The 60948-nt window shown below is 35.6% G+C and overlaps 2 protein-coding genes and 2 pseudogenes across 2 annotated transcripts in view; 2 read left to right on the top strand and 2 right to left on the bottom strand.

Annotated features, from left to right (window-relative positions):
* The first annotated feature begins 4798 nt into the window (after positions 1 to 4798).
* On the top strand, positions 4799 to 5778 carry LOC109677680 (hsc70-interacting protein-like; annotated as a pseudogene).
* A 14363-nt stretch (positions 5779 to 20141) lies between these two features.
* LOC109677679 (prolactin-like) lies at positions 20142 to 28993 on the bottom strand. Its single transcript, XM_020153535.2, has 5 exons — positions 28930 to 28993; positions 24324 to 24499; positions 22778 to 22885; positions 21887 to 22066; positions 20142 to 20333 (listed from the first exon to the last, which is right to left on the bottom strand). The coding sequence occupies exons 1-5, from the start codon at positions 28991 to 28993 to the stop codon at positions 20142 to 20144; spliced, it is 720 nt and encodes a 239-aa protein (XP_020009124.2).
* A 3860-nt stretch (positions 28994 to 32853) lies between these two features.
* On the top strand, positions 32854 to 33536 carry LOC109677671 (hsc70-interacting protein-like; annotated as a pseudogene).
* Positions 33537 to 58665: 25129 nt separating this feature from the next.
* The window catches only part of LOC109677677 (prolactin-like), a 5435-nt gene continuing 3152 nt past the window's right edge, over positions 58666 to 60948 (bottom strand). The window contains exons 3-4 of the mRNA XM_020153534.2: positions 60246 to 60421; positions 58666 to 58824 (exon numbers count right to left, since the gene is read on the bottom strand). Coding sequence (XP_020009123.2) covers positions 58666 to 58824; positions 60246 to 60421 — 335 coding nt within the window. The remainder of the gene's footprint in view (positions 58825 to 60245; positions 60422 to 60948) is intronic.

Genomic DNA, 60948 nt, shown 5'->3' with positions numbered 1-60948 from the left:
CTTTTTCATGTGTTTTTTGGCCATTTGAATTTCTTCTTTTGAGAAAGTTCTGTTTAGTTCACTTGCCCATTTCTTTATTGGTTCATTAGTTTTAGGAGAATTTAGAAAACTTCACTTGTTTTCCTCTTTTGATTTAATGCCATGTGATAGAATTGTGAGCTCATAAATGTTTTCTGTCAAGCAGCTAAATAGATAGCTCAAATAATGTTAAAGTTTTTATGGTATTTATAATATGTGAATCTTATACTAAATGGTACTTACTTTAAGCATTAAGTGACATGTAATTGGCTTTCCTTCCTGGTTAGGAACAGGGCTTTTATTTTACTTATATCTTCTTTATTTTATCTATCTTCAAGATTGAGGTAATTTTTATTTGCTTCTGTCATTTATTACACAACATGCATATATTGTGTCCTTGAGGACATTTGCAAATGTGTAAAGACTTTTTTGAGTATCATAACTGGAGTATTACTGGAATCTGGTGGTAAAGGCCAGATGTGCTGTTAAACATCCTACAACACAGAGGGCCAACCTCGATACAAAATATTCTGCTACCCAGATATCAGTGATATCTCTGTTGAGAAAACGTGATTCACAAGGTGATAAGATATGTGAAGGTATAAAAACCATGACATTAAGCAAATCATTGAAAATTGTTAGAGAAATACATCTATTGATAAGTAAAAGTGCTTAAAATATAGTACTTTGTGATATTGTATATCATGAAAAATGGAGACAAAACTTTCAATCACCTTTTTGCATCAAATAATAGGATATAAAACATAATGCATAGATTTGAAACAATGCCAGGACAATTATTCAAGATACAAAGCCAGAAGAAAGTACGCATGTATATTTGGCCTCCTTAATGAAAATGCTACAGTTTCTAAAAAAGTAGAACTCATAGCAACAGTATGCATAGTTTATGTACTATATTTTGTCTTTTTAAATTTCTTCTAATGATCACCGATGATTGGTTGCTTGTTAAATCTAAATAATTCCTTCAGTCATTACCTGTGTTAATATTTTTATTTTATTTTATATTTTGGCCAACAGCTCTGTATTCCCATTTTGGCTAGCTTATTCAATGCCAGAACTTTACCTGTAGTATCCATGAAGATGCTACAACCCTCTTTAGCTGCCAGCTACCTATTGAATACTTCAACCTATTACATACTTTATCTTGGCTCACAGTTCTGGAGGTTTTATCTGTGATTGATTGACACATCATGGCAGGAGTGAATGGTAGACAACCTGGACACTTAGTGGCAGGAAGCAAGAAAGAAGAAGGGAACAGATTCCACTGTTTCCATTAAGGGCACACCCAATGGCTTTCAGACTCCCACTGCACCCTGACTTTTATGTTTCCACCAAGACCCTATGGTGGTAACCATGGGGGCCATGTCTCTAATATGTGTGTATTTGTAGGACATTTACTAAACAAGTATAACAATCTGCTTCTTATTTTTTTCAGAATATTTAACACTTTGTGTGCATGTTAGCAAATTCCAGAGCTAAAAGCGTTCAAATTGTTTGACAGATTTTGAAGGCCCATACAATTGTTCATGAAATCATTACTAACTTTTATATGTCAAATTCCTTGATGGTCCAAACAATGATGATAGAGTGGAAGTCTTTGTTTTTAGTGCTTAAGTAGAAATGAGAAAACTTCCAATGATTTTAAATGATGTCATACATTTAAATATAATATACATATGCATATGATAAGTGTATGTATAAGGTAAATAAATAGAGCTCCAGTTAACATCTTATCATCTAGGCCCGTATCCATTCTTTACTCATTGCTCTAAATGTCAAGGAAAAATGCACACGTGCCAAATTTGTGTCTTAAAAAAATTCATTAAAAGCAGTATGTACCTCCTATTTGGCTAATTTCTTAATGAATATATTTGCATTTAATAATAGAATATTACCTTTAGAGCTTTCCTGGTCATTTCCTCTGTCTTTATCCTAAGTAGCCAGATTTCTAAGGTTAAGACCATAGGCTTTGTGAAAATGTCAGATGTTTGTCCTGGTTAAAAAAAAAATATTCCAAAAACAAAAAGTCTTGACTAGTAGTTTATTGCAATGTTATTTCAAGCAGGGCAAACCTACCATCCAAAACATAAGAGCAAAAATGTTGCTTTGTGCTGTTATGAAAGACTTCATTACATGTATCTCTTTTGCAACAGATGCAAGGACAATATTAAAGCTATTTGGTTTCATGGCAACTGAAAATTACAAGTTTGTATCTTCCATCTTATCTTCTTAGAGAGGATTATGTAAGAGAAAACTCAAGCATTTTGAAGAAATGTAATTGTTCATCAGAAAAAATTATCTGCCATTGTTTGTTATATAGATATATGTATAAATCATTGTACAAAGTAAAGAGATTTGTGTTATATTAATAGCTCCATTTTTATCTCATTGAGGCTGTACCTACAGGATTATGAAAAATAGTTGCTTTAGTCAATTTTACATCTCTGGAAAAAAATACCTAGAAAGACAATGTAAGGAAGGATGAATGTTTCAGACTGTGGGTAGTCAGCTGGCTCCATTGTGGTAGTCTTGAGGGAGGCAGAACATCATGGTGGAGAGGGCATGATAAAGCACAACTGGTCACCACATGGCAGTGGGGAAGCAATGAGAATCCAAGGAAAGGAGTCCAACGAGGACTAGCACTGAAGAGCATTTCCCAGTGACCAACTTCCTCCAACTAGGCCCGGTCCTCAAATTTTCCACCTTTTTCCAATAATTCTGCCAAATTGTGAATTAATCAATGCATTAAACCTTTAAGGAAGGAAAAGACCTCATGTTCCAAGCACTTCCCCAAATCTCTACATGTGAACATTGTGCCAGGGACCAAGCCTTTAACTAGTGAGACATTTGGAGGACATTTCATATTCAAAAAATAATGAGTAAACAGCTCTAATAAATATTTGTCATGGTCAGTGAAATTCCTGATTCCTCCACATTTCTTTCTGCTCAGAAACTCCACAAATCAGCTATAGCCAGCAACCTCCCAAGATATCTCCTTCTGCCAAGGTATCATGAAATCAGGTAGACCAAGCAGCCATTTGCAGCAGTGGCTTCTCAGCACAGCATTGACTTGCTGATATACTGAATAATGTTGGAATATTCTTTTAGTCTCCAGTAAAAGAGACTATGAATGGTTTTTCTCACTAGTGACTGTAATACAAACCAAAATGAAACCAGAATAAAATTACCTACAAAGTTAGTGGTTTTAAATCACAGTAATCAATTTGGTATTATCAATTGTAAGTCCTGCTTAGAGTTTTTCATGTAAACTGTAGCTGAGTAGTGGTTAGGGCTAAAGGCATCCTGAAAGCTTTCTCACTTAGATGTCTGATAGTTGATGCCAGCTGACAGCTGGGACCTCTTTTGGAGTTGTTCAGCAGAACTATTACTCAAGGCCTGTCCATGTGTTCTTGGTTTCCTCACCACATGGAGGCTGGGTTCTAAGGGAAATCAGTTTAAGAAAATGAGATGTAAACTCTACCACCTTTTATGACCTAGACTTGGTAGTGAATGGCATCATTGTCTTCTTGGTCACTGGCCATGGTTAGATTCAAGGAGGACAATAGACTCTACTTGTCATTGGGAATGATATAACATCATATTGCAGGAAAATCTGTGGAATGGAAGATCCAGTTATGTCCATTTTGGACAACACAGTCTGCTAAATCTTTGTGCTCTAGTGCTATAATGTTTATTCCTTAAGTTTTCCTCTGAGGAATCTTTTATGTCTACCTTAATCTACTGGTTTTTAATCAACCAGTAGCACATTTCTCCATATTCTACTTTGGTGTTTGCCATTCAGTGAAAGATTCCTTTGTGGCCTCTGCAAAAACTGTTCCTAAATCATTTCTCTTAACTTTCATTACAAGTCTTACAAAGGAAAGAAAAGAAAGAATTATTTTATCTTTCAATAATCTCCATCAAGGATCAGCAAACTGTTTTTTAAAATACCATATTAAATATTTTGGGTTTTGTTAGTGTAAAGGAAAAAATCCGGGAATATTAGATATGACTTATATGGTTACTTAAAATTTAGTTGTTAAAAATGTTTTCTTTGCTCATGGGTTATACATAAACAGGTAGTAAATTGACTTTTGTTTTCAAACTATTGTTTGCTAAACTTTAGCCCAGATCACTAGGCAATAATAAGGTACAAGTCAAAAGTTTTAAATCCCATTATTTGTGTTTCATTTTGTTTTGTGGATATGGGTAGATACTGATAGCCTGACTTGACACCTATGTTTGGCATTGCAAATATTCTCTTTTTTTCCTCCCTTCCTCCCTTCCTCCCTCCCTCCATCTCTCTCTCTCTTCCTCCCTTCTCTTCTCTCTTTCTTTCATCTATCTATATGTTCTTTTCCCTTCTCACTCCCTTTATTTCCCCCCAAAGACCGTTTTAATGACTCATAAACTACCATTCTAATATATTTCTATGTATTTGTATGTGTTAATGTAATATGCATATCACTGTTATGTTTGTGTACATTTTGATTTTTCTTGAAGTTGTTAGAAAACTTAATTTGTTCTTTGTTCACTTTTTCTTCATTTAGTTATATGTAGAAAATTCTTTCAAATTGGTATGTTTACATCTAGTCTGTTGTTACCAATTATTTCATAAAACTCCATTAGATGCTTCCCATTTATGTATCAAATCTTCAAGATTACATCTAGCACATTCTACATGGTCAAGCTAATCCATTGCCCAGGCCTGGAAACCTGCCAAAGGCAACCCCCAGTCATTGCCCACGGCCTGCCCACCATGGACCCTGAGGAAGTGAGCGCATTTCAGGCCTTAGCGAAAATGTGCAAGCAGCATCTGAGCATATTATACACTGAGGAGATGTGCTTCCTGAGGGAGTGGGTAGAGAACATGGGGAGAATATCAGGGAATATAAAATAGTAACAGGACAGAGGAAAACATAAAGACAGATGAATCATGAGTGAGGAAAGTGATGTAGAAATGGATGAATGAGGAGCAATTGAACCAGATGCTGACGGCCCAAAGAAATGGGAGAAGAAAATGTAGTGATAGCTGAAGAGATGATGGATCAAGACAATGAAAAGAAAGAGGCTGGCATTGAAGTCTTGAATGGTGGTGAATTACAGAAAGACATTTACTTGTTCATAGATGTCATCAAGCTATATCCTTGCTTGGCTAAACTGTATGCCAAGACAGCCAGTGTCTTCAACAAATTATGGAAGCCGAATATTGCTATTTGAGACTATGACAGAGCCATTGAAATAAATCTTCATTCAGCTCAGCCTTACAAGTGGCAAGGGCGATCACACAGATTTCTGGACATTGGGAAAAAGCAGCCACAGATCTTGCCCTCGCTTGTAACTGGATTGTGATGATAATGCTAGTGCACTGCTGAAAGCAGTCTAACAAGGCCCAGAAAATTGTTCTTTCTTTAAAAAAAGAACAGAAAGGATTAAGAAAGGTGGAGGAGAGTATTAGAGGGCCCTAAGTGAGGAAGAAGTTTGAGGACAATCAGGATCTCAGCATGGCACTTTTCAGGAGACTTTCCTGAGGAATGCCTGGAATGGTAGGGACATGCCTGAAATGTCAGGAATGTCTGGGTACAATGAAATTCTTGGTCATCCACAAGTTCTTGCCGCATGCTGGATCCAAGTTGTTGTGGCCTTCCATGGTGTGACCTAGAACTTACAAATATGTGAAAATAGCAGAGTAACCCAAAATTTGTGAATCTTATCAGTAAATTTGGAGGTCAAGCATAAAGCCCATGTGGCAAAGTCCTTGCTGAAGGAAAATCAACCTAGGTTGCTTAATGGTTGTCACAGTAGTGTATCTCTGACCTTCTCATTAGGAATGGTGAGGTGCTTGAAGATAATCCCTACCGCTGTGCAGGGAATATAGCTAAGCATTTCACAGTGTTTTGCCTTTAAGTATTCATTAAGGTAATGTTTTTCCACAAAGAGTTATAAACTTTACTTTTTAAACTTTGAAAATATTTAAAATAAATTTAAAGGGTGTTGATACCTCCATTTTCTTTACTAATTATTTTGAGATTTCTGTTGGATTATCAGGCAAGGATGATATGCACAGAACATTCATTGCTCTAGTGTGAGTGAAATAGAAGTTTATTAGTGGGAAGCAAATAAAACTCATTTAAGTATGTTAAGTTGGAGTTGGATATTGGTTAGGAAGGCATTTTTGTTTTTTAAAATGGTTTTTTAAATCTTATAGTTGCAATTAAATCTTACAGTTGCATTTAAATTGTACAATGTTGAATGGATAAATTTTTGTTATGTTACAGTAGAATTAGATTACTTAACTGTGTTCATGTCTTGTATATCAGAAGAATATTTCATTTCTTTTCCACATAAAGTGAACAAGAGATTGCATCCACTTCCATTCTCAATATAAATAATACTGTGGTGAATATTTTTTATATGCTTTTACGTGAAAGAGTGAAAGTTTTTCTCTTCATTAGGGAGTTCAAACTAGAGGTCTAGTGTCTGTTGTGACTAAATTTCCTTTACACATTCCCTTAAACTATTGTAACTACCATCATACATACATGATAATAACAACACAAACTAAACACACTGAAAAATGCATTGTAGAACAGGCTTAATTAGAGTGCAATGTTGGTGATTATTCCATCGCAAGTAAATTTATCTACTTCATTAGATTTGATTAAAATGATAGTCACTGTCTCGAAAATGAGTATTAAGTTGTCCTAAAATTTTTAGTAGTTGCAGTTGAGATTAAAATATATACTCATAACTTTGTGCAGACTTTTAGCATTAATAATATTGTATTCATTTAAAATGTAGAAGCTTTGCAACCATACAGGTTCACATAATTTCTTCATCCTTTATTGTTATATATGTTACACGTACATATGTTACATAACTTTTGAAACAAAGTTACAATTTTGCTTTAAATAGTCATATGTATTGTATAGAATAGATCAGAGAATGCAGTCTTAAATAACTGCCTTTTCTACTGTTGTCTATTCCTTCTAAGAGGCCCATGTTTACCTCTGGTATTGTTTCCCATTAATCCAAAGCCTTTTAGCATGTCTCATACTACAGGTTTGCATATGACAAATGGTCACATGTTTTAAAAACTCAAAATGTCTTCACTTTGCTTTTATCTTTGAGAGATAGTATTTCAAGCTATAAAAGTTTGAATTTGCTGGGTGCTAGTGTCTCATGCTTTTAATCCTAATTACTTGGGATGCTGAGATTGGATGATCAAGGTTGAAGGCCTGCCTGACCCAGTAGTTCATGAGGCCTGCATCCCCAAAAGAAGAAGAGAAAACTGGACCAGAGGTGTGGTTTTCTTGAGAGAAGCTTCCCTGAGTTCAAATTCAATTCCACCAAAAAAAGTTTTTATTTTTATTTCCAACTTTTAGAAGTAAAATTTTGTGATTTTATTTTTTCTTCAAAACATTGAATATGCCACTCCAATATTTTCTGTTATCCACAATTTTATTTTATTGATTTATTTGTTGTTTTGTATTATTACCATATTACTGTTGTACAGGGACCACCTTCATTCTCCATTCTCATTTATCTCCTCTACCCCTGTCCTTGAATAGTTTCAATGGATCAACTTGTTCCCTTTTTATACATGAGTACATAGTATTTCCAGCATATTCACTCTCCTTCACCCTTTCCTTATGTCCTCCCCCATCAACCTTTACCACCCCATAGATGGACCTGTTTTGCCTTCATTTTTGACAAAAAGACGTTTTTATTTGCTTAAGATAGCTGTACAGGGAGTTTCATTATAACAGTTCATGTATATATGTATGATATTCCAAATTGGTTTATCCCCTCCATTATTTCTTCATTTTTAGTAGGATATATTCAATGTACAGGAGGCATTCATTGTTGCAAATCTGAATAGACTTTCATTGTACATTTGTTAGTTAGCCCGCACCATTTCCTATACCTTGCATATCCCTCCCCACCCCCTAAAAGCAATTGCAATGGGTTTCATGTTTCTATTTTGTATATGTTTATGAAGTCCACCAACCATATTCCTTCATGTTCAGGTCCTCCATTCATCCTCCCCCCTCACAAGAACCCTCACACACTGTTCCTATTTTACAGTCCTGTCTTTCATTATTAATTCCAAGGTAAATATTCAAAGAGTTTTATTGAAGTGTCCTCACTGTAAATATACTTCTCTGGTCAGTTGAGCCCCTTCCATTTTTCTCTTTTACTCTTTCCCTCCTACATGCATTGTTCAACAGCTTTCCATACCTTTTATTATATTCTCTACCTGCACAGATGTATTTCAATATTGTTGATTGTATCATTCTCTTTTCCTTTCTTTTCTCCCCCATGTTCCACAGAGTAGTTCCCTTACTAATCACATGTTCAACACATAAGGTTGTGTAGGATCATGATTGGTTTTGTTTATATGTTTATCTTTTGAATCTATTTTCCACATGTGAGAGAACATATGGCTTTTGTCTTATTGAACCTGGCTTACTTCACTTAACATAATGTCCTACAATTGCGTCCACTACCTTCAAGATTTTATTCTTCCTAATGGCTGAATAAAACTCCACTATGTATATAGGTGTGTGTATACATATATATATATATATATATATATATGTATATACACACACACATATATATATATATATGTATACACACACACACATATATATATATATATGTATACACACACACACATAATGTTAATTCATTTATCAGTTCTCTAGTTTCTGGGTTGTTTCCATAACTTGTCTATTGTAACAGTGCAGCAACAAACATGGATGTGCAAGTGACTCTACTTTATCCTGACTTACATTCCTTCAGGTAAAGTCCCATGAGTTGTACATCTGGATTATATAGCCATTCTATTTTTAGTTTTTTAAGGAAACTCCATAAGCTTTCCATAATGGTTGTACTAATTTACATCTTCCTGTACGGTGTTTAAGGGTTCCTGTTTTCCCTACCCTCTCCAAAAATTGTTGTTTGTGTTCTTGCTTATTGTCTCTGTGGTGAGGAGAAATCTTAGTGTACTTTTGACTCACATTTCTTTTATGGATAGGGAAGTTGTATATTTCTTTGTGTTTTTATTAGACATCTGTACCAGTTCCTGAGAAAATTCCCTGTTCAATTCATGTGCCCATTTCTTCATTGCATTACTGATTCTTTTGATTTTTGTTTTTTATGCATTCCCTGTAGATCTGATGTATATGTGACAAAGATTTTCTCCCATTCTGTGGGCAGTCTCTTAAATCCAGTGACTATTTCTGTTACAGTGCAGAAGCTTTTCAGTTTTATGCTTTCCCATTTGTTCATCCTTTCTCTTATTTGCTGAGCCATTAGAGCTCTATTTAGAAACATTGATTATGCCTATATGCTTCAATATATTACCACTACTTCCTGAAATTGTTTCAAAATTTCAGGCCTTATCTTAAAGTACTTAATCTATTTTGACTTGATAGTTGTACAGGTGAGGGACATAGATCTAGTTTCAGTTTTCTGTTCTCAGATATTCAGCTTTCACATGAACATTTACTGAAGAGGCTGTTTCTCCATCATATATTTTGGGCCCCTATGTCAAAAATCAGGTGGGCATAGATGTGGATTCTTATCTGGGTCTTCTGTTCTGCTCCATTGGTGTTCATGTCTGTTTTTGTGCCAGTGCTATGTTGTTTTGAAGCTATGGCTCTGCAGTGTAGTTTGAAGTCAGGGAATGTGACACCTCCAGTGCTGCTCTGTTTGCCTTGACTATTCAAGGTCTTTTGTGCTTCCACCTGAATTTTTGGGTTTATTTTTCAATCTTGGTGATTAATGTCATTGGAATTCTGATGGGGATTGCATTGAACATGTAGATTGCTTTGGTAATATAGCCATTTCCACAATATTGATTCTACCAACCAGTGTTGTGTGAGATCTTTCCATCTTCTGTAGTCTTACTGATTTTGTTCTTCAATAGTTTATAGTTTTCATTGTGGAGATCTTTGACTTTCTTTATTAAGTTTATCCTCAAGTATTTTAATTTTTGAGGCTATTGTAAATGGAATTGTTTTCTTATATTTTTTCTCAGTCTGTTCATCATTGGTATATAGAAAGAGTACTGCTTTTATTAAACTGATTTTTATCCTGCTACTTTGCTGAGTATTTATGGTGCCTAAGAGTTTTTTGGTGTAGTTTTCCTTGTTTTTTAAATATAAGATTACATCACTTGCAAATAGGGATAGTTTGAGTCTTCATTTCCTATTTCAAATCCTTGTTCCTGTCTCATTGCTCTGGCTAGCTATTCCAGGACTGTGTTGAATAAGAGTGGAGAGAGTGGACACCCTTATTTCATTCCTGACTTTATAGAAAATAGTTTCAGTTTGTCACCATTTACTATGATGCAGTCAATAGACTTTTCATATATAGTCTTTATCATGTTGAAGAACAGTCTATTCCTAGTTTCATCAGAATACTTATCGTGAAAGGATGTTGAATTTTGTTCAGTTTTTTCCTACATATTAGATGATCATGTGCCTTTTTCTTTGCTTCTGTTAATTTGCTGTATGCATTTAATGTTTTGTATATGTTGAACTGTCCCCACATTCCGGGGTTAAAACCCATGTGATCATGGTGTATGATCTTTCTTTTTTTTTAATTTTTATTTTATTCATATGTGCATATAATGTTTGGATCATTTCTCCCCCCTTCCTCCCACCTCCTTCCTTTCCCCACCCCACCCCGCTCCCTCCCTTATCCCCCCACCCCACTCCCTCCCTTACCCCCTTTACCCCTCGCTACCAGGCAGAAACTATTCTGCCCTTATCTCTAATTTTGTTGAAGAGAGAGTATGAGCAATAATAGGAAGGACCAAGAGTTTTTGCTAGTTGAGATAAGACTAGCTATACAGGGAGTTGACTCACATTAATTTCCTGTGCATGTGTATTACCTTCTAAGTTAATTCTTCTCGAACTAACCTTTTCTCTAGTTCCTGGTCCTCTTCTCCTATTGGCCTCAGTTGCTTTAAAGTATCTGCTTAGTTTCTCTGCATTAAGGGCAATAAATGCTATCTAGTTTTTTGGGTATCTTACCTATCTTCATACCTTCCTTGTACGTTCTTGCTTTATCATGTGATCAAAGCCCTATTCCCTTGTTCTGTTTGCCCTTGATCTAATGTCCGCATATGAGGGAAAACATACGATTTTTGGTCTTCTGGGTTAGGCTAACCTCACTCAGAATGATGTTCTCCAATTCCATCCATTTACCTGCAAATGATAACATTCATTTTTCTTCATGGCTGCATAAAATTCCATTGTGTATAAATACCACATTTTCTTAATCCATTCATCAGTAGTGGGGCATCTTGGCTGTTTCCGTAAGTTAGCTATTGTGAATAGTGCTGCAATAAACATGGGTGTGCAGGTGCCTCTGGAGTAACCTGTGTCACAGTCTTTTGGGTATATACCCAGGAGTGGTATTGCTGGATCAAATGGTAGATCAATGTCTAACTTTTTAAGTAGCCTCCAAATTTTTTTCCAGAGTGGTTGTACTGGTTTACATTCCCACCAACAGTGTAAGAGGGTTCCTTGTTCCCCGCATCCTGGCCAACACCTGTTTTTGGTGGTGTTGCTAATGATGGCTATTCTAACAGGGGTGAGGTAGAATCTTACTGTGGTTTTAATTTGCATTTCCTTTATTGCTATTGATGGTGAGCATTTTTTCATGTGTTTTTTGAGCATTTGAATTTCTTCTTTTGAGAAAGTTCTGTTTAGTTCACTTGCCCATTTCTTTATTGGTTCATTAGTTTTAGGAGAATTTAGTTTTGTGAATTCCCTATATATTCTGGTTATCAGTCCTTTGTCTGATGTGTATCTGGCAAATATTTTCTCCCACTCTGTGGGTGTTCTCTTCAGTTTAGAGACCATTTCTTTTGTTGAGCAGAAGCTTTTAGTTTTATGAAGTCCCATTTATCTATGCTCTCTCTTTGTTGCTGTGCTGCTGGGGTTCCATTGAGAAAGTTCTTGCCTATACCTATTAATTACAGAGTATTTCCTACTCTTTCCTGTACCAACGTTAGAGTTTGAGGTCTGATATAAGATCCTTGATCCATTTTGAGTTAATCTTGGTATAGGGTGATATCCATGGATCTAGTTTCAGTTTTTTGCAGACTGCAAACCAGTTTTTCCAGCAGTTTTTGTTGAAAAGGCTGTCTTTTCTCCATCATTTATTTTTAGCACCTTTGTCAAAGACAAGTTGGTTATAGTTGTGTGGCTTCATATCCAGGTCCTCTATTCTGTTCCACTGGTCTTCATGTCTGTTTTTGTGCCAGTACCATGCTGTTTTTATTATTGCTTTGTAATATAATTTGAAGTCGGGTATCGTGATACCTCCAGCATTGTTCTTTTGACTGAGTATTGCCTTGGCTTTTTGTGGCCTCTTGTGTTTCCTTATAAATTTAAGGGTAGGTTTTTCAATCTCTTTAATGAATGTCATTAGGATTTTGATGGGAATTGCATTAAACATGTAGATTACTTTTGGTAATATAGACATTTTTACCATGTTGATTTTACCAATCCATGAGCATGGGAGATCTCTCCACTTTCTATAGTCTTCCTCAGTCTCTTTCTTCAGAAGTTTATAGTTTTCCTTGTAGAGGTCATTCACATCCTTTGTTAGTTTACGCCTAGGTATTTGATTTTTTTTTAAGGCTACTGTAAATGGAATTGTTTTCATATATTCTTTCCCAGTTTGTTTATTATTAGTGTATAGAAATGTTAATGATTTTTCTATGTTGATTTTTATATCCTGCTACCTTGCTACAGCTATTGATGGTGTCTAGGAGCTTTTGAGTAGAGTTTTTTGGGTCTTTAAAGTATAGGATCATATCATCTGCAAATAGGGATATTTTGACAGTTTCTTTACCTATTTGTATTCCTTTTCTTCCTTCTTCTTGCCTAATTGCTCTGGCTAAGAATTCCAGTACTATGTTGAATAGGAGTGGAAATAGTGGCATCCTTGTCTAGTTCCTGATTTTAGAGGGAATGGTTTCAGTTTTTTGCCATGAAGTATAATGCCAGCTGTATGTTTGTCATATATAACTTTTATGATGTTGAAGTACTTTCCTTCTATTTCTAGTTTTCTTAGAGCTTTTATCATGAAATTGTGTTGGATTTTATCAAAGGCTTTTTCTGCATCTATTGAGATGATCAAGTGGTTTTTGTCTTTGCTTCTGCTAATGTGGTGTATTACATTTATTGGTTTTCATATGTTGAACCACTCATGAATTCCTGGGATGAAGTCTACTTGGTCTTGGTGAATGATCTTTTTGATGTGTTGTTGAATTCGGTTTGCCATTATTTTATTGAGGATTTTTGCATCAGTGTTCCTTAAGGAGATTGGCCTATAGCTCTCCTTTTGGAGGTGTCTTTGCCTGATTTTGGAATAAGTGTAATACTGGCTTCATAAAATGTGTTAGGAAGTTTTCCTTCCCTTTCTATTTCATGGAACAGTTTAAGGAGGGTTGGTATCAGTTCTTCTTTAAAGGTCTGATAGAATTCAGCAGAGAATCCATCAGGTCCTGGACTTTTCTTTTTGGGGAGACTCTTGATTGCTGCTTCAATTTCATTTTGTGTTATAGATCTACTCAGGTGATTAATTTCCTCTTGGTTCAGTTTTGGATGATCATATGTATCTAGAAATCTGTCCATTTCTTTAAGATTTTTGAATTTATTTGAATATAGGTTCTCAAAGTAGTCTGATGATTTCCTGGACTTCCAAGGTGTTTGGGTTTTTTCTCTCAACATTTCAGTCAGGTTTGCCAGGGGTCTGTTGATCTTGTTTATTTTTTCAAAGAACCAACTTTTTGTTTCATTAATTTTTTGTATGGTGTTTTTAGTTTCTATTTTCATTGATTTCAGCTCCTATTTTTATTATTTCTCTCCTTCTATTTGTTTTGGGATTTGCTTGTTCTTTTTTTTTCTAGGAGTTTGAGATGTATCACTTAGTCATTGATTTGAGATCTTCCAGTCTTTTTAATATATGCACTCATGTCTATAAACCTTCCTCTCAGGAAGGTTGGAAGGTTTATACGTTTGGTTTGAGTATTATGGTCTTATAATGCTATTCATTGAATTTCTACTGCTTGAGTTTTATTAAGATCAACATATTTACACATTTTTGTCTTCTCCAATTTGGTTACTTTTTTGGAATTTTCATTCCATTTTTCCTGTGGAGATTGTCTTTTTGGAATAGACCCACAAATTCTTGAGCTCCTTCACTTTTTCAATGTTTTCTTTGTTTTTCACAGTAGACAATTTCTGTTATAAGTTTAGTGACTTTACCCTGTCTTCCCCTTTGTTTCTACCAAGCTTCTTCCATGGCTGTTGGTGCCCATGACTATAATCTCAGCTATGTGGGAGGTGTATGTAGGAGGATGAATTCCTGAGGCAGGCTCCAGGCAAAAATACCAGACCTTCTTTCCTTATCTGAAAAATAACTGATGCAAAAAGAAAGGGTAAAGGTGTGGCCCAAGTGATAGTGTGATTGTCTAAAAAAATGGATTCCTTGAGTTTCTCTTTCTTCCTTTTTCCTTTCCTTGCTTTCCTCATACTCTTCTGTCTCTCTGTGTCTCCCTCACCTCCTTCCTTTTCCCTCTCCCTTCACCTTTCTTTCTTTCCTTACTTCCTTGTTTGCCTTTGTTCTGTCTCTCTCACTCCCTTCCTCCCTTCTTTCCTTCCTTCTATCTCTCTTTCTCCTTCCTTACATAACTGTTTCCTTTCCTTTTCCCTCTTTATTTCTTTCTCTTATTTTTCCTCTCTTCCTCTTTGTCTTCCTTTCTTTCTTGTTCTTTGCCTCCCTTTTTCTTTCCTTCATACCTTTTGCTCTTTTTCACTTTCTTCCTTTCATTCTTTTTTCTTTCTTTTTCTACCCCTGTCTCTCTCCTTCCCTCTCTCCCCTCCCTCCCTTCCATCAGTCCCTCCCTTTCTTCCTTCTTTCCTTCCTTCCTTCCCTTCCTCTATCTTTCTTTCTATTTTTCAATCTGCCTCTTTCTTCCCTTCCCCTCCCTCCCTTCCTCCCTCTCTCCAGTCTTCTTAGAATATGATAGAAGATCAACAGGATGAAAATTTGATGATAAATCATCTTTTTAAATCCAAATAAACACACTTTCTTTTTTTTTCCTTTTAGAAGTTTTACATTTACATGTGTATACATTGTTTGGACCACCTTCCCCACCCACACCCTCACCCTCCACCACCTCCTCCACCACCCAGGTCTTCAGGGAGAAAGAGGCTAACCTGGCCAGATCTTGTGGCATGATCTCCCTAGTGGTGCCACAACTGCTGCAGAATCTGTGAGAGGAAGATTGGAGTCTCAGGTCCTGTTGGACAAATGAGTTTTCCAGGCACTGGAAGGGAGTTTCAGGCTTGTGGAGAATTCCCTAGGCAGGCACTTGTTTGACAGGATTTTCTCCTGTTAGATGGCCACCATTTCTTAAGGTAAACCACTTGCTGGGGTGGAATCTCCATGGAGGACAAAAGGCTAAAAGACAAAGTGGTCTGTGTGGTGTCTCTTGAAGGATCAGTTTGGCAGCCACAATGATTCTTTCCTGGAAGAAGAGAATTTCTCTATCCATGTCCTTCATGATTCTGACTGGCTTCTCATGTTTTCTGCTGGAATTTGGTTTAGTTATGGGAGGTTTGGCTCTATGCAGGGTGCCTTTTGGTGCTAGATTGTGATAATGCTTGGCCTGAGTGCCTTGTTCTGTTGGGTGTTTGGTGGTTTGCTTGTTCTATTGGGCATTTCTTTTTTGCTTTTCCAGTCTTTGTGTCCAAACTAGCTGACTTTCTTCTTACCAGTGATCAGAGAACTCTTAGGGTTGCTTCTTGTAACTTTCAGGTTGAAGACTAGGGACAAACAGGTCTGTATCTTTTTTTCCAAGTATGTACAATATTTATTATCAAGTGTATATCAATATTTTTAATGAAAACTTTAATTTTTAATGGTCATTAAATTGAATTTTGCCTTTATTCTTCCATTCCTCCTTTCTAAAAAAACATTTCATTATCATATATTTGTTGTACAGGGAATTTCAATGTGGCATTTCCATATATGCTTGCAATGGACCTTGGTTAAAGTCACCCATCCATCATTCTTGCTAATCCCCCACCTACATTCTTAAAACAATTTCATCAGATTTTATTGTTCTGTTTTCATACAAGAATACAAAATACAGTGACCATAGTCACATTTATTCGTTGTCTTCAGTCACCCTCTTCTCTCTCACTAGTACCCATCTCTGAGCAAGACCTGTTTTACATGCCTGTCCTTCATTTTTTAGGTGTAAATTCTTTGTCCAAAACGGGTTCACCATGATATTTCACCCATGAATGTATTGTACTTTACTCAGATTAATCCTTCTATTGCTCTATCTTTCCCTATCCCTCCTACACCCCATTATTCAGCAGTTTTTAGGAAATTTGTTATACATGCAATTTGTTTCAGTGCTATTCACTATCATTTTCTTTTCCTTTCCCACCTCCCACAATCTCCTCAAAGACTCTCATATTACAAACATGCTATAAATATGTATATGTGTGTATAATATGTATGATCATATATTTATTTGTATACACATTTATTTTTTAGGTTTAGATTCCACACATGAGGAAAGTAGTGACCTTTGTCTTTCTGAACCTGGCTTACTTAGGTTAATATGATGATCTCCAGTTCCATCCATTTAACTGCAAATTACATTATTTTATTCTCATTATGAAGAATTTCATTCTTTATATATATATGAATGTCATGGGAATTTTAATGAGGATTGAATTGAGCATACAGATTGATTTTGAGGGTGTAGCTATTTTCAGAATATTAATTCTGCCAATTCATGAGCAGAGTAGATCTTTCCATCTTCCAATATCTTTTTTGCTTTCTGAAACTTGTAGTTTTTTTGTTGTGGACATCTTTAACTTCCTTCATTAAATTTATTCCTAGATATTTTTGTGGGTATTATGAATGGAATTGTTTTCCTGATTTCATTCTCATTTATTTCATTTTTGGTGTATAGAAAAGCTAGTGTTTTTAAGTGTTGATTTTGTATTCTAACACTTTGCTGCATGTGTTTATGAGATCTAATAGTTTTATAATGGAATTTTTAAGGTCTTTCCGGTATACGATCATGTCATTTGCAAATAGGGATACTTGATCTCATCTGTCTCTATTTAAATTCCTTTTGTATCTTCCTCTTATCTTATTGTTCTGGCTAGCAATTCCAGCATTATATTGAATAAGCATGGGGAGAGTAGACACCCTTGAATTGATCCTGACGTGAAAGGAAATGGTTTCAGTTTGTCCTCATTTACTATGATGTCGGTTATAGCTTTATCATGTATAGCCTTTATTATGTTGTAGTATGTTCCTTCTATTCCTAGTTTCTATAGAGATGTTATCATAAAAGCATATTAAATGTTTCCCAAAGGCTTTTTCTGCATCATTTGTAATGATCATATGATTTTTGTCATTAGTTCTATTTGTGTGCACTTTTACATTTATTGATTTGCATATATTGAGCCATCCTCGCCTCCCTGGGGTGAATCCAATGTGATCATGGTATATGATCTTTTTGATGTGTTGTTGAATTTGGTTTGTATGTATCTTGTTGAGAATTTTTGCATCTATTTTCATGGAAAGACTGATCTATAATTGTCTTTGCTGTATCCTTGTTAAGGTTTGGATGAATGTAATACTGGCTTCACAGAATGAGTTTGTCTCTGTTCCTACCCTTTCTGTTTCATGGTAAACTTTGGGATTGCTGGTAGTAATTCTTCTTTAAAGGTCTGGTCAAATTTGTCAGTGAATCCTTTGGGTCCTGGGCTTTCCTTTAGGAGATTCTTCGTTATTGCTTAACCTCATAACATATTATAGATCTATTTAGTTGGTTTATATCCTCTTGGTTCAATTTTGGTAGGTAAAATGCATCTGGAAATCTGAAGTTTGCTGTTTATTTGAATACAGTTTTTTTATACTATTCCTTCATGATCCTCTGGATTTTTTGATAGTTGCTGTGGTACTCCACTTTTTATCTCTAATTTATTTAGATGTTTATCTTCCTCCTTTCAGTCAGATTGGGTATGTGTTTGTCAGTAATATTTTTATCAAACAACCAAGTGTGCTGTATCCTAAATGTCCTAGTAGAGTATGTTCTTATTTATGAAAAAGAGATAGAAATTTCTTTGAATGGTGACCTGCAGAAGTCCCAAGTTCTGCCTGTGCTGAGACTGTAGCACCTCAATTGATGAAGGCAAGAATATTCCTAAAACATACAAAAATTTCAGGAAAGACAGAAGAGGGAAGTGAAAAGAAAACAGTAGATGCTATTTGCTTTCAGATCTAATAATTAATGTAGATATAGTTTTTCACCAATTTCAGTATGCTAACTGCATCTTATCATTCAATTCTATCTTTTTATTCCTTTTCTTTCATCATATCTTTCTCTCCTCCCCTATGCCTCTCTCTAGCTTTGGCTTTATTCCACTCTTTTATCTTTTTATTTAATATGTACCAGGATGTAGAATGGGATGTTTTCCATTGTGTACTGTCTAGAAATTGCAGTGGAAACCATGGCCCTCCTTCAAATCCCCCTGGGAATTCCAACAACTTCTATGGAGACTGGGCCTTTACATCAGCACTCATCCTAGCTTGTTTAAAGTGTGGTGAACAAGCTAAGCCACCCTCATTGAATCAATTCCACCTAGATTGAACACTGAACATTAGATATTTTTGGGAATGGATGTGGGAGTTACCCTTTAGTGGCCTAGTAGAGAATACCTGTAAGAATGCTTCTCTAAGATAATTGTTGATAGAGATAATTACTCATGGGATTCAAAAGAAGGGAAGAATGGTGTCTCATTCCTCAGATTATTGTCTGCTAAATAACTCTATTTTCTGATTTTCTCTATGTTAATGTGAATAGGAGAAGAGATTTGTGGAGATCCAAGAGAGAGCTCAGAAGTGATTTGGGTTTATTGTGACTCTATTGCTTAGAGTGGTTATGATGCATGAATTTCCTGTAAGTTGGTTGATTGCTGAACTTGGGACAATTTTTTTAGTAAGGTGCATTTAGAGTAATGCACCTCCAGTAGAGGCTGCAAAGGATTCTACAGAGCACAGCGCTGCAAGGTAGATAGGAAAATCAAACCAGGCCATTTCTGCTGAAACCACACTAGTGTGCCCCACAGCAGAGACACATCTGTCACTCAAAAGAAATTCAAGTCCAGTGCCTGTCAAAAATGTGAAATCAATCACAGTACCTCATAAAACAGTGCTCTCAGAAATTATTTTATTTCTCCTAATTATTTATGTTATTCTGACACAGAAAGGAATAGAGATCCAGTAGAAAGAAGAGTACGAAATACTTTCAGTTACTGACATCTGCTTTACCCGATATTCTTTGAGCCACAAAAGGAAGAGAGGAAAATCTTAAATATTTGGCATATGAAATGGGGGCAGAAACTTGAGTGAAAAGGTCTTGTGAAAATCAGAGAGACTAGAACGCATGGAATGTGTCCAGAAAGATTCCAATGGGATGGGAACTCAGTAAAGCATGGTTGGAAAGAGCTACTGGAGAACGCTAGAGCCATTTTGTATGTTTGCATCTTAACTATTTTTAGACTGTGCCATTGCAGAGCACTAGCAATGTCTATCTCATCACTGTGAAAGTTAGCTCACAGAACATGGTGACTTTCATAAAGCATCCTGAGGATTCAGTGCTCTTGATGGGATTGTTATGAATGGTAATGAAACTTTTGGGTTCCAATAATGACCCATGTTAACTTACTGTGGTTCTAAAGTTAATTATTAATTGTCTTATTTGCAATCTTAGCTTCTCTTATTTGCCACAAATTTTGAAAGGAACTTCTCAATGGTAGTGATATGTTTGCTTTTGATTTTACATTAAATGGAGAAAAGAAACTTTGACAAATTGGCTTTCTAGATTTTGACACTTGTAAAGAGTCAGTTTTTATTTTTTTATGTAGACACCCATTACACCCAAGCACACATTAAAAAGCTATAAAACTAAAAGAAGCTTGTCCAGAGATATTTCCATGAGAACCATCTCAGACATAGAGGGAATTGATATACAATTAGCAGCTGCCTTCATGGACAAGTTTGCACTTCAGGATCTTGAGAAAATTGTCAACCTTATTTGTATCCCTGCGTAGGCAGTGGAACAGGTTATAAAATCCAACAAGGCGAGAGTTTTTGTCACCTTTCTGCAGTGATGAAAGTCTAGACCAGGCAGCAAAGATGTCATTGTTTACAACTCCAGTTTCAACCTAGTCACCAAAAAGATAGTAACATATTATTCACACTGTTACATTTGTTTATACTGTTCCTTCTAATTACTGAATTATGATTTGTGGATGATATAGGAATGGAAAACATAAGCCAAAGTCATAGATTTTTGTGTATCTAGATCAGCATGTAATAAAATTAAGAGTAGGACATATGTATAAGTTTTCTGGCATCAGAGAGATCACAGATTAATTGTGTTCATACAGGAGTAGTCAGGTGAAAAAGCAGAAAGGAACTATCTTTGTACTTTAAGGACTTCTGAGTTAGAGAGCCAACTAGGTACCAGTCTGAGATAATTGTAGATTTTTATTTGCAGACCTTTCTCTTACAGAGTAAGCACATTTTTTTATATATCAGATTACCTATCAGAATTTATGACTATTTTCTGGCTTTAAGCTTTTTATATTCAATGAAAAATATTTTGAGAAAATTGTTGGGAATATTTATTGTGGGAGGTATAATGACATTAACATAATTAAATAAAGAAGTGGGAGGAAAAAAGGAACAGAAAAATAAAGCATTATGGAGCACCTTAACTACATCAGAAAGTAGGTTAAACTAATAAAGAAAATAAATTGAAAATCAAGGCGTTTATTTCATAGGTTGCTGGGTTAATGTGCTCTTTGTATTTGTTGTGTTTTTGCTTAGATTTGTAGTCTTCTCCCATGAAAATGACAAAAATGACACATGATACCATGTACTTAGTACACAAAAAGAAGTGTAAAATTGCTTCTGCTATTACTTCTATAGACATATGTTTTTCTTTAGATGGCACATTATTTCTGAAAATTTCAGAAATCTGGAATCTCACTAAAGTTGAAATTATCCTATCTGAATGGAGATAATACTGAAAATACTAATTTAATCTAAATATGATGAATTATTTGGAATGCTTATTTATAATGATAAGAATTTACATTTGGATCCCCAAGCAAAATAAGGTTTATGATGAAATATTTTTCTAGATATTATGAAATTAGGAGAATTCCAGAAAAAACACACCCTTCCTTTTGTTACATCTAGTATTGTGAGACAACATTGAAGCTCTGGCCTCTTCTTTTCAATCTTTCCTTGGTGATGGGGCAGGGAGGGAGCTACAGTCCAGTGTGATTTTGATTTTCTCCTCTCTTCCCACTCTAATACTCTGGTGTGAGTAGAATGAAGAAAGAATCTACCAGTAGTTCAATGCATGTGTCTTGAGATACTTTGAAGAGAGCATTTATCTTGCAGATTCTATTCTCTGAATTTTTTTTTCTCTGAAAAATATTTTATCCCATTCCCAGGGAAAGGGAAAGTTTGCTGGATTTGTGGACAGTGTAGGAAGGGATACACCTGTCAAATAAGGAAAGCTATTAGTAAGGTTGATGTACATCAGGATCTCACACTTTGGGTCAAAAGGCCTGGCCTAGTGTAGATACACCATGGGATACCTAAATTTGTTCTAGCAAAGTGAGGAATTTAAACCCCATTTCCCATCACAGAGGTTGCCTCTTTCATTGATGAGAAAATCAAAGAAATATCAAAGATTGCTCACCTGTTTGATTATCTTCTCCATGCCCTCTCGAAGTTGATGGGTTTTATACTCAATCTCTTGGACTCTTCTAATCAAATCCGCTGGGAATTCTTTCATATCCCTCACTGTGGTGGTCAGGTGCTGCAGAGGGTCTTCCCAGGAGCGCAATAAGCCTCGGACTGTACTCAGAAGTGTTCCAGACTGATCAAGCATATTGAACATCACATTAAAGGAAGTGAAAAACAGCGGGGTTGGTAACATGTAACTTTTGTGCTAAATTGAACTAAAATATCTCTTTGTTATTCCAATGTGTATGTAAAAATTTTCTGTAGATAATACAATTTTTAGAAAAGGAAACTGTAAGGTATTGTTAAAGTTACAAAACTGGTTTATTTAAAGAAATGACTATTTGTGGTGGTATGTATATATACACACACACATATACATATATATATACATATACACATATCATGTGTATGATGTTTACTTTAAACTATGTTTGGACTGTTTGGGCATTATTTCAGAAAGGAGAGGTTAGAACAATAAAAAACTGGAGCTGGGTTGATATGTAGATTTTGTTGATATCAGAACAGAGACTATAGTTGCTGCTACAAGAAGCATAATATTTAGTAGGACCTACTTGGTATGGTGTATTTCTGTTAAGATGCAGCGTGAGACAGAAGAGTCAGGGAAGAATGAGGAAGTAAGTGGTAGAAGTAGATGTAGAACCTGAAGAGTCTTGAAAATCTAGACAATTTATCAGCTATATAATGTAAACTTTCTTAGATTGTGTTCTTTTCCTCTGCACATGTGTTTACTATACTTATTTTAGTGACTCTAATAATTTATGGTACAGCAACCCTAGAATGCTGCCTCAGCTGTTTTGGTGGAAAACCTGGGCTTAAGACTTACCTTGGTATTTAGGGCTTGGTCCTTGTCTGCTGGAGTAGGAATGGAAGAAGTGTGGCAGCTGTTGATGGCCCTGGAAATGAACTCCTGGCCAGTGGCATATGTTTTTTGCTAGAAATGATAGAGAAAATTCAATTTGTTATAGCTTAGAAATTGAATAAGCTAATCCATTAACAGAATATTCATACAGTTGGTAGATGTGTAATTTTCTCAAAAAATGCACTGCATAATATTGAGCCTAAGGAATTAACAAACAAGTCCTTTTCCCTACTTTTTTTGCAATTAGTTTGTAATGTCATTGTTTTCTTCTAACTTTTCAAACTTTGAACTTCTTCTCTTCTTTACTATTCCTGTATTGTTATAACCTTCCTTTCACCATTCTTATGGGTTGCTATTTGAAAAGCAAACACTAAATGCTGCTAAACTACAAACTGTCAAGTGTTTTAAATACCAAATGCCAAAGTACATAAGTATCTGTTTATCCATTTAGTCTCTTATTTCTTGTGTGTCCAACAGATATGCTTCATTTAAGTAGACATTATAAAATTACAATTTTTCTTTCAATTACCTCTGAATACACATAGCTGTACCTCACCAAGTTTATCAAGAATTCAAAATTCAAAATTACTGGTTGTGACACAATAGGTCGAAAGTAACAGAGCATAACTTTCAGGAAATATAAAGATGTGAACAGATTAAAAACTGGAAAAAATAGTAAAATTCATGGTTTAAAAGTAATATTTGCAAATGTTTTGAAAATTTGAAATGATTACTAGGAAGATGTGAAAGATAAAGGATAGTCAGACAAAAACCAGGAATAAATGAAAAACTAGTGAATGAAAATAATTTTATGAATATATATTTATTGCAAATATTGAGTCGTATTCTCTGGAGGCCCAATGATATACTGAAGTCCTAATGTATGGTGGGCTCCTTGCCTGACTTAGAAGACCTAAAATACAACTTTCAAAGTACCTTCATCAGGAAGAAAAACTCTGTTTCCAATTGTAAACCAGCCTTTGTGTTGTAATTATCACATGCACTGGAAATCTTAAAACAATGATTCCTAGCATTTGGGGATTCTGAAAAGCCTTTTTTTTTCTTTTTGGTTTGGCATTTCCCCCTTCTGACATGGCTTCAGTTCAGCCTAATTCTATTCTATCCACCCAGTTCAATCCAATGCAATTGTCGTTTATTGAATATCTACAGAATGCCGAATACAGAATGCCCAGGGAGACTGACTTCTAAGAACAAAAATCTGACTCTTCTTCTAACCTAAAAATGGCTTTATGCCAAGGTTTTGGATTTTTATTGAATAGATAAATTAAAGAAAATCTATAAAAATCATTACATTCTTCGAGAATCTTTGAGCTTTTTTGAATATTGGTGCTTTTCCCTTTTTTCCACCTTTTATTATCTGATGCCTTCTTTTACTTAAAGGTATATTGTTTACAATTTGGTTCATGAGATTTACTTTATTAAATTTCATACAGTCATGTCATTGGCATGAAGGCTTCTTTTGGGAAGAAGCAATGAGTGGGATACTTACAAAGTCCCTGAATGTGTCTTCAGCAACTTTATAGATGTTGTCAGACAGGGCGACTGCACGGGTGAACAGGTCTTGGAGGCTCAAGCGGCAGTTCGCAGCCCCACCTGCACAGGCAGGGCTGGCAGCCACATTCTTGCAGAGAAGGAGGTTTAACACCAGCAGCAGCAGGAGTGATCCTGTGTAAACAAAAACACAACCCACTTTGAGATGATCTATTCTGCCGAGGTTATCAGATGTAATTCTGCTGTGGGAAACTTTCTCCCTCAGCACTGTCCTTTTCTACAGGAATTGCTAGTATAGCTGGGGTGGGAGAAGAAGCAACACCTTCCACTGTGTCAATTTAGATATATAATTGTATTTGTACAGATTTGTAGTTTGAGAAGTGGGTGACTTCCTGCATTTTTGTATTGCTTCCAGAAGGAATTGTATACTTTGTAAACATTTGGAGCTTAAATTAATTCTGAAGCAGGGTGTTTAAGTCATTCTCAAGATAATCTAATGTGTTGGGTGTTTCTGCAGATTTTTGGTTGTCAGAGTTTACAATTTTTTAAGTCAATGTCCAATATTTGCATTTCTGGCACTGATGTGAAAAAGGCAGTGTAGTTCATCTGTGTGTTTCATCTTCATGGCTGACAAGAATAAACTCATGAATGCTTGATTGCTAATATGGATTATGAAAAGAATCCTATCATAAAAATAATGCTGGAGGCTTGGTGGCTAACTCACCATTATAATCCCACACATTTGTCTGAAACTTTGCCAAACCGTTGAGATTTTTTCTTTTGAAATTTGGGCTTTACAATGCTCCTGTGAATAGACTGTGCCTTCTTAGTAATCACTAAATCATATTGATGAAATAGAATGCTCAGAGGTTAAATGATTCCCCTCCCTTTATTAGCAGGTTGGCAGGCAGAACACCAACACCATGGTCTTTGTCTTCACCTTGTCACATCATACACACCTGTGGGCCCTCACTTTGCATGTGTATCAGGGACCACATCATTATTCCTGAGATCAGTGTTTGTAGAGGTTGTTACCACTACTTTTAAAGAACAACACTCTGCCTTTATTATACAGAGGCCTTAGGTAACTTGATTTTATCCCATTTTCCTGCTCTATCAAACACCCACATTAAAAATCTTAACAAGGATCAGTGGTGGTTTTATCATCCCTTTGCTGTCTCAGCAGATGGACACATATCTATCATTAGCATATCAATAATTTACACTCTGAAAGGAAAGAAACATCACATACGTGCCAAATTAATATCACTCTTTAACATAGTGACATGATTCTAAGAACTTCTGATATAAACATGTATTTCTCAGTTCCACAAAATCTTTGACAGATGGAATTGGAAATGTCTAAGATAAAACAATGCAATGTTAAAGACCATAGTCTACGATGAGTTAAAATAGATAAATATTTTTATTATTCATTTCATAAAACAAATTTTGTTGTTAGTAGTAACTTTTTTTCTTGAAAATGTCATCAAAGCCTGGTGCAGTGGTCCAAGTGGTAGAGCGCCTGCCTTGCAAGTATGAGGCCCTGAATTCAAGCCATAGTACTACCAAAAGTAGAAAGAAAAAGAAAAGGAAAAAAAAGAAAAAAGAAAATATTACCAAGAAAGTGCAGACTATTAGTTAGCCCTTGCTTGTTTTTCCTGGTGAAATGTCATTTGGCTTGAACCAAATTGACAAAGCAGTATCAGATGCATATTTGTTAACATTGTCTGAATTATGACTCAGAATTGTTTCATCAGGTTGATTCAAATGGTGTAACTCAGGTAAGAGATCTGGGAGCCAGAAAGTGTGAATTTTTTTCTTCTGATGTATGACAATGTGGATGTATAAACCCTTGAGGTCTTATTCTAGTATAGTTCTTGATCTCAGAATCATTGGTCTTTTGAGTTGGGTTATTTCATGCTCTGGGAGCTACCTTGGAGAATGCGTTGGAGGATATATGGCAAACCCCTTGGTTTCTACCCATTGGACACCAGTATAATCTTACCCTTTCCTGCCTTACCTCAATGTAGACAATGCAAAATGTCTCTAAGAGAAGGAGGATCCCCTTCAAGAATGACTGACCTATTCCATTGTGCCCTTAGATGGTTCTTATAACCCTGTGTGCCTTAAACTTTTTGTTATTACCTAAAATTTCACATTATTTTACCTCAAGCACCAGATTGTTCACAAAGCCATTGAGCAGTTGCACATACCTTTCCATGATGACTGCTTGCTCCATGGTGGTGGTCATTCAGGAACACACTTCACCCAAGAAGACCTGGGAGATGTACAACTTTCTCCTGTGAAGATGTTGGCTTATAAACCTGACGTGTTTATGAATATATTTAATCAGACATTCTCCCTTTCTAGTAACCCATTTCTGTCATAAAATGACTCCCAAAATCTCAAACACCAAATGCTATTTTATTTCTTATTCATATTTGGGAAGACACACTGGCCTGAAATGAAGGATTTTGATTAATTAGAACAAAAAGAAATGAGAAAACTGATGAATGTGAGATCTTTAGACTAGCTGGGGTGAAGATGTATAAAACTATAGAACCCCATTACTTTAAAATTTACCTTTAGTTCTCTGCAATTTCAGAAAATGTAGCATTATATTTAACTTAAAATGGTCTTATGTATTGTGAGTTGTTTAATTTCTCATTCAAGATTGTTAAATCAATTGAGTTTTAAAAATGTATGTCGTTATATCAGAAGATACAAAATAAATTCTGATTATGCTCTGATTGAACTCTTGTTTTTTCTTGCTTTTACAAATTCTATTTAGTCCATTTTCAATGATATATCTATATCATACTTTGTTTTATAAAATGTATTCTCTCTTATTTTTATTCCCAATAAATCCTTTGTTTTCAATATATATGTATATTATGTATAGTGTTTTTAAATGTGTGTGTGTGTATTTATATATATATGTATATTTATATATACATAAAGTTGAAAGTTTATCTCATATATATATGAAGTTGTATCATTATCTCAATTCACAGTTTAAGAAACAGAGGTTCAGAGGCACTAAAAATAAAGAGGATAGAAAAAATAATTTGTATTTAGTCAAGTTAGATGCAGGAGGGTATTGTTTAAAGAGGAATTTGGATGGATGTGAAGAAAGTTCAGGAATGAAATATTTATACTTATTGATGTTTACCCACATCTAAGGTAAGCAAGATATCAACCCTGACCCTAGAGAATTTATTTTCAAGGAACAATAGTAGGTTTTCAGGGCAAATGTATACATTGTACACATATATATTTATAAAGATCCCAATACAGGATGTAATAAACTCCAATTCCAGTCAATTATTTCTATTCTTTCCTATCAGATGATAAGCTGTTACTAACTAATGTATGACCCACCTACTTTCCTTGACCTTAGAGCACCCTGGGACAAGATGACAAAAACAATCATTATCCATTGGCTCAAGAAGTTCTCTTACCTCTTAGACAATTCCTAAATGAAATGATTATGATGAATAACAATGAATCATTGATAACTTTCTCTAATTATTAAGTCCATGTATCTACATCAGGTAAGACCTTTACTTTCAATTTCAGTATCTTTGAGGGAAGATTGACAGATGAGAAAATTTAAAAAGTAATCTCTTCCCATGGCATTTGCTTTTTCTATCTGTAAATGTTAGTGTCATATGTGCTTTAACAATTATCTAAGTGCTGATATGGAGACTTAGAAATCTTAACAAAGAATAATGTATCTGAGAAACTACTTTTTCTCATTGTCTTAGCTTAAGCAAAGGTAGATTTTGAATCTTAAGCATCAAATATGATGATCTATAAGCTCTATCATTCTAAATGTGGGGTTGGGATACTATAGACTTATGGTGGGTATCCATTTTTCTCCTTAGACAAGGAAAGTCTGAATTATTAGGACAGCAAAGCTGTATAGTAGAGAAGTTAATGTAGTCCTACATTACCTTTTCCCTGCAGAAACTTATGTGCAAGAAAATATACTGTAATGACTGACAGTGGTGGAGGGAGGTGTAAGATGGTGGATCAGAAGCACCTACCATTTTTACTCTGTGATTGAGAGAGTCAGGTTACACAAGAAGCACTATGTTCTGAAGACAGAAAGAGAAGAAAATCATTGGGATCACTAAAGAGATGTGGCAGACATCAGAAAAGCACAGAGAAATCTAGGCAACAGAGAAAAACAGCAAACAGTTTCAAGCGGATCCTTGGCTCCATGGGAGGCAGAGGGCAAGCTGAAGACCCAATCACAAGGTCAGTCAGAGGGACCTGACAACAAACTGGAAATTCTAGCTGCAAGATAAGCCCACACCTCCTTAAATCCAATGAAGGGATTTGGGAAACAATGACTGCTCTGGTGTAGAAGGCTAGCCTTTGTGAAGGTAGACATTTTGGCACTTCCCTCATCTCAGACTGTCACAGTAAGGTGACTTCTTGAGAAAGGGTTGGTTAAGGCTATGGATTGAGACTGAGATTCTCTGGTGGCTAGAGAACAAGCAATAGTCATGGCTCAGGAGTAGAGGGAACCCTATCAAAGTGTGTTGGTGAGAGATGGCATTGAAAGATGGTCAAGTAGAGGGAGAGAGTCTTACCTGGTCCTGCAGAGAAGCAAGTGGGATCCACTGCAGTGAAGGATATACTGGTGGCAGGCCACATGTTCCCTTATAAAGTCCAAGTCCAGTCACCTCAGGGTCACATGAAAACAAACAACCAGCATGGTATTCAGCCTCTAGTGCCTGTATTCAGGCTATCTTTGTTTGTTGCTAGGTGGGGCATAGGCCTTTCAGACTCCCTTTACCAGAAAACATCCTTCTTATTTCATATTAAAGCTAGTTCATTAGACATCCAGAATGAGGAAATTGTATTGAAAAGTGCAAGACACAAGTATGAAAACACCTTGAAAGGCAAACCTATCAGAGGCACAGCAGATTTCTCAACAGAACTTTAAATGCAAAGAGGACATGGATTAATATATTCTAAGCCCTGAAAAAAGATAACTGCAAACCTAGGTTACTGTACCTGGAAAAATATCCCTTATAATCAAAGGAGAAATAAGGTCCTTCCAAAATAAACAGAAACTAAAGTGATTCATGATCACTACACCTGCACTGCAAAAGATACTTCTAAGAATTGTATCTTTTAATAATAATTCTGCATGTTCATCGTATCTGTTCTCTGAAAGACACAGACTAGGAAACACATTTTTCTCAGCAGCCCATGGAACTTTCTCTGATATACATCATATCTTAGGACATAAATCAAGTCTTAGCCAATACATGAAAATTCACATAATTTCTTATATTTTATTAGACCCCTAGAGTAACCATGAACAGGCTGAGAAAGAAATCAGGAAAGTAATACCATTTACAAAAGCTTCAAAAAGTTAATATCTAGAAATAAACTTAATGAATATGTGAAAGGCCTCTAAATGAAAACTATGAAACCTTGAAGAAAAATTGAAAAAGACACTAGAAGACAGAAAGAGTTCCTATGCTCATGAACAGGCAGAATTATCATTTTGAAAATGTCTGTACTACCAGAACCAAGCTCAATCTCAATGCAATTCCCAGAAAAATTCCAAGGTCATTTTTTTAGAAATAGAAAAACCAATTGTAAAATTCATACAGAATCTCAAAAGACCCCAAATAACCAATGCAATCCTAAACAATGCTGACTTAAATTATACTATAGAGCCATAGTAACAAAAACAGCATGATACTGACAAAGAAAAAGACAAATAGTCCAATGGAATAGAGTAAAACACCTAGAAAGAAGCCTGCACAGCTATAGCCATCTGATTGTTGGCAAAGGTGCCAAAAAACACAGTTGGAGAAAAGACTCCCACTTGAACACACGGTGCTGGGAAAACTGGATATTCACATTTAGAAGACTGATCCTAGAACTCTAGTCTGTCACTTTGTATAAAATCAATCCAAAATATCTAACTTTAAGGCCTGAAACTTTGAAACTATTTTAGAAAAACATAGGTAAGACTCTTGAAGTTACAGGCATAGGTAACTCCTTTTCAGTAGGCCACCAGTTGCTCAGGAGGTATGAATAAGAACTGACAAATGGAATTTGCACAAGGTAAAGAGATTTGTGTTATATTATTAGTTCCATTTTTGGCTCATTGGGGCTGTATCTACTGGATTAGGAAAAATAGTTGCTTTATTCAGTGTTTCATCTCTGGGAAAAAATACCTAGAAAGACAATGTAAGGAAGGAAGAATATTTCAGACTGTGGGTAGTCAACTGGCTCCATTGTTGTAGTCCTGAGTGAGGCAGAACATCATGGTGGAGAGGGCATGATAAAGCACAACTGGTCACCCATGGCAGTGGGGAAGCAATGAAAATCCAAGGAAAGGAGTCCAACAAGGACTAGCACTGAAGAGCATTTCCCAGTGACCAACTTCCTCCAGCCAGGCCCTGCCCTCAAATTTTCCAACTTTTTCCATTAATTCAGTCAAATTGTGAATTAATCAAATCATTAAACCTTTGAAGAAGGAAGAGACCTCATGTTCCAAGCACTTCCCCAATATCCACATGTGCCAGGGACCAAGCCTTTAACAAGTGAGACTTTTGGAGGACATTTCATATTCAGACAATAACAACCAGCTTTAATAAATATTTGTCATGGTCTGTTAAATTCCAATTCCTCCACATTTCTTTCTGTTCAGGAAGCTCCACAAATCAGCTGTAGCCAGCAACTTCCTGCGATATCTCCTTCTGCCAAGGTATCATGAAATCAGGTAGGCCAAGTAGCCATTTGCAGCAGTGTCTTCTCAGCACAGGGCTGATTTGCTAATATATTAAATAATGTTTGCATATTCTTTTACTCTCCAGTAAAACAGACTATGAATAGTTATACTAATTAGTTATACTAATTAGTGATTGTTACACAAACCAAAATAAAACAGCAATAAATTACCTACAAATTTAGTTGCTTTAAATCACAATAATCAGTTTGTCATTATCTCTCAGAGCTCTTGCTTGGAGTCTTCCATGTGTATTGTAGTTGAATAGTGGTTAGGACTGAAGGAATCCTGAAAGCCTTCTCACTTAGATATCTGATAGTTGATGCCAGCTGACAGCTGGAACCTCATTTGGTGATGTTCATCAGAAATCTTACTCAAGGCCTATATATGAGTTCTTGGTTTACTCAGCACGGAGTGCCTGGGTTCTAAGGGAAACTAACTCAAGAAAATAATATGTAAACTCTACCACCTTTTATGACCTAGCCGTGGAAGTGAATGGCATCATTGTCTTCATGGTCACTGGCATGCTTAGATTCAAGGAGGAGAATAGACCCTACTTGTCATTGGAATGCTGTAACATCGTATTGTAAGAAAATCTGTGTCATGGAAGATCTGTTATGTCCATTTTGGACAACACAATCTGCTAAATCTTTGTGCTGTAGTGCTATTATGTTTATTCCTTAAGCTGTCCTCTGAGGAATCTTTTTTTTATCTACCTTAATCTAATATTTTTTAGTTCACCAGTAGCACATTTCTCCATATTCTACTTTGGGGTTTTCCATTCAGTGACAGATTCCTTCTGTGGCCTCTGCAAAAACTGTTCCTAAATCATTTCTCATAGCTTTCATTACAAGTCTTGCAAAGCAAAGAATAGCTAATAATTATTTTATCTTTCAATAATCTGCATCAAGCGACAGCAAACTGTTTCTTAAAATACCATATTAAATATTTTGGGCTTTGTTAGTCTAAAAGAAAAAAATCCAAGAATATTAGATATGACTTATAGGATTACTTAAAATTTAGTTGTTTAAAATGTTTTTTTGCTAATGGGTTACATAAACAGCTGGTAAGTTGACTTTTGTTTTCACACTATTTTTGCTGAATTGTGGCCCAGATCACTAGACAGTGGTACATGTCAAAAATTTTAAAGGACAGCATTGCTTTTTATTTGGTTTTGTTGATGTGGGTAGATGCTGGTATTCTGACTTGACACCTTTATTTGTCATGTCAAATATTCTCCTTTTTTCTTCTCTTCCATCCTCCCTCCCTGTTTCTATCCTTCCCGCTCTCTCTCCCTACTGCCCTTCTCTTCTCTCTAATTCATCTATATATGTTCTTTTCCTTTCTCACTCCCTCTATTTTCCCCATAAAAGACCATTTAATGACTCATAAAAAACCATTCTAATATAATTCTATGTATTTGTATGTGTTAGTGTAATATGCATATCACTGTTATGTTTGTATACATTTTAAATTTACCTTGAAGGTATTAGAAAACTGAATATGTTCCTTGTCTTGCTTTTCCTTCATTCAGTTATATGCAGAAAATTCTTTCACATTGGTATGTTTACATCTAGTCTGTTGTAACCAATTATCTTATAATACCACATTGGATGCTTCAAATCTTCATTTATGTGTCAAAATCTTATGTATCAAATCTTCAACATTACATACAGCACCTTCAACATGGTCAAGCTGATGCATCGGCCAAGCCTGGAATCCTGCCAAGGCCAACCCAGCCATTGTCCACCATCTGTCCACCATGGATCCTAGCAAAGTGAGCAAGTTTCAGGCCTTAATGAAAATGTGTAAGCAGAATCTGAGCATATTGCACACTGAGGAGATGTGCTTCCTGAGGGAGTGGGTACAGAGCATGGGGAAAATATCAAGGAATATAAAACAGAACAGGACAGAGGAAAACAAAAAGACGATGAATCATGATGAGGAAAGTGATGTAGAAATGGACAATGAAGGTGTAATTGACCCAGATGCTGACGGCCCAAAGAAGTGGGAGATGCAAATCTAGAGATAACTGAAGAGATGATGGGTTAAGCAAATGAAAAGAAAGAGACTGGCATGGAAGTATTAAATGGTGGTGAATTAAAGAAAGACATTTACTTGTTCATAGATGTCATCAAGGTAAATCATTGGATGGCCATACTGTATGCCAAGAGAGCCTGCTTCTTCAACAAATTATGGAATCCGAATGCTGCCAATTGAGACTGTGACAGAGCCATTGAAATAAATCCTGATTCAGCTGAGCCTCACAAGTGGCAATGGAAAACACACAGATTCTGGACAATGGGGAAAAGGAGCCCATGATCTTCCCCTTGTTTGTAACTGGATTATGATGATAATGCTAGTGCACTGCTGAAAGCAGTCCAAGAAGGGCCAGAAAATTGTTCTTTCTTTAAAGAAAGCACAGAAAGGATCAAGAAAGCTTGAGAAGAGTATTAGAGTGCCCTGAGTGAGGATGAAGTTTGAGGACAATCAAATCTCAGTATGGCACTTTCCAGGAGGCTTTTCTGAGGAATGCCTAGAATGTTAGGGACATGTCTAGGATGTCAAGAATGCCTGGGTACAATGAAATTCTTGGTCATCCACACATTCTTGCAGCATGCTGGATCCAAGATATTGTAGCCTTCCAGGGTGTGCGCCAGAACTCACAAATATGTAAAAATAGCAGAGTAACCTGTGAATCTTATCAGTAAATTTCAGCCAAATTTGGAGGTCAAGCATAAAGCCCATGTGACAAAGTCCTTGCTGAAGGAAAATCAACCTAGGTTGCTTAATGGATGTCACAGTAGCTTATCTCTGACCTTCTTCTTAGGAACGGTGAGGTGCTTTGAAGATAATCCCTACCCCTGTGCAGGGAATACAGCTAAGCATTTCACAGTGTTTTGCTTTCATTATTCATTAACATAATGTTTTCCCACAAAGAATTACAACCTTTACTTTTTAAACCTTGAAAATATTTAAAACAATTAAAAGGGTGTTGATTCCTCCATTTTCTTTACTAATTATTTTGAGATTTGTTTTTGGATTATCAGGCAAGGAAGATATGTACCAAAAATTTATTGCTCTAGTGTGAGTGAATAAATGTTTATTAGTGGGAAGCAAATGAAACTCATTGAAGTATGTTAAGTTAGAGTTGGATATTGGTTAGGAAGGCATTCTTGTTTTTTAAAATGCTTTTTTAAATCTTACAGTGTTACATTTAAGTCTTAGTGTTGGAGGGATAAGTTTATGTCATGTTGCAGTCGAAATGAATTACTTCAGTGTGTTCATGTTTAGTATATCAGAAGATTATTTCATTTCTTTTCCAAATAAAGTGAACAAGAGATTGCATCCACTTCCATTGTCCACATAAATAATACTGCTATGAATATTTTTGGATGTACTTTTATATTAAAGCGTGAAAGACATTCTCTTAAGTAGGGAATTCAAATTAGAGGTCTAGTGACTGTTGTGACTAGATTTCATTTACACATAACCTTAAACTATGATAGTTATCATCATACGTACATTATTATCACAATACAAACTAAACACACTGGAAAAAACATTCTAGAAGAGGCTTAATTAGAGTGTAATGTCAGTGGTTATTTGATCGAATGTAAATTTATCGACTTCATTTGATTTGATTAAAATTATAGTCACTATCTAGAAAATGACTAAGTTTTAAAATTTTTAGCAGTTTCTCTTGAGATTAAAATATATACTCATAACTTTGTGTAGACTTTTAGCATTAATAATATTGTATTCATGTAAAATGTAGAAGTTTCCATGTACTTCCCTCATCTTTCATTGTTATATATTTTACATGTACATATGTTACGCAACTTTCAAAAAAAGTTACTTTTACCCTTAAAAAAACATATGTATTGTATAGCATGCATCAGAGAAAATAGTCTTAAATATTTGCCATTTCTAGTGTTTTCTGTTCCTTCAAAGAGGCCCATGATTACCTCTGGTATTGTTTCCCATTAATCCACAATCTTTTAGCATGTCTTGTATTATAGATTTGCATATGACAAATGGCCTCATTTTAAAAAAATTCAAACTGTCTTCACTTTGCTTTTATTTTTGATAGTATTTCAACCTATACAAGTATGTATTTGCTGGGTGCTAGTGTCTCATGCTTATAATCCTAAGTACTTTGGAGGTTGAGATTGGAGGATCAAGATTCAAGGCCAGCCTGACCTAATAGTTCATGAGGCCTGTAACTCCAGAAGAAGATTAAACTGGACCAGAGGTATGGTTTCAGTGAGAGAAGCTGCCCTGAGTTCAAACTCAATTCCACCAAAAAGAGTTTGTAGTTTTATTTACAACTTTAGAAGTAAAAGTTTGTGATTTTATTTTTTCTTCAAAATGTTGAATATGCCACTCCAATATTTTCTGTTATCCACAATTTTATTTTATTGATTCATTAGTTGTTTATATTTTTATTACCATATTATTGTTGTACAGGGACCACCTTCATTCTCATTTATCTTCTCTACCCCTGTCCTTAGAAGAGTTGCAACACGTCAACTTGTTCCCTTTTTGTACATGAGTACATAGTATTTCCAGCATATTCACCCTCCTTCACCCTTTCCTTATGTCCTCCCCCATCAACCTTTACCACCCTGTAGACAGACCTGTTTTACCTTCATTTTTGACAAAAAGACGTTTTTATTTGCTTAAGATAGCTGTACAGGGAGTTTCATTATAAGAGTTCATGTATATATGTATGATATTCCAAATTGGTTTATCCCCTCCATTATTTCTCCATTTTTAGTAGGATATATTCAATGTACAGGAGGCATTCATTGTTGCAAATCTGAATAGACTTTCATTGTACATTAGTTAGATAGCCCCCACAGTCCCTCCCCACCCCACCCCATTGAAAGCAAGTGGAACGGGTTTCATGTTTCTATTTTGTGTATGTATATAAAGCCAATCAAGCAAATTCCCTCATGTTCAGGTCCTCCATTCTCCCTTCCCCCTCACAAGAAGCCTCCCACACTGTTCCTATTTTACAGTCTGTCTTTCATTATTAATTCCAATGTCAATATTCAAAGGGCTTTATTGAAGTGTCCTCACTGTGAATCTTCTCTTTGGTCAGTTGAATCCCTTCCATTACTCTCTTTTACTCTTTCCCACCCACATGCATTGTTCAACAGCTTTCCATACCTTTCACTCTATTCTCTACCTGCACAGATGCATTTCAATATTCCTTTTCCTCCTCCCCCAAGTTCCACAGAGTAGTTCCCTTACTAATCACATTTTCAACACATAAGGTTTTGTAGGATCATGATTGGTTTTGTGCATATGTTTATCTTTGGATCTATTTTCCACATATGAGAGAACATGTGGCCTTTGTCTTATTGAACCTGGCTTACTTCACTTAATATGATGCCCTCCAATTGCATCCACTTACCTTCAAGATTTTATTTTTCCTAATGGCTGATTAAAACTCCAGTAGGTATTTATATCTATCTATCTAAATATATATATGTATCTATACATTTTGTTCTTAATTCATTTGTCAGTTGTAGAGTTTCTGGGTTGTTGGCATAGCTTGTCTATTGTGAACAGTGCTGCAATAAGCATGAATGTTCAAGAGTCTCTACTACACCCTGACTTACATTCCTTCAGGTATAGGCCCATGAGTGGTACATTTGGATTATATAGCAGTTCTATTTTTAGCTTTTTAAGGAAACTCTTATACCTTTCATAATGGTTGTACTAATTTACATCTTCCTGTACAGTGTTTAAGGGTTCCTGTTTTGCCCTATCCTCTCCAACAATTGTTGTTGTACCCAAGTAGGTCACAGTTTTTTGAATGCTGATCTTTCAGTCTAAAACAGGTGATGACAAATTTCACATACAAAGTTACCACTCCTTTCCAAAGCAGTTTTAACGTTAAACAACATTTTGCCACCTAAACTGCTATAAAAGTTGCCTATAAGTTGGGGAAGTTTTAATTTTGTGCTCTTAGATAGCAGCAATTGTTGTTCGTGTTCATGATGATTCTAACTGGGGTGAGGAAAATCTTCCCACACTTTTGATTTGCATTTCTTTTACGGATAGGGAAGTTGAGCATTTCTTTGTGATTTTATTAGCCATCTGTACCTCTTCCTCAGAAAATTCCCTATTCAATTCATGTGTCCATTTCTTCATTGCATTATTGATTCAATGGTTTTTATTTTTATGTGTTCCCTGTAGATTCTGATATTAGTACCTAATCTGATGTATATGTGACAAAGATTTTCTCCCATTCTGTGTGCATTCTCTTAATTCTGGTGACTATTTCTGTTACAGTGCAGAATCTTTTCAGTTTTATGCTTTCCCATTGGTTCATCCTTTCTCTTATTTGCTGAGCCATTAGAGTTCTATTTTGGAAGTTATTGCCTATGCCTATATGCTTCAGTGTGTTTCCCACTGCTTACTGAAGTTGTTTCAAAATTTCAGGCCTTATCTTAATGTTCTTAGTGTACTTTGAGTTGATATTTGTACAGGTGAGAGACATAGATCTAGTTTCAGTTTTCTGTTCTCAGAATCAGGTTTCACAGCAACAGTTATTGAAGAGGCTGTTTCTCCAACATATATTTTGGGCTCCTATGTCAAAAATCAGGTGGGCATAGCTATGTGGATTCTTATCTGGGTCTTCTATTCTGTTCCACTGTTGTTCATGCCTGTTTTTGTGCCAGTGCTATGTTGTTTGATTGCTATGGCTCTGTAGTATGGTTTGAAGTCAGAGATTGTGATACCTCCAACATAGCTCTTTTTGCCTTGACTATTCAAGGTCCTTTGAGCCTCCTTTTGAATTTTTGGGTTTATTTTTCAATCTTGGTGATGAATGTCAATGGAATTTTGATGGAGATTGCATTGAACATGTAGATTGCTTTGGTAATATAGCCATTTCCACAATATTGATTCTACCAATCAATGTTGTATGAGAGCTTTCCATCTTCTGTAGTCTTACTGATTTCTTTTTTCCATATTTACAGTTTTCATTGTAGAGATCTTTGATTTTCTTTATTAAGTTTACCCTCAGGTATTTTAATTTTTGAGGCTATTGTTAATGGAATTGTTTTCTTACATTTTTTCTCACTCTGTTCATTGTTGGTATATAGAAAGGTTATTGCTTTCTGTAAATTGATTTTTATCCTGCTACTTTGCTGAGTGTTTATGATGTCTAATAGTTTGGTGTAGTTTTCCTTGTTTTTTAAATATGAGATTACATCACTTGCAAAGGGATAGTTTGAGTCTTCATTTCCTATTTCAAATCCTTGTTCCTGTCTCATTGCTCTGGCTAGTTATTCCAGGACTGTGTTGAATAAGAGTGGAGAGAGTGGACACCCTTATTTCATTCCTGACTTTATAGAAAATAGTTTCAGTTTGTCACCATTTACTATGATGCAGTCAATAGCCTTTTCATATACAGTCTTTATCATGTTGAGGATCAGTGTATTCTTAGTTTTATCAGAGCACTTATCGTTAAAGGATTTTAAGTTTTGTTCAGTTTTTTCCTGCATACTAAGATGATCATGTGCTTTTTTCTTTGCTTCTGTTAATTTGCTGCATGCATTTAATATTTTGTATATGTTGAGCCATCCCTCCATTCTAGGTACAAAACCCACATGATCATGGTGTATGACCTTTATAATATGTTGCTGACTTTGGTTTGCCAGTATTTTTGAGAATTTTTGCATTTGAGTTCATTAAAGAAATCAGACTATAATTCATTCTTTCTTTTTTGTTTGTTTGTGTCCATTGCCAGTTTTGGGATGAGTATAATACTGGATTCATAGAACGAGTTTGGTAGTGTTCCTTCCCTTTCTATTTCATGGAAAAATCTGAAGTGTGCTGGCATTATTTCTTCTTTAAAGGTCTGGTAGAATTCTGCAAGGCATCTATCTGCTTCTGGTCTTTTATTGTTTTGGGAGACTATTACTGTTCAGTTTTATTACTTATCATAGATGTATTTAGGTGATTTATATCCTCTTGGTTCAATTTTTGAAGTTTATATCTGTCTAGAAGTTTACCCATCTCTTCTAGATTTTCCTATTTCTTGAAAATGGGTTTTCAAAGTAGTCCTTATGATTCCCTTGGTGTTTGTTGTGATCTCCCCTTTTTTGCTTCCAATTTTATTAATTTGGGTTTTTCCCCTCATTTTATTCAGAGTTTGTTAATCTTATATATTGCTCTATGACCAATGGGTCATTAAAGTAATAAGGAAGAAAACAAAAAGTTACTGGAATTTCAGAAAATGAAAGCACAACCTTACCAGAACTTATGTGATACAGCAAAGGCAGTGCTAAGGAGAAAGCTTATAGCTATGAATGCATATGTTACAAACAAAAAGATCTCACATATAAGACCTAAGGCTGCATCTCAAATTCCTAGAAAAATAAGACAAGCTAAATTTAAAACTAGCCAAAGTAGAGAAATAATAAAAATAAGGGCTAAAATCAATGAAATAGAGACCTCCACCAAGAAAAGAAAAGAGGAAAAACACCTACAATAATCAACAAAATAAAAAGTTGGTTTTCTCTTATTCATAATTTTACAGGTGAAATCAGTTGCTAACTTCCTAGTTCTTCTATGCATAATGTATTGCTTTTCTTCCTGTGTTCAGACGTTTTGTTTGTTTGATTTGAGTCTTTTGGTTTTATAATGCTATTCATTGAATTTCTACTGCTTGAGGTTTATTAAGATCAACATATTTACACATTTTTATCTTTACCAATTTGGTTACATTTTTTGGAATTTTCATTCCATTTTCCCTGTGGAGATTGTCTTTTTGAAATAGACCCACAAATTCTTGAGCTCCTTTGCTTGTTCAATGTTTTCTTTGTTTTTCCCAGTAGACAATTTCTGTTATAAGTTTAGTGACTACCCTATCTTCCCCTTAGTTTCTACCAAGCTTCTTCCATGGCTTTTAAAAAATTTAGAGCTAGGTGTGGAGGCTCATGACTATAATCTCAGCTATGTGGGAGGTGTATGTAGGAGGATCAATTCCTGAGGCAGGCTCCAGGCAAAAATACCTTCTTTCCTTTTCTGAAAAATAGCTGATGCAAAAAGAAAGGGTAAAGGTGTGGCTCAAGTGATAGAATGATTGTCTAAAAAAATGGAGGCCCTGAGTTTCTCTTTCCTCCTTTTTCCTTTCCTTGCTTTCCTCATTTTTTTCTGTCTCTCTGTCTCTCACTCTCCTTCCTTTTCCCTCTCCCTCCACCTTTCTTTCTTTCCTTTCTTCCTTGTTTGCCTTAATTCTCTCCCTCATTCTCTCTTTTCCTCTCTTCTTCCATCTCTCTCTTGCATTCCATACTTCCCTGTTTCCTTTCACTTTCTCTCTTTCTTTCACTTTTCTTTCCCTTATTCTTCTCTTCCTCTTTCTTTCCTTTCTTCCTTCCTTCCTTCGTTCCTTCCATCCTTCCTTTTCTCTCTTTCTCTCTCTTTCTTTCTTTCCTTTCTTTTCTTCCTCTTTGCTTCCCTTCTCTTTCCTTCATCACTTCTACTCTCTTTTTCACTTTCTTCCTTTCATTTTTTTTCTCTTTCTTTCTTTTTCATCCCCTGTCTCTTTCCCTCCCTCTCCCCCCCTCCCTTGCTTAAATCCCTTCCTTTTTTTTTTTTTCATTTTTCTTTTATTATTCATATGTGCATACAAGGCTTGGTTCATTTCTCCCCCCTGCCCCCACCCCCTCCCTTACCACCCACTCCGCCCCCTCCCTCTCCCCCCCAATACCCAGCAGAAACTATTTTGCCCTTATTTCTAATTTTGTTGTAGAGAGAGTATAAGCAATAATAGGAAGGAACAAGGGTTTTTGCTGGTTGAGATAAGGATAGCTATATAGGGCATTGACTGACATTGATTTCCTGTGCATGGGTGTTACCTTCTAGGTTAATTCTTTTTGATCTAACATTTTCTCTAGTACCTGTTCCCCTTTTCCTATTGGCCTCAGTTGCTTTAAGGTATCTCCTTTAGTTTCTCTGCGTTAAGGGCAACAAATGTTAGCTAGTTTTTTAGGTGTCTTACCTATCCTCACCCCTTACTTGCGTGCTCTCGCTTTTATCATGTGCTCATAGTCCAATCCCCTTGTTGTGTTTGCCCTTGATCTAATGTCCACATATGAGGGAGAACATATGATTTTTGGTCTTTTGGGCCAGGCTAACCTTACTCAGAATGATGTTCTCCAATTCCATCCATTTACCAGCGAATGGAGGCTACTTAAAAAGCTAGACATGGATCTACCATTTGATCCAGTAATACCACTCTTGGGGATATACCCCAAAGACTGTGACACAGGTTACTCCAGAGGCACCTGCACACCCATGTTTATTGCAGCACTATTCACAATAGCCAAGTTATGGAAACAGCCAAGATGCCCCACCACTGACGAATGGATTAAGAAAATGTGGTATCTATACACAATGGAATTCTATGCAGCCATGAAGAAGTCCCTTCCTTTCTTCTTTCTTTCCTTCCTTCCATTCCTGTCCCTTTCTGGCTCTTTTTCAATCTATTTCTTTCTTCCCTCCACCTTCCTCCCCTCCTCCCTCTATCCAGAGTTCATAGAATATGATAGAAGATTCAACTTGATGAAAATTTGATGACAAATCATCTTTTTTAAATCCAGAAAAACACACTTTCTGTTTTTTTTCCTTTTAGCATTTTTACACTCCCATGTGTATACAGAAGTGTATTCAGAAGTGTATGCATTGTTTGGGTCACCTTCCGCACCCACACACCCTCACCCTCCATCCCCTCCTCCACCACCCAGGTATGCATGGAGAAAGAGGCTAATCTGTCCAGATCTTGTGGCATGATCTCCCTACTGGTACCACAACTGCTGCAGAATCTGTGAGAGCAGGATTGGAGTCTCAGGTCCTGTTGGACAAATGTGTTTTCCAGGCACTGCTTGCCTGTTTTGGCCCCGTTCTCCTTCTTGTTTCCCTATGCAGAAGGGAGTTTCAGGCTTGTGGAGAATTCCCTAGGCAGGCACTTGTTTGACAGGATTTTCTCCTTTTAGATGGCCGCCATTTCTTAGGGTAAACCACTTGCTGGGGTGGACTCTTCATGGAGGACAAAAGGTTAAAAGACAAGGATGTTTGTGAAGTGTCTTTTGAAGGATCAGTTTGGCAGCTACAATGATTCTTTCCTGGAAGAAGAAAATTTCTCTACCCATGTTCTTCATGATTCTGACTGGCTTCTCCTGTCTTCTGATGGGATTTGGTTCAGTTATGGGAGGTTTGGCTCTATGCAGGCTGCCTTTTGGTGCTAGATTGTGAGAAATGCTGGGCCTGGGTTGCCTTGTGCTTTTGGGTGTTTGGGTGGTTACCTTGTTCTGAGGATGTTTCTTTGTAGTTCTTCCAGTCCTTTTGTCCATACCAGCTTAGTTTCTTATTACCAGTGATCAGAGAACTGCTAGGGTTGCTTCTTGTATCCTTCAGGTTGAAGAGTAGGGACAAATAGGTCACTACATTTTTTTCTAAGTATGTACAATATTTATTATCAAGTGTATATCAATATTTATTATGAAAACTTTAATTTTTAATGGACTTTAGATTAAATTTTGCCTTTATTCTTCCATTCCTTCTTTTTAAAAAACACTTTATTAGCATATATTTGTTGTACAGGGAATTTCAATGTGGCATTTCCATATATGCTTGTGATAGATCTTGGTTATAATCACCCATCTATCATTCTTGCTAATTCCCACTCCCTACATTCTTAAAACAATTTCATCAGATTTTATTGTTCTGTTTTCTTACAAGATTACAAAATACAGTGACCATATTCACATTTATACATTTTCTCTAGCCACCCTCTTCTCTCTCACTAGTACCCATCTTTGAACAGGATCTGTATTACATTCCTGTCCTTCATGTTTTAGGTGTATATTCTTTGTTCAAAGGGGTTCACCATGGTATTTCACCCATGAATGTATTGTACTTTACTCAGATTAATCCTTCTATTGCTCTATCTTTCCCTATCCCTCCTATGCCCCATTATTCAGCAGTTTTTAGGGCATTGGTTATACATGCAATTGTTCAAGTGCTATTCACTATCATTTTCTTTTCCTTTCCCACCTCCCATAATCTCCTCAGAGTCTCATGTTAAAAAATGCTATAAATATGTGTATGTGTATATAATACATATGATCATATACTTATTTGTGTACATATTTATTTTTCAGGTTTAGATTCCATACATGAGGAAACTAGTGACCTTTGTCTTTCTGAGCCTGGCTTACTTAGCTTAATATGATGATCTCCAGTTCCATCCATTTAACTGCAAATTACATAATTTTATTTTACTTTATGAAGAATTTCATTCTTTATATATATATGAATGTCATGGGAATTTTAATGAGGATTGAATTGAGCATATAGATTGATTTTGAGATTATATCTATTTTCAGAATATTAATTCTGCCAATTCATGAGCACAGGAGATCTTTCCATCATCCAATGTCTTTTTTGCTTTCTTTCTCTGAAACGTGTAGTATTTATGTTGCAGACTTCTTTAACTTCCTTCATTAAATTTATTCCTAGATATTTTTGTGGTTATTATGAATGGAATTGATTTCCTGATTTCATTCTCATTTTGTTCATTTTTGGTGTATAGACAAGCTAGTGATTTTTAAGTGTTGATTTTGTACCTAACACTTTGCTGAATGTGTTTATGAAATATAATAGTTTTATCATGGAGTTTTTCCAGTCTTTCTGGTATAATATCATATCATTTGCAAATAGGGATACTTGATCTCATCTGTCTCTATTTAAATCCCTTTTATATCTTCCTCCTATCTTATTGTTCTGGCTAGCAATTCCAGTATTATATTGAGTAAGAATGGGGAGAGTCAAAGCCCTTGAATTGATCCTGACTTTAGAAGCAATGGTTTCAGTTTGTCCTTGTTTACTATTATGTGCTGTAGCTTTATCACATATAGCCTTTATTATGTTTAGGTATGTTCCTTCTATTCCTAGTTTCTATAGTGATTTTATCATAAAAGCATATTAAATCTTTCCCGAGGGCTTTTTCTGTATCCTTTGTAAAGATCATATGATTTTTGTCATTAATTCTATTTGTGAGGTGCTTTACATTTATTGATTTGCATATATTGAGCCATTCTCATATCCCTGGGATTAATCCAATTCAATCATGGTATATGATCTTTTTGACGTGTTGTTGAATTTGGTTTGTATGTATCTTATTGAGAATTTTTGCATCTATTTTCAAGGAAAGACTGATCTATAATTCTCTTTGCTGTCCAGGTTTGGAATGAATGTAATACTGGCTTCACAGAATGAGTTTGTCTGTGTCCTACCCTTTCTGTTTCATGGGAAACTTTGGGGGTGTTGGTTGTAATTCTTCTTTGAAGGTCTGATCAATTTATCAGTGAATACTTTGGGTCCTGGGCTTTCATTTAGATTTTTCATTATTGCTTAATCTCATAACATATTATAAATCTATTTAGTTGGTTTATATCCTCTTGGCTCATTTTTGGTAGGTAAAATGCATCTGGAAATCTAAAGTTTGCTGTTTATTTGAATACAGTTTTTTTATACTATTCGTTCATGATCCTCTGGATTTTTGATAGTTGCTGTGGTACTCCACTTTTTATCTCTAATTTTATTTAGATCTTTTTCTTCCTCCTTTCAGTCAGATTGGGTAAGTGTTTGTCAGTATTATTTTTATCAAACAACCAAGTGTGCTGTATTCTAAATGTTCTAGTAGAATATGTTTTTATTTTTAGTAGACTCTAGCAACTTTATTTTTTCTCCCTTATTTCTTCAGTGTTCCACTGGTCATTCAACAATGTGTTGTTCAGTCTCCATGTGCTTGATGTTTTCTGTTTTTTCTTTTGTTGTTGATTTCTAGTTTCATTCCTTTGTGTTCTAATAGAATATAGGGAGCTATTTTAACTTATATTTGGTAACATTTCATTTGTGTTCTAAAATATGATCTGTTTTGAAGAAAGTTGCATGGACTGCTGAGGTGAATTTTTATTGCACAGTAAGTGGATGAAATAGTCTGTAAATACCTGTTAAGTCCATTTTGGTCTGTTGTTTCAGTAAATTTTGAGGGGATTTTTGCTGATATTTTTTCTGAATGACCTATACATTATTGATAGTGGTATATTGAAGTCTTTTACTATTTATTATTGTATTGGAATCTATCTTTGCTTTTGAATGCAGTAGTGTTTTTTTTTAATGTAGTTGAATACACTGACATTTGGTGCATATATGTTATTATTATTCCATTGTGATGAATTGTTCTTTTCATTAATATGAATTGACTTTTATTGTTTCTTCTGTTTAATTTTAGTCTGAAGCCTTCCTTATGAAGTATGAACATAGCTAACTCTTGCCTGCTTTTGTGGGTCTATTTGCTTTTAAGATCTTTTCCATACTTTTACTCTAAGCCACCATTTGTGTTTGCCAGTGAGCTGTGTTTTTTGTATGCAACAATGTGTGCTTTTTAATTTCATTTGTCATTCTGTGTGTTTTGATTGAGGAATTGAGGCCATTTAAATTCAGTAATAATATTGACATATATGTAACATTTTAGGTCATTTTGTTGTTTTTCATGTGTTTACTTTTTCCCTATTCCTTGTTTGCTAATCTACTTGGCTAGTGTTCATTAGTTCTGGCATTTTCCTTGCTACATCTCTTTTACATCTCTGAATTGGATTCCTCTAAATATTTTCTGCAGTGTTTTATTGGGGGCAGGTACTGGGTATGAACTCAGAGCCTCATACTTGCTGTTTGCTACTCAGGCAATCTTGCCACTTGAGCTTCTCTACCAGCCCTTTTTTGTGATTACTATTACTATGTTTTTTGACATATCCTCTCATAAACAATTTGCCTGGGTCTAGTTTCAAACCACAATCCTATTGATACCTCCCTTCAGAGTAGCTAGGATTACAGGCGTGAGCTATCAACACTTGGTTGCAGTGCTATTTTGAAAATCATTAATTTCATTAGGTTTTGTTCATTGTGGAAGGTTTTTATTTCCCTTTCAACTATGCAGAATACTTTTGATTAGTCTAGGTTGACAGTTTCTTTCTCTTGGGATTTGAAAGATCCTCTTGCATTTACAGTTTGTGCTGAGAAATCTGCTGTTATTCTGATGTGTTTGCCTTAATATGTGACTTGTCATTTCTCTTTTTACAGCTCTCAATGTTCTTTCTTTCTTCTGTATATTTGTTATTTTAATTATAATGTGTCTGGGGGTGTTTCTTTTCTAATCCTGCCCGTTTGGTGTTCTAAAAGTCTCCAGTAACTGATTGTCCCTCTCCTCAAGAATGGGGAAATTTTCTGCAATTATGTTTTTGAATAAGGTGTCTATGCCTTTTCTTTTATCTCTTCTTCTTCTATGTCTCTAATTTTTAGGTTTAGTCTTTTGATGGTGTCTCACAGTTCTTGCATATTCCTTTCATGTTTTCTATTGCCTTTGAATTACTTATCTAATTCCCTTATTTATCTTTAATCCCTGATATTCTATTTGTGCCCACCTCCCCTCTTTTATCAAGAATTTTGATTGAAGATTTTATTGAGAATATTAATTTTTTCATGTTTATGATTTTAATTTTATTTTTGTGATTACTTATATATGTTTATTGAATTCTTCTCTCATATTGTTTTGTCTTCATTTCATTCAGGTGTTTGTTTGAATTCTCTTGAGTTCAGTCACATTTATTTGCATCCACTTTTAATTCATTCAGTTGCTTATACATTTCATTGATCATTCATCTCATTGTTTTTGAAATTTTGTTTCAGATTTCTTCCTCTTCACTAGCAATTTTTTTCTTTAGAGTGGAGTTGATGCTTTTGGAGAAGACATCCTGGTTTGTCTTTTCATAGAATTTGTTCTGTTATGCTAGGATTTATGTATCTGTGACCAAGCTTTTGGTTAGGGGTTTCAACCCACTATGTCCTTTTACTAAGGAATTCCTTACTGATTATTTCTGTCAATGTAGTGGCCTGATTGTGTTTTAGGTTCATGTCACTAAACTGGTGGTGTTTGGCTTGGTAGTCAAATATTTGACTTCCACCTTCAAATGCTGTGTGCAGGTCCCTACTCTACTCAGGAAGAGGAGGAAGCCTAGCTGCAAGAGTTATCACAAGTGACAAATTACAAGCTTGAAATTTCAATAAATCCTAATGAACTCCAGTCATTGTTTCCATTTAATATATTCAGACGCATAAAGGAGCAAAGAAAAATCTTCATGAACTAGGAAGACCTAAGTTAATAAAGGTGTTAATGGGAAGGAGATATGTGGGGCAACACTAATGATAATACAGGGTATATGGTTTTATAAGGCATGAAGTGGTGGTGGCTTAGGGTTTGTGAGAAAGTGGGATGAGGTAGGTTAGAAACACCTCATTAATGTTGTGATAGGGAAGAGAGGTGATGAAACTTAAATAAATAAACAACAAAAAATTTAGGTTAAAAGATTATCTGGCAATCTAATTAACCTACAAAAAGGGTAGGATATGATAACATATTATTGATGGATGGTTAGAAATAGAGGCAAAATAGGAGGAAGACAGCAATAACTGGAGAAGAAAGAGAAGTATTAATGTGTCAGGGCAATATGGAAAGAATGGAGAAGATATGGTTTAAGATTGAATTCTGAAACGCAGTGTCATGGTTTATATATAAAGACTGCAGAGAAAAGGAAAGGAGGAAAAGCAGAACTAAAAAGAAAATGAGAGCAAGTGTAAAGTTATCCTAATCAGATAAACAAATGAACTCAAATGAATACTTAAAGATAAAAATATCCAAAAACTCAACAGTGACAAAATTAAACTTATTTTTAAAAAAAATCAAAGTTTTTATTTGCCTTATTCATGATCTATTTATCATCATCATGCATCATCTATCTTTCATCTACCTACCTACTTACCTCCCTACCTATCTAAATACTTATATTTATTTATTTTTTTCCTTTCGTGTTGGAATCTTTCAAGCTAACACATGTCAATATGGTTCTAGATTCAACTGTGGAATGGGATATGGGCTTGTTTCCATGGTAAGGGCTGGGGAGATCTGAATAAAATCTTCAGTGAAGTTTCTGAAGTCTGAGCCTTCAGCCTGCCAAGTCTGTCAGTTCTTAGTAAACTTGGGGTTTCTTTCCCAAGTCTTCAAGATCTCAGAGTCAGCTGTATGTTTTAGTGCTGATCCATTTCCAGGTTGGAAGCTTCTAAATTGTTTTGCCCTGCCCAGTACTGCAATTTCTCAACAGTGGCTAAAAGTTATATCCTATCCAAGGTAAGAAGTCTAACTTTTGTCTCAGAGGGTGTTCTATAAGGCTGTGCCCATTGATTTCTGTTTTTATGCTGGATTCTCCACAAATTAAGAGTCAGAGCATGGGCTGCTCTGAAGATGCTATGCCATGTGTGCTCCTGTCATACAAGCCCACAGTCCCATTTTTCTGCTTTGCCCACAGTTAAACTTGTGGGTTATTGATGGGTTCAAAACTACTTTGCTACTGGTACTTACTATCTTAGAAGTTATGCAGGGAACTAGGTGAGTGAATTGCTGTTTATTTTTGCAATCTGTGAGGAATTATGTTTGGTTATGTTACTCCACTGTTTTCTTGCCATCATCAAAAAAGTCACTTTTTTAAAAAATTGGGGCACTAACTTTTAAACTCAGGACCTAACATTTGCTAGGTAGGTGTTCTACCACTTGAGCCTCTCCACCAGCCCTCATGCTCTGGCCCATAATTTGTGCCTATTTACCAACCATTCTACTCCTTGAAGTACACTCTCAGCACTCTATGGCTTCAGGTATGAACTGGAAGACTAGGGTCTGTTGTAAACAAGGAAAGAAATTGTAATGAATGAATATGTACAGAGAAAGTAAAAAGATTCCTCAGCAGGCAGAAAGAGATGGCAGTTTTAGAGCACTCTTTGTTCAGAAGTCATGACAAGCTGAGAAAATATTCCAGACAATATGATTATCTCTTTTGGAATGACTATGCTTTTTGCTTCTTCCAAATTTAAGTATGTTTTATTTCTTCATTAGTTATCTATACAAATGTATAGTGAGAACTATTGTAATTTTGTTTACTTTTGTAGGCTACTTGTAATCTTTCACTGTTCCTTGATATTTAAATCCTTGCAGACAGGAATCTACTGTAAAATTTGGATTATATTGAGCAGTATATACCTGTTTATGGACAATTAAAGGGCTAGTGATGATTACTTAATTGAGCTTACAAAATTTTATATATGCAGATGAAGAGTGATAAATATAATTTTATTCCCAACTCCTTGTGGCTGTGTATGGGCTTTGATTTAAATTATATGTGAAATAAATTATTTGATTATGACTGATAAACATGGATGGTATTAGTATGTGTGTATACAGAATTCATTATTCTAGACAGCTTTAAATTGATTGTCCTTACCTTTTTGGGAAAGAAATATTATAATATGTATTTTTTGTTTTATATTCATTTTAATCTTTTTTCACTTATAGCTTGTGTGAAATTTAAATGCCCTACTATCATAGTAGTAATATGTGTATTAAATTTGTACATAATTTTTGGTACTTGTAGATTCTATAAAATGAAGAATAGTGCTTTTACATAGTAGAGGATTTTCAAAGTACAGTTTTAAAAATGGTACCTTATAGGGGAGTTTACCTCAAATAATTCAAAAAATCTTTCATTTCAATTGAACATAGGTAGAATGTTCAAAATATTCATGTTTGGATAAATTTGAAGAACACACTTGACATTGGGCAGAATAGGAAGAAATCTGACTGCATAGGAAAAATCGATTCTGGGATATAATAGAGCACATGCATGTCTGAATTAATAGGGCAATATAGGTGGTTGCATTTCTTTTATTTTTTAAAATTTTTTTATTCATATGTGCATACAAGGCTTGGGTCATTTCTCCCCCCTACCCCCACCCCCTCCCTTACCACCCACTACGCCCCCTCCCTCTCCCCCCAGCCCCCTCAATACCCAGCAGAATCTATTTTGCCCTTCTTTCTAATTTTGTTGTAGAGAGAATATAAGCCATAATAGGAAGGAACAAGGGTTTTTGCTGGTTGAGATAAGGATAGCTATACAGGGAGTTGACTCACATTGATTTCCTGTGCGTGTGTGTTACCTTCTAGGTTAATTCTTTTTCAACTCCCTGTATAGCTTCTAACTTGTACAAAAAATAGCAATGTCCTCTGTCTACCACACTGCTTAAATTTTTCATCTTGATTTATTTTGTTGCTAGCATATTTCACAATATACTTGTAGTCATATTTCTTGTGGTTATCTACCTTCTCCCAGCTGAAGTGTAAATCCATGTCCACAGGTGTCTCCATCTGCTTTGCTTGTTAATATCTACCAAATTTACTACAACAGTGTCTGAATAAGGTGACAATTAGATAAATATTAGTTGAGTGACCAATAACAGAGTCTTGGGTTGACCTCCAAATTGTGGTTTTTAATGGCTCTTATTAGCAATTATTGCTGACTTGTTTTTCAGTTAACATTAAGAGGTTAGGGCATTTTCTGTTCTCTATCTCAGCATAAATGAAAACTAAATTTAGAGATAATTGTTTAATCTGTTATGTTAACTAGAATATACTCTTAAAAACACACTTTTTAATTCAAAAGATACTTCTTTTTTGACTTACTACAATTAAGTGTGATAAGTGATTCTGAGACTTTGATTCCAAAATAATTTTTAAAGCGTTGAGTGGAGTATGCCTTTCAATTTGAATTAATACAGAGCTTTAGGTGAAGGAGCCACCCCAAATTCACCTCACTTGCTTCCTTCATGCTTTTATGGTTTGCAAGCATGAGCCTGTTTTCCACTCGTTTATGCATTGCTTTCTAAATGTCATCCATTGGTTCATTTTATTTTCTTGCACTTACCATTCAAACAGGTTGTGGTTGTGGATAAGATTTCCAAGTGTCAGAGGCAAACAGGGTTGCCTACTAAGCATTTTATAAATATACTGGAGAGGATCATTCTACTGTTGAGTTTTAATTTTCAAGATATTAGAAAGCCTTTATGGGCAGTAATGGTAGATCATACCTGTAAGTTCAGGTACCCAGGAGATAGAGTTTGGAGGATCACAATCTGGAACTTGCCTGGGCAAAAGCAGGAGATCTTATCTGAAAAACAAACTGAAAAAAAAGCAAAAAGGCTCAAGTGGTAGAAGATTTTCCTAACAAGCAAGAGGCCCTGAATTCAATCTCCATTGTTGCCTCCTATTTGTTACAAAAGGCTTTTCAGTTTCAGGAATCATTAAATAGGAATATTTTTGTGCTGTAAGTATCTAAAATTTTTTAACTTAATTTGTCATTAACTGACCATTTGCTGAATGTAAGATGTGAAGAAATACTCAGGGTTGTGTTTGGAAGAAAGGTGCATTGATAGTGACAAAATACCTGAGATAATCAGGTTAAAGGAGGAAGGTGTATTTTGGCTCATGGTTTCAGTCAATGGTCACATGGCCCTATTGCTTTGGATTTGTGGCAACTTAGCATGCCATGGTAGCAGCACTTTGCAGAGGACAAATAGTCACCTCATGGCAGAGAGAGTGTGAGGGGACTGGGGTCTTAATAGCATCTCAAAGGGCCAGAACTTCACATTCACTTCCTTAACTTCCTTCCACTAGGTCTCAACTCCTAAAGTTCCTGCCATCTCCTATTGGTGCTACAGGCAGGGGACAAGCTTCAAAAATGGGCCAAATTATAACAAAAGTAATTAAAAAATAACACTAAGAGCAAGTACACAAAAGTTGAAAGTGGACACTGTTTATGGTTTCTTTTTTTTTGCATTAGGACTATGTCTCTAAAGAAATGGCTTTACACTGTATATCTTATTAAAATGTTGAAAGAGACAAGTGACTTACCACTTGTTATAGAGCACTACAAATTCCTTTGTTCTGGTATATTGTGTAGTTTCACAGAGGCTTTTGAATGTACTCATTTCTGTGTTTTCCTTAAGTAACTTCACATTTTCAGTGATTTCTGGTACAAAACCAATGAAATACAGGAAAAACAGAGTTCATACATTTGCACAAAAAGTTAATTTATTTCATACTGTCTTGGACTTTCCCATCATTTTTTTTCATTTTTCTTTTATTATTCATATATGCATACAAGGCTTGGTTCATTTCTCCCCCCTGCCCCCACCCCCTCCCTTACCACCTACTCCACCCCCTTCCTCTCCCCCCCCTCAATACCCAGCAGAAACTATTTTGCCCTTATTTCTAATTTTGTTGTAGAGAGAGTATAAGCAATAATAGGAAGGAACAAGGGTTTTTGCTGGTTGAGATAAGGATAGCTATATAGGGCATTGACTCACATTGATTTCCTGTGCATGGGCGTTACCTTCTAGGTTAATTCTTTTTGATCTCACCTTTTCTCTAGTACCTGTTCCCCTTTTCCTATTTGCCTCAGTTGCTTTAAGGTATCTGCTGTAGTTTCTCTGCATTAAGGGCAACAAATGCTAGCTAGTTTTGTAGGTGTCTTACCTATCCTCACCCCTTACTTGTGTGCTCTCGCTTTTATCATGTGCTCATAGTCCAATTTCCTTGTTGTGTTTGCCCTTGATCTAATGTCCACATATGAGGGAGAACATATGATTTTTGGTCTTTTGGGCCAGGCTAACCTTACTCAGAATGATGTTCTCCAATTCCATCCATTTACCAGCCCATCATTGTTTTAGTCATCTAGTCTCCAGTTGTTGCATCTCTTCGACTCTTTTGTCTACCAAATTCATTCCCTCCAAAGAGTCAAAACCTGTTGATTTTCTCATGTGCCCCATATTCTATGCTTCCTTTCTTTTGGCAGAACTCTCAATTATGCTCTTTTAGTGTCATAATGGTATTTTAAATGTGCTTTACCCCTCATTTTTCTACCAACCCCACATTCCCACAACTAGATTAATTCTGTTTTCTAATTCTAGCTATGATGTTTTCTTACACTAAAATGTACTGGTTATTGTGGTCTCATAGGATAAGTTCAAATTCTACAAAATGACATAAATCAACCTGCTCAATTCAAAAACAATCCTGGCCAGAGTTTTTCCCATTGTTGTCCTATAATAACTTGTGTAGCATATTAATGAGATATCAAATGTCTTTGAAAATGAACATTTCTTATAAATTTATATTAAATGCTCCTTTTTAAACAATGTCTAGGCTAAACTTGATTATTTACTGATTCCTTAGAATGTTACATGTATTAACATCTCAGTTTCTTTTGTTCAAGATGTAGGCTTTGCCTACATTGTAAAAATGATTGTAGAAGAAATGGAATATATGGTATCTTCCTGTTTTGGTCTATGAGTATTCTACTAAGCCTTTAAAACTTCATCTCAAAGCTCGCACAATGGTGCCACTTTGGACAATCTTTCTTGTTCTCACATCCAGATGCTTCCTGGATGCTCTTTGACAAAAGTTTAGTTATTTGGATATTTATCTAATACTCTCTGAAACTTCAGGGCAAACCCCTAGAAGACAGATTTTTCTTACCTCTCTTTTAGTTCTTTCAGAGCTCATAATGAATGAGTTACTAAACTATGAGATCAATGATTTTCTAGGTTTAGTTTGTTTCAGTTTTGACACCATAGCTATCATGTGCAAAACTACAGCAGAATTAAGTAAACTCATTCTCGTTGGAAAAGAAGTGATTGATATACTCTTCACAAATATCCTCTCTCTTACTACCTCTTGCAACACTATTACACACCTATAGCTCTGCTCAATCTTGTCTGAAAATTACAACATTCAGTTTCTATGTGACAGTCAAGGACTATCACCGCCTCAGTAGTTTACTTGAAGTCTTAAATTCATGCTTGGAATCAACACCTTGTAAAAGAAAAGTAATGTTGAACTTACATTTTATACAATGACACTGTCCTTCATTAGAAAATTTCACTCCTGATGAATACCATCATCTCTGTTGGAAATATCTAGAAATTGATGGGAAGAAAACTAAGTAGGAAACATAATAGAATTGCATGTATTCAACATAAATAACTTAGAAATAATGAATATACATGTTTCTCCCATATTCTTCTGCCTTTTAAAAGAAAAAGATGAAATCTGAGTGAGGGCATTGATGCTTTGCATGCATTCAAGAGGAAAGAGATGGGGGATAGTTTGGTTTGGGGCAGAGCATTCTGATGTGTATGAAAGGTGTGGGTCTGCACAGTTAGAGACAGAAGCAAGACTCAGATCAAAATATACCTCCTTATGGAGAAAAGAGATTGGTTAATGTGAGAAAATGTTCCTATTGATCTGGGAAAGTTTTATCTTTATTATTTCTTGAAAAAGAGGTAGAAAGTTCTTTGAATCATGACCTACAGAAGTGCCAAGTTCTGCTTGTGCTGAGACTATAGCACCTCAATTGATAAAGGCAAGAATATTCTTAAAACATACAAAAATTTCAGGAAAGAGAGAAGAGGGAAGTGAAAGGAAAACAGTGGATGCTATTTGCTTTCAGATCTAATAATTAATGTAGATACAGTTTTTCACCAAGTTCAGTATGCTAACTGCATCTTATCGTTCAATTCTATCTTTTTATTCCTTTTCTTTCATCTTATCTTTCTCTCCTCACCTATGCCTCTCTCTAGCTTTGGCTTTATTCCACTCATTTTATTTAATACCTATCAGGATGTAGAATTGATGTTTCCCATTGTGTACTGTCTAGAAATCCCAGCAGAATCCATGACCCTCCTTCAAAACCCCCCTGGGAATCCCACCACCTTCTAAGGACTGGGCCTTTACATCAGCACTCATCCTAGCTTGTTTAAAGTGTGGTTAACAAGCTGAGTCACCCTCATTCAATCAATCAATTCTATCCAGACTGAACACTGATCATTAGATATTTTTAGGGATTGGATGTGGGAGTTACCATTTAGTGGTCTAGTAGAGAATACCTGTAAGGCTACCTCTCTACGATATTGTTGATAGAGATAATTACTCATGGGATTCAAAAGAAGGGAAGAATAGTGTCTCATTCCTCAGATGATTGTCTGCTAATGAACACTATTTTCTGATTCTCTCTATGTTAATGTGAATAAGAGAAGAGATTTGTGGAGATCCAAGAGAGGGCTCAGCAGTGATTTGGGTTTATTGCTACTCTATTGCTTAGAGTGGTTATGATAGATGAATTTCCTGTAAGCTGGAAGATGGCTAACTTTGGGACAGTTTTTTTAGTAGGGTTCATTTAGCTTAAGGGACTTGCAGTAGAGGCTGTAAAGGATTCTACGGAGTGCAGCACCTTGGGGTAGATAGGAGAATCAAGCAAGGGCATTTCTGCTGAAACCACACTAGTGTGCCCCACAGCAGAGACACACCTGTCACTCAGAAGAAATTCAAGTTCAGTGCCTGTCAGAAATATGAAAACAATCACAGTACCTCATAAAACAGTGCTCTCAGAAATTGTTTTATTTCTCCTAATTGTTTATGTTATTCTGACATGGAAAGGAATTGAGATCCAGTAGAAAGAAGGTAATGAAATACTTTCAGTTACTGACATCTGCTTTACCTGATATCCTTTGAGCCACAAAAGGAAGAGAGGAAAATCTTAAATATTTGGCATGTGAAATGTGGCTGAAACTTAAGTGAAAAGGTCTTGTGAAAATCAGAGCAAATAGAATGCATAGAATGTGTCCAGGATTATTCTCAGGGGATTGGAACTCAGTGAAGCATAATTGGAAAGAGCTACTGGAGAAATCTAGAGCCATTTTGTATGTTTGCTTCCTAACTATTTTTAGACTTTGCCATTGCAGAGCACTAGCAGTGTCTAACTCATCACTATGAAAGTTAGCTCACAGACGTGGTGATTTTAATAAAGCATCCTGAGGATTCCGTCTTCTTGATGGGATTGTTATGAATGGTAACCAAACTTTTGGATTCCAATAATGACCCATGTTAACTTACTGTGGTTCTAAAGTTAATTATTAATTGTCTTATTTGCAATCCTAGCTTTTGTTATTTGCTACAAATTTTGAAAGGAACTTCTCAATGGTAGTGATATGTTTTCTTTTGTTTTTCCATGAAATGCAGAAAAGAAACTTTGACAAATTGGCTTTTTAGATTTTGACACTGGTAAAGAGTCAGTTTTAATTTTTTTATGAAGAGATCCATTACACCCAAGCACGCATTAAAAACTATAAAACTAAAAGAAGCTTGTCCAGAGATATTTCCATGAGAACCATCTCAGACATAGAGGGAATTGATATGTGATTAGCAACTGCCTTCATGGACAAGTTTGCACTTCAGGATCTTGAGAAAATTGTCAACCTTATTTGTATCCCTACGTAGGCAGTGGAACAGGTTATAAAATCCAACAAGGTGAGAGTTTTTGTCACCTTTCTGCAGTGATGAAAGTCCAGACCAGGCAGTGAAGATGTCATCGTTTACAACTCCAGGTTCAACCTAGTCACCAAAAAGATAGTAACGTATTATTCACACTGTTAGTATTTGTTTATACTGTTCCTTCTAATTACTGAATTATGATATGTGGATGATATAGGAATGGAAAACATAAGCCAAAGACATGGATTTTTGTGTTTCTGGATCAGCGTGTCTTAAAATTAAATGCAGGACATTTGTATAAGTTTTCTGGTATAAGGGAGATCACAGATTAATTATTCTCTTACAGGAGTAGTCAGGTGAATAAGCAGAAAGTTCCTGTTACAAAATACACTTGGCTTTGACCAAGGGACTTTGGAAGAATTCTTTTACTTGAGTGACTTTTACATTTCCCAAAATTTGTCCCTAGCATGGCCTCTGCACTTTAGTTCTTGTGATAGTTCACATTTATCTTTTCCTTCCTTTGACTGAATCCATTGATCAGAGGATGTATGTACTGAAATCTTAGAAACAATGAGGAATGCATTAAATGCTTTAAGATGCAGATAATCTGATGATGAGTATGGTGAAGATCTGCTGATGAATTTGGGGAGTCTTTCATTTAAATCAGGAAAGGTTCCTTCCAAATTTCTGTGAAGAGTAGCTGTTTTCTTTTTAGTTCTCTGTGTTGGGAGGTAGTGGGTTAAGGACGGTGCTGTCAAAGACCCCTCAGTAGTGAGGACTGTGTGCTAAGGCATGACTAGGATTACAAAAAGAACCTGCAAAACATCTTGAGAGAAGGAGCAGTTTGTACCTCCGGACTTTATTGGCTGGGAATCTCCAGAGATCTTACAGAAGAGGAACTATCTTTGTACCTTAAGGATGTCTGAGTTAGAGAGCCAAATAGATAGCAGTCAGAGATAATTGTAGATTTTGACTTGCAGACCTTTCTCTTACAGAGTAAGCACATTTTTTATATATCAGATTACCTATCAGAATTTATGTGTATTGTCATCTACACCATTGAATGCCTAAATTTGTTCTAGCAAAGTGAGGAATTTAAACACATTTTCCACCACAGAGGTTGCCTCTTTCATTGATGAGAAAATCAAAGAAGTATCAAAGATTGCTCACTTGTTTGATTATCTTCTCCACGCCCTCTTGAAGTTGATGTGTTTTATACTCAATCTCTTGGACTCTTCTAATCATATCTGCTGGGAATTCTTTCATATCCCTCACCGTGGTGGTCAGGTGCTGCAGAGGGTCTTCCCAGGAGCACAATAAGCCTCGGACCGTATTCAGAAGTGTTCCAGACTGATCAACCACATTGAACATCACATTAAAGGAAGTGAAAAACAGCGGGGTGGTAACATGTTATTTTGTGGAAAAGTTGAACTAAAATATCTCTTTGCTATTCCTGTGTATGTAAAAATTTTCAGTAGATAATACAATTTTTAGAAATGCAAACTGTAAGGTATTGTTAAAGTTATAAAACTGGGTTATTTAAAGAACTGAATATTTGTGGAGGTATGTATATATATATATATATATATACACACAAACACACACAGATATATATATATATATATATATATCATGTGTATCTTGTTTATTTTAAACTATGTTTAGACTGGTTAGGGCATTATTTCAGAAGGATAGATTAGAACAGTAAAAAACTGGAGCTGGTTTGATATGTAGATTTTGTTGTCATCAGAACAGAGACTAGAGTTTCTGCTGAAAGAAACATAATATTTGTAGGACATGCTTGGTAAGGTGTGTTTCAATTAAGATGCAGCATGAGACAGAAGAGTCAGGGAAGAATGAGGAAGTAAGTGTTAGAGAAGAAGTAGAACCAGAAGAGTCTTGTAAATTTAGACAAGAGGACTCAAATCATTCAGTGATCAGGGATGTAATGTGCTGTCAATGGAAGAGCACTACATAACTGCATTTGCATTTCTTACAACTATCCTATGTGGATATTTACTCATGCATGTCCAACTCACCCAAAACATTCCTACAGAAAGATGTATGCAATCCTAGGTATAAGGCATTGGGTGAAATGTTGTCCTCTGCATGCACAATTTATAGATCTACTCTAGGCTTATCTAGTATTTGTTTTTACTTATAATTTATCAGCTACATAATGTAAATATTCTTAGATTGCATTCTTTTCCTCCATTTTTCTCTGCACATGTGATTACTATACTAATTTTAGTGACTCTAATAATTTATAGTACAGCAACCCTAGAATGCTGCCTCAGCTGTTTTGGTGGAAAACCTGGGCTTAAGAGTTACCTTGTTATTTAAGGCTTGGTCCTTGTCCACTGGAGTAGGAATGGAAGAAGTGCTGCAGCTGTTGATGGCCCTGGAAATGAACTCCTGACCAGTGGCATATGTTTTTTGCTAGAAATGATAGAGAAAATGCAATTAGTTATATCTTGGGAATTGAACAAGCTAATCCATTAGCAGAATATTCATACAGTTGGTAGATGGTAATTTTCTCAAAAAGAGCACTGCATAATTTTGAACCCAAGGAATATTAACAAACAAGTCCTTTTGCCTACTTTTTTTGTGATTAGTTTGTATTCTCATTGTTTTCATCTAACATTTCAAATTTTTGAACTTCTTCTCTTCTTTACTATTCCTGTATTGTCACAACCTTCCTTTCACCCTTCCTTTGGGTTGCTATTTGAAAAGCAAGGACTAAATGCTACCAAACTACAAACTGTCAAGTGTTTTAAATACCAAACGCTAAAGTACATAAGTATCTGTTTATTCATTTAGTCTCTTTTTTCTTGTGTGTCCAACAGATATGCCTCTTTTAAGCAGACATTATAAAATTACAATTTTTCTATCAATTACCTCTGAATACACATAGCTGTACCTCACCGAGTTTATCATGAATTCAAAATTCAATATTACTGGTGTGACAAAGTAAGTCGAAAGTAACAGAGCATAACTTTCAGGAAATATTAAGATATGAACAGGTTAAAAACTGAATAAAATAATAAACTTCATGGTTTAAAAATAATATTTGGCGAAAATTGTGAAAATTTAAAAGGATTACTAGGAAGATATGGAAGATAAAGGACAGTCAAAAACCAGGAATAAATGAAAAAGTCTTGAGTGAAAATAATTTTATGAATATATATTTATTGCAAATATTGAGTCATATTCTCTGGAGGCCCAATGATATACTGAATCCCTAATGTTTTGTGGGCTCCTTGCCTGACCTAGAAGACCTAAAATACAACTTTCAAAGTACCTTCATCAGGAAGAAAAACTCTGTTTCCAATTGTAAACCAGCCTTTGTGTTGTAATTATCACATGCACTGGAAATCTTAAAACAATGATTCCTAGCATTTGGGGATTCTGAAAAGCCTTTTTTTTTCTTTTTGGTTTGGCATTTCCCCCTTCTGACATGGCTTCAGTTCAGCCTAATTCTATTCCATCCACCCAGTTCAATCCAATGCAATTGTCGTTTATTGAATATCTACAGAATGCCCAGGGAGACTGGTTTCTAAGAACAAAAATCTGGCTCTTCTTCTAACCTAAAAATGGCTTAACACCTGGTTTTAGATTTTTAATAAATAGATGAATTAAAGAAAATCTATAAAAATCATTGCATTCTTTGAGAATCTTTGAACTTTCATGAAACTTGGAGCTTTCTCCTTTTTTGCATCTTTTATTATCTGATGCCTTCTTTTACTTAACGATATAGTATTTACAATTTGGTTCATGAGATTTACTTTATTAAATTGCATACAGTCCTATCCTTGGCATGAAGGCTTCTTTTGGGAAGAAGCAATGAGTGGGATACTTACAAAGTCCCTGAATGTGTCTTCAGCAACTTTATAGATGTTGTCAGACAGGGCGACTGCACGGGTGAACAGGTCTTGGAGGCTCAAGCGGCAGTTCGCAGCCCCACCTGCACAGGCAGGGCTGGCAGCCACATTCTTGCAGAGAAGGAGGTTTAACACCAGCAGCAGCAGGAGTGATCCTGTGTAAACAAAAACACAACCCACTTTGAGATGATCTATTCTGCCGAGGTTATCAGATGTAATTCTGCTGTGGGAAACTTTCTCCCTCAGCACTGTCCTTTTCTACAGGAATTGCTAGTACAGCTGGGGTGGGAGAAGAAGCAACACCTTCCACTGTGTCAATTTAGATATATAATTGTATTTGTACAGATATGTAGTTTGAGAAGTGGGTGACTTCCTGCATTTTTGTATTGCTTCCAGAAGGAATTGTATACTTTGTAAACATTTGGAGCTTAAATTAATTCTGAAGCAGGGTGTTTAAGTCATTCACTGAAGATAATATAATGTCTTGGGTGTCTCTGCAGATTTTTGGTCATCAGAGTTTATAATTTTTTAAGTCAATGTCCAATATTTACATTTCGGGCTCTAATGTGACAAAGACACTGCAGTTCATTGGTGTGTTTTATCTTCATGGCTGACAAGAATAAACTCATGAATGCTTGATTGCTAATATGGATTATGAAAAGAATCCTATCATAAAAATGAT

Source organism: Castor canadensis, chromosome 8, assembly GCF_047511655.1.
Source record: "Castor canadensis chromosome 8, mCasCan1.hap1v2, whole genome shotgun sequence".
In the NCBI taxonomy this organism is placed as follows: domain Eukaryota; kingdom Metazoa; phylum Chordata; class Mammalia; order Rodentia; family Castoridae; genus Castor; species Castor canadensis.
The sequence above is the reverse complement of the archived record's forward strand: the minus strand, read 5'-3'. Positions and strand labels throughout refer to the sequence as shown.

Bases quoted from the DNA above. Each gene is read 5' to 3' on its own strand.
- LOC109677679 (XM_020153535.2), bottom strand. From the start codon at position 28,993: ATGTGGCCTGCCACCAGTATATCCTTCACTGCAGTGGATCCCACTTGC. The intron at 24,500-28,929 runs GTAAGACTCTCT...TTGTTTACACAG, and splicing joins TTGCTTCTCTGCAGGACCAG to GATCACTCCTGCTGCTGCTG. The intron at 22,067-22,777 runs GTAAGTCTTAAG...ATGCTTGATCAG, and splicing joins ACCAAGCCCTAAATACCAAG to TCTGGAACACTTCTGAGTAC.